Source organism: Triturus cristatus, chromosome 6 (genome assembly GCF_964204655.1).
Source record: "Triturus cristatus chromosome 6, aTriCri1.1, whole genome shotgun sequence".
Classification (NCBI taxonomy): domain Eukaryota; kingdom Metazoa; phylum Chordata; class Amphibia; order Caudata; family Salamandridae; genus Triturus; species Triturus cristatus.
This window is the reverse complement of record NC_140589.1, coordinates 1572208982-1572281070: the sequence shown is the minus strand read 5'-3', so window position 1 is coordinate 1572281070 and position 72089 is coordinate 1572208982.

Sequence of the window (72089 nt, the reverse complement as noted above, 5' to 3'; positions counted from 1 at the left end):
GTGTCGTAGCAGGAGGAGGAGACGGCGTTGACCTGCTTGGACATGGAGATGGAGGATGCGAGGATCAATCCTAGGTTGTGTGCGTGGTGGGTGAGTGTCAGTGCTGTCCCCAGAGCGATCGGCCACCAGGAGTCGTCCCAGGCTAAGGGTGTGGGTCCCAGAATGAGGACCTCCATCTTGTCTGAGGTTTGTTTCAGATGGCCGCTCCGCATCCAGCCGGCGATGGCCCTCAGCCCTTGTGGATGTTTATTTTGCCGGTGTGATGGTCCTTGGTGAGGGAGAGGATGAGCTGGGTGTCGTCTGCATAGGAGATGTTTTTGAGGTTGTGGTGGCGGGCCACTTGTGTGAGGGGGGCCATGTGGATGTTGAACAGCATCGGGCTGAGGGATGATCACTCACCCCTTACACAAGCACACACCCCCGGGGCAGCCAATGGAGTTACCCACTCTCACAATGGACATGTGACACAACAAGATCAAGCCACCGCCAAAGAAGCATCCAAGCCCAAATTCGACATGTCAAACACCCTGGAGAACATTTCAATCAGTCCCCTGCAACATACCCATCCACAAGTGAACATTGATGTGAATGCTAGGCACATACAACTACCTGGAGGAACTGTGGCAAATAGAATATGTATGAAACATGGATGTCGCATTAAACAGCATTAACATTGTCTCTCTCTCACACACAGGGCAACGTCATGGATCTCCCCCAACAATGGTAGGGAAGTACCACAGTCCCAGGCTCGGGAGGAATCTGCTCCCACCGGCAACGACACCTCACAACACTCCGCGGATGACCCCAACCCACCTGGCCCCTCTGGTGTCCAAGCCCCTGCAGCACCTGCTTCAGGTACATCTGTGCCAACCACCACCCCCATTCCTGCCACATCTCAGGAGACACCCAGGAGCCCTGCCCACACTGAACAACTGAGCCAGCCTGACCTGGAGGGACAAGGTTCGCCGGGCACCCAGGAGGAGGCAGCCAACACCGACACTGCCATCCCTCAGGGGTCCCGTAGACCCGATGTGCCCACAACGGCAGGCCAGGCTTGTGTGGGCAGGGGTGGTGAAAGTGGAGGCAGGCGGAGGCAAGAACCTGACCAGACAGCTGTAGGGACCGGTATGTCACACGTACACAAAATCATGGAGGCATACCGGCATGACACCAGGGCCATCAGTCAGGTAGTGGCGACCCTCACAGACATTAAGAATCAGCAGGCCGAGTAACACGCCAGTCAACAACAACACCAAGGATGGATGGAGGCAAGACTGGCTGAGCTCCTGGCGGTGCAAAGGGACATAAGCCATTCACTCCGTCAGATCGCCGACAACATGGGCAACCCTCCCTGTGACACCAGGCGCAGACCAGCACCAGCTACAGGGAGGGAGGAGGAGGAGGATTCGTCCGACGGAGCGTCCCAAACATCGTCCAGGCCTGCATCTGAGGGTCCCCGGAGGAAGGTGGGTCGTTCACGGAAAAGACCGTGAGAGGCAGCGGACCATCCACATCTCCTAGGTCACCTGGCCTGGCACCTGGCCTTCATGCGCAACAGCAGCACATCATTCACTGCCGTTCTCTGCCACATGGACTTGCTGGCCACAGTCTGACCAATGATGACCAACAATGTGGTCTGGACTCTGATGACTTCAAATGCCAAGGATCCCATCTCCCCCTGTGAACTTTGGATTCTATGCACCCGGTAGAGCACCTTATTTTTTCTACCAAAACACGCACCCCACCGAGAATAAAACTATTTATTTGTCATGAGATGTTGCAGTCATTTTGCATTAGTCCACAACATACGTGTGGGTAAATGTCAAACTATGCCTGAGTGTTGAACTAACTCCAGCCATCCATACCCTGGGATCTGAGTCCGGTACAGGACACACATGGGTCACAATGTATCATCCGATTCAGCCTGGGAGCCCAATACTCACCCGTGATGGCCTCAAGCTGCTGAGGGGGGGCTTGAAATACTGTGCAGACACACCAATCAGGAAGAGGATGATGAAGGCCTAGAGGTCATGGCTCATGTGGAGGTTCCCGGGGAGGGAGTCCCAGGTATGTTTGTACAGGCGTGAGAACCATCTCCTTCATGCTGGAGTGTTGTGGATGTGAAGAATGGTGGCCAGGCCAAGTTCGGATGCATAGAGTTGGGCCAACGGGGTCTTGGATGACAGACGTACAAGGTTGATTTTAGGGTCTGGGGTTGTTGACTGCCTCCTGAGTGTGTGTGAGGAGTGTGAAGGTCATCCTGCAGCACACAGTGATCCCTTGCAGCTATCTCAGGTGGACGGTAATGTTGATGGGGTGCGGGATGTTGAAGCTGAGTTGTACAGATGCACCCTGGATGTGGGCAAGTTTCCCGTGAGTTTGGATGTACTTGCTCCGTAGAGGGCGGGGCAGTAGTTGACATGGCTGGTGTCGTGGACCTGGGGGATGGTCTGTCTTTACTTGGAGTGGATCTATCTGAGGATCATGTGCATCATGCAGAGGGTTTCGCAGCATGAGGTACAGATGCTGGTGATTTGCATGGCAAATGTGAGTGACAAATCCATGATGCACACCATCTTGTGTGCGTGGCCACTGGGTGCTTGTGTAGGGCCCCTGCGGGTGGGACACAAGGAGTTGAGCCAGCTGTAAGGGGACAATCCTCAGATACTTACCTCAGTCCTGTCCAAGTCCAGCCTTAGGTGGCTGATGTTCAGCCATTCATCCACAGACCTCATGCCTTCTTGAATGTTGGAACTGGCAATGGCTGCGTCTTTGGTGAGGGTGAGGAGCACCTGGGTATCAATGGCATACGACATGATGATGATGGTTGTGTGCGCATGTGATGGTGGAGAGGGGGGTCCTAAACACATTGAAGATTGACATGCTGAGAGATGATCCCTGGGCCATGTGCCAGATGACACCACTATACCACATGCTGAAGGCTTGAGTCCCACTCCCACGGCCTTGCTGGTGGACGGAGCTGGTGTGGAGCAGGAGGGACATGATCTGGTTGGTGTGACAGGGCCTGGAAGGTGAGGCAGTGCTGTGTAGGCAGTTGGAGTTGCACACTCAGCATGCAAAGGTGTAGTGTGTTCACCTAGGGTATGCCTGAGAGCAGGCGGTTGAGTTTCGGATAGACATTGCTTGGAGGGTGGCTACAAGATCAGACTGTAGTGTGATGTGGGTCATGCAAGGACATGAGGGTTGTGCACTGTGCACATTGCGTGCGCTGACGGTCCTGCCTTTGGCACCGCGTGGACCCAACAGTGGCACAGACAAGATGATGACAGCCAAATGAATGGGTAGAGGGAGACAGTGAGGAGCATCTTTGAGGCGTGGGTGTTGCAGAATCCCGCCACTTTGTGGGCCCTTGCTGCAGGGGCCGCAGCAGCAGGCGGCATGTCCTGGAAACTATGCCAAAAGTAGCACACAAAGACAAGGATGTCAGAAAGGACAACTGCAACAGGTGTATGTAAAGGAAGGAGTGTCCGGTTACCCATGGCACACCCAGAGAAAATGGATGCACAATCACCAAAGATGACTGACACAGGATCAGGAAACAGAAGGCCGAGCTGCGCACAGGAGACACACCCTCAGCAGGTGTTGCTGGCCCGTCGTGGGGACCAACATGCCCAAATACATACACAACCATGGACTTCATGCACAATCGAGATTCTAACCCATGAAGAACTGCTTGTAGCCAAACTACACATAGACTCATATGCACAATCTTTGACAACTATGCCAGAGATGCCGCATGCAAAGTGGCAAAAGACCTGCATTGACAGAGATGAGGCACCTTGGAGGGTGAGGAACCCCTTTATTACACTAAGGGAAATGCATCGATATGAACAGACACACAGGTCATTTGGCTGAACATGTGGGACCTACACTGGACACCCCCTTCACAACACAGATGTAATAAATGGCCAAACACCCCCTTCTTCACACAGAGAGGCTGCAATTCCCCATTGAGCCTGTTATGGGGATGTCCCACACCATGTCCACCCGTAGCATCCCGTATGTTTCTGAGGGAAGTTATACACACATTGATGCCTTCATCAGAATCCACAAACCATTAGAGATGACTGTCACAAAGGTTGACTATCAATTCATGAGAGTCATGGTACATGTCATGTGCCCCATGGTGAGTCGACATGTATGCATGGTAACCCAACATGCACAGGAGCAGTCCCCACACATTCCAAACATGTAACAACCCCAAAATGCCTTGCTGTAATCCTCACCCAAAACGACTTTTCCCCATGTCCGTGCATGGAGCGCTGATTCAGCACACGTTGCAATACTCATGAATAGCAGGAGGCCAACAATGACACGACCAGACAACATGCGCAAGAACCTGTGGATGACAGACACACAAGAAGTCAGCTAAAAGATTGTTATCCGCATACATGGTCATTTACTCTAAAGGAATAATGTTGTCACCATGCGATTAGAAGAATTAGGGTCACAGCTAAAATGAGTGGAATGACATCATCACTCGAGTGACACATCAGAACAAACATCTAAGTCACTTAGCATACAGTCAGCTGGACACACACATTGCAACACATGCCACACAAGGCTCCAAGCGTGCACATTCAGACCCAGTGACTCACCATTATGAGAAGAAGTTGCGTATGAGCTGACTCCGGATATCCTCCTTCTCCTCCTCCTCCTCACTTGCCTCGTGACCAAGCCCTTCATCCTCCATGGGTGGATGTTCCTGCTCATGCTGCTCCAGGATGAGTGGCACTGCCTTCTCCACTGCAATGTTGTGCAGCATGCAGCACACAAGGAAGTTTTGCAGACCTTCGCCGGTGCATATGGGAGGGACACACCTGTCTTGTGAAGGCACCGGAATTGGCTCTTCAGGAGGCCAAACGTCCTCTCAATCACTCGCCGGGTCTGCCCGTGTGCATCGTTGTAACGGTGATCTGCAGCTGATCTTGGGTTGCGGAGAGGTGTCATCAGCCATGGCATGTTGGAATAGCCAGAGTCCCCTACATGGAAACATCATGTAAAAAAGTGCGTCAGGAGCTGCCGTAAGATACAAAGATACCGCAAAACACAAGACAAACAGAGTATACCCACCAACAAGACATGCTCATTCGTTGTGCAGCCGCAGCATCATTTGTGGCACCCTGCTATGCCTCATGATGTAGACATTGTGTGCTGACCCTGGAAAACGTGCACAGACATGGGAAATCAGCATGTTAGCAAGACACACCACAAGGGTATTTATAGAGTGGTAATGTTTACGGTTGCGCTAGGCGACCTCCTGTGCCTGTGGTGGTACCAAAGCCACATGTGTCCCATCAATGGACCCAATGACATGGGGCTTTCCTCCCAGGGCATAGAAATCACCCTTGACACCTGTCAACTCCTCAGGAGTCGGAAAAGGGATGAATTCATCCAGGTGCTCCAACATGGCTGCCAAAACATCATGCAGGACACGGCTGAACATCGTCTGGGACATACCACCAACATCAGCTATGGTGAATTGAAACGTACCTGTGGCAAAAAAATGTAGGGCTGCCATCACCTTCATCTTGGGGGTCAGCGCAGTAGGATACCTGTGTTGCGGTTGGAGGTGTGGTGCCAGCCTGTTTGTCAGGTTCTCAATCATCTGTTGGATGAATCTGTAACGGCGTATGCAGTCACGTTCCCTCATGGCACCCAAGTCTGGCATTGGTCTGGGGACAGATGGTGCCCTGCAGAAAATTGGAATGAATAACGAAGAGTGAGAACATAACAACATCAATGTCAATGAACTGAGCCCATGCTCAACTGCTAATACACATCTGCTAAATACAGAGTCTGGTCTGTGCAATACATCCAGGACACGTATGCCAGCCAGGTGATACTCCTACGAAAAGCCAGCTACACCCGTTGATTGTCAAGTCTACATGACATGCCCTGAAACGAGCTGTGGGCCAGTGTCAGTGAACAGCCAGAGACATCACAAGAGTGACATACATCCACATATCAGCATTTGAAGGATGTCATCTCATACAGACAGCTGACGGCAAGCTAGACGCACAGATCACATGGAATGTCAAATGTACAGATCACACACATTGCGATGAAGGGGTACACGTGAAAACAGAAAACACAGACATTAAGACGACGCAGATATGTCCTCATGTCAAAATATCAAGTTCAATGCATACATACAGACACACATTACGTGGAAATCCACATGTGGCATGGTGTGCGTAGATGTGTGCCATGCCCATCTAGATACAGACACATGTTGGATGCAGCAACAGCAGATGCAGTTGACGGAACACCAACAGCAAGCTCATGGGAACACATGACACACACATGACATAGTCACATCGGTGCACGCTGGTCGTTAAATGTCATTTGTTAGTGTCCCTGTCCCTGGCATCAGGGGACAGTTGTGGGTGGCGGTGACTGTGCCATACCAGTGATGCTGTGCTTGACACGTTTGTACTACATGCACCCATGTGCAAAGTGTGAAGGGGAAGTGTGCCACATAGTGCCCCATCACACATGACATGTGTACACAGGTCATCACACATCAATTGTGCAAATACATGAGGAGACATGTGCAATATCACTGCCTGACACACCTAGGCCCTGCACATGTAGGACAGCAATGACAATGACTTGATGTACATCCTTGTGCGAGTCTTAGACCTCCATTCCTTTCGTGTGGCCATCCTATCAACAGTGTAAGCATGTGAAACGCACCGTACACGCTCTGAGGGCGTGTGTACGGTCCGTATCACTAGAGTTTTGTGGCCATAGGAGCACGTGTGGTACGGACCGTACACACATACGTGTACTACCAGTGCCTACACGTACGTGTACTACCAGTGCTACACATACGTGTCAAAGGCACTGTACAACTGGTGCCGTAGGGGTACGTGTGAAGCGCACCGTACCTGTGTGTGGATTTGAAAATTACATAGGGGACACATAAGGGACAAGTATTAGGCACTAAATGCATGCTGGTTGTCATGGATACAGAGTTTTCAGTTCAGGTGGCCTGGAAAAGTCAGTCGGCCACAAAATACAATGTTGCAAAGTGGTTGTTGACTTGACATGATGCTCAAAATTTGAACGATGCTAATGCTGTCACTGGTGTATGTGGGAAGGGATTGGAGTAAACGGAAGATGCGAATGAATCTGACCAATCACTATGTACTCCTCCAAATGAATGCCCCTCAGCAAGACAGATATAAGTCAGCCAGAACCCATGAGAGGGCACTTGCCTGCACAACTTTCCTGTCGACAACACTGCTGCTGTCTGTGCTTCCTCTGGCACCATGTCAAGGTCTGTGGAGAGGGCCCAGCCATTCACCCAGGAGGAGAATGAGGCATTGCTGGATGTCAACCTCCCACGGTACACCAGCCTGTATGGGAGACCAGGGGAGCAGGTGAGTACTGACTCCACTAGCTTTGACTGTTCACCTTTTTTGTGACTGTCACTTCTGGCATTGTGTCCAGGTGTGACAGACATGCAATGTTGTTTAGAGTGGGTCCCGGGGGGGGGAATGGCTTATGTCTCCCATGCAGAGCATGATGTAGTTCATGTGTGCACTCCTCACTTGCATTGTGCTTACTGTGACATTCACTGCATAGTGCATGACACATTCAGCCTGGCTAATCCTTTGTGGCATTTTTTGGCTATAGTCCTGAGGTGATTCAGTGGTCCCCCCGGAGTGACAGGTGACTGTACCCACAGATGTGTGTGAGTTGAGTGGAGCTGTGGTGAGAGTGTCCAAGTGATGTGTATGCCCCCTGGGCATTGATGTGTGTGAATGTTCCTTGTCATGTGGGTGAGTGTCTATGTAAAGTGTTGCACCACAGCTGCATGGAGGAGGCAACAGCTCTACCCATCTGATGTGAGAAGTAAGCCGTGCTGTGTGTCTGACTTGCTGAGCTAGACCCACACCTGTGACACCCCACAGGCAAGTGGCACATGTACAGAGTGAGGTTTGCATCCGCTGTTGCCAATGGCATGTGATTGATCTGTGCCTGTATGTGTCTGTGTACTCTGCTGAGGTTGCGTCAGTGGCCTGGGGCATGTAACTGCTTGGAGGTGCTGTCCATCAGCCTGGTGTTGCTTGTGATGCAATGTGTGTGCCATGTTCATGGAGTTTGTCGCACCCCTCATGCCACCTGTGTACTTTATATGCCATGTAGTGCATTGGGGCTTCCACAGAGGCCAATGTCCATATGATTAGGATGCTATTCCTTGGCGGCATCCTATGCCCTGTTCAACATATCAAAGATGTTCAAATGTGTGTCTCTCTGACATGGCGCTGGTGTAGTGATGATGTCTCACTTTGTCATTCTCACAGGTAACTGTCTACGCGAAGGGGGAGATCTGGAAGCGGGCTGTCAGGGCCGTGAGATCGGTGCAGGGTCGCAGTCGGCGCCTAGCCCAAGTAAATAAACGGTGGCAGGACATCCGGTGCTGGACCCGGAGGATCGCCCGAGTCCTGCTGAAGGACTCACCTCCACGCCCCCATGGCGGGCGCCGACGCCTGACCCACCAGATGAGGCGTGTCCTGGCGGTGGTCTTCCCTGACATGGATAGGCGGTTACAGGAGATACAGCAGCAAGGGGGGGGTAGGTACATGTGTGTTTGTTGTGTGTCACCAGCTTTTGGAAGTGCTCAGTCGCCTGGATACACTGCCAGGGTTTATATGTGCAGTGCATATCCTGTTCCCCCAAGTCAACCGGTGCTGTTCTTCCTCCCTTCCCCTTCTTGACATGTATTCCCTGGACAGGGTGACCCCATTTGGCTTGTGCATCCTCACACTGGGCAGTGCCTGTGTGTCTATTTACAACTGTCTGTTGATGGTTGTTTGTCACAAATATGTGATGGCAGCCTCACGAGGTGATGTGGAGTACATTTTGGAATTCTTGATGCACATTTTAGTAAACCCAGATTAAGAGGTGTAACTTCTTGATCTGTCTCAATCACATTGTCTCAGGTATGGGTGGTTTGTGCGGGCGAGGCCTACATGTCCAAACCTTATGTCTCCTTGCCAGGTCTGACCTGTGTGTGATAATTGTCTGGACAGACACTCAACATGCGGTGACCCAGTGATGTTGTGCAGGGTTTAATGTTTGTGCTTTGCAGCATGTGTCAAAAGTTTAAATACATGATTCCTGCTCATCCATTTTTGGCACCAGTGTGTGGTCCAGATGCTACATAGTTTGGTCTTTGTGTGCTGACATCTGTGTGGACATTCTTGCTTGCCATGAGGGTGTCTCCTCAGTGCAGGTGTGCCTTATTCCGACACAATTGCAGGCCGATTAGCTTATGCATTGTCCTGTGTTTGGACATGTGTGCCACTCCACATGACAGGCAGTGGGTCGGATATGTTGCCAACTGTGTCATCATGGTACGGATGGCCATGTGACAGGTGGCATGATTCAAGTTGTTAGTCAAGAAGTCTTGTAGCTTGGCACTCACTACACTTGTCAATATGTCTTCATGTTTTCAATGCTTGACTTTGATGTTTTGTTGTGAAGGACAATAATGTGCCTGCATGACAGATGTCTCCCAAGGAAGTGCACAAGAAACCACCTTTACACTTTCAGGGGACACGCTGGCACATTTTAAAGAAAGGCACAGTTCGAATTAGACAGTTTTTCAGATTATACATATACATGTTCCCACAGTGTGGTGGCATTTGGGTAAGTCCTTGGTTGTTGCTGATACCAACTTACGAGTGTCAAGTCATCCAGACCGCCGTGGTGCCATGTATATGTACTTACTGAAACCCCATTTCTTTCTAACAGTGGCTTCTTTGAATAAGGCTGGCAGCTCATACAATGACTGTGTAAATGTAGTTGTGTGTGCACCTCCTTGTGTGACTTCTTTTATTCAGGCACATGTGTGTTCTGTTCACAAAGTGGCACATTCACACATTCTAAACATGTAGATTGTGTAAAGTGGTGTGATTCCCAAGGGATCACAATGTATTTTGTTTGGGTTTCCAAAGTACTTACAGGTCTCTGAGTGTGGGGACACCTTCAGCATTGAGGTCTGTTATTTAGCCTTGGGTGCACCGATACTGTTTCATTTACAGTAAACAAGAGGTGGCATGCCTTCCTAGTATTGTTGTGCTCAACTGTTCCCAGACACTAGCTTCTCAGTATATTTCGATGTCAGGTTATTTGCTGTTGTGTCCTATTTTTCCTTGTTTCCAAGTGGCATGGTGGGTCAACCAACTGTGAGGTGCAGGGCTTACATATGTGTGGAGTAATCTAGATGTTACTCATGATGCATTGCCTGATATGCACTGTGACCTATTTTGTTTGGACTCATGTGTCAGATGTATACAGGCAGGTGACTGATTATTTTCTGTATCTTCACCTTGCCCACAGCATCATCAGAGGACACCGAGGGAGACACCTGCACGGACCTGGAGGAGGGATCCAGCACCGGTGCCACCACTGCTGGCGAGTCTGCGGGAGCAAGTGGCACGGAGGGTGAGGGGAGTCAGGCGGAGGACCTGTCTGGTGGCGACACCGACTACGATGCTGACAGGTCCGAGGCTGAACTCCTCGAGGGGGCGGAGGCTGCTACAACACCTGGCAGCAGCACAACATCTGTCACCGCCTCCTCCATTCCCATCACTGCCCTCCCAGTTGCTCCGGTCCCTTCTGTCCGTGCAGGGCACCACCATGTCTCCTTCGTGCCAGGCACCGCACCCCCTGCCCCTGTCACCCCTGCTGCCCTCACTGCAGAGTCTGTGGACATTCAGCGGCAGTTGCAGGTTGGCCAGACATCGATGCTGAATGTCCTCCATGGCCACACCAGACTGTTGACACAGATGGTGTCGTTCATGGAGGGCATGTCAGCAGCGATGTCTGACCAACGGGTGTTGCTGAGGTCCATGGACTCTTCACTGACGGCAGCAGTGAGTCTCCTGCAGCGCTTCGTCCCCCCCTACCCCAGCCCCATCCACAATTCCCACTCCCATGCCTGTCCCATGCACACCCAGACATTCCCAAGCACGCACCCCACCAGACACAGGCAGCACACCAATACGTAAGGGCAAGCACACACCTCCTGGCACGCACACTCAGGGGGATAAAGGCACACCCACTGGGTCTGGGGCACACAGGCATACACGCAGCCACAGTCTGAGTCTGCATGCCTCACTACCCAGTCCCTCCAAAGGCACTCCCCTTGGCTCCCCTGCCACACAGTCAGACAAGGAGAGCTACATGTCTGTGCTGGGCCTCAGCCCCACTGGGTCACCAGCCCGTAAACGGGCAAGGCACTCTCCGGGTAGGGGAGTTGAGTCCCCCCCCATGTCCACCCCCTACCCCAGTAGCGCTGCACCCCATTCCTCCGACCCCCCCCTCCTTTGTGCCTGTGGTTTCTTCCGGTGCAGGGGATACTCTGGACGCCCTGGCAGAAGTGTGAAGCGCAGAGCTCACCTCCACCTTTGGTGCTGCCCCACCCCCTGTGGTGGAGGCGTCCGTCCCTGCACCCATCACACCTACCCTTACACCTCCTGTCCCTGCGGTGCCTGGTCCTTCCCCACATGATGCCCCCCCCACCGAGTCGACAAACCTGAGGGTTCAAATGTGCAGGCAAGCTAGGGGAGACACGTGCCCATGTGTCCCCCCAAGGACTTCTATTCTGGACTGGTCATTGGCCTTTGTATATACTGTTCTTGAAAAAAATATTATTTTATGCTGATTAAAGCATTTTCTTTTTACTTTGAACACTATTGCATTTCAGGTATTGATGTTGGTGCTGATGCTCCAGGAGTTGGGGTTGTGGTAATGTGTTATGTTTCGGGCAAAGGTTCAAGTCTGATGGTCATGAGTTGGACCATGGGATCTGCGTGCCATCACATTCACAAGGTCTCTGCAAAGGATCTTTGGTCATGTGTGTTATTTGTTTTTTGAGACATTGTACCAAGGAGTGTCCCTTCCTCCGTGGCACCTGACATCTTCCCTGCAGAGAGTTGCACAATTCTTGTGCTGACCTGTGTATACATTCCCTTTGTTGGTGACGGATCCCTTCAACTATGGCCATGCCTGCTCAGCAATGTCTCCGGCTGCATCGTCTGTGCCATCATTGCTAGTCACTGTACTTGTGTACTGACTATGTTGACATGCCTTCATGGAGAAATTCTCCCTTTTCCGCACTATGCATATGTGTAATCCCAGCCTAGCACACATATGGTACTTGTTCTGCAGGGTATTTGGGCACCTGACTCACAATTGTGGGCATTGTATCTGTGGGAACTCCACCCTATTCCTTCCATGAGAGACAACATCTTGGTGGCTGTCCCAGCACCTGTACATTCCTATCAGTCCTCGGATGTGCGTGACAGTGTGTGTGTTCCCTTTGGCTCTCTTAGTTTAGTAGGCATTGACATGACTATACAGTCTTGTGGCATTATCTCTGTGTGTGTATTGTGCTGCATCCGCCAGGGGTGGGTATGCATGTGTCATTTGTCCTCACACCCACATGTGGTGTGTCATGCAGTGTGGGAAAGACATCCATCCTCAGTGGAGTGGGACACTGCTGTCAGTGATGTGTTGTTCTGGCACTATCAACATAGTCGAAAATTAGGGATGCGTACATACACCCATGGAGTTGTGGTCATCTGATAATGATGTACACACCCCCATGTCTCTGTCCACTGCTGGGATTCCTCTGCACCCACCCCTCACATGTCTCTGTCCACTGATGGGAGTGATAGGCACCCACCCCTCACATGTCTCTGTCCACTGCTGGGAGTGATAGGCAGCCACCCCTCACATGTCTCTGTCCACTGCTGGGAGTGATAGGCACCCACCCCCATGTCTCTGTCCACTGCTGGGAGTGATAGGCACCCACCCCCATGTCTCTGTCCACTGCTGGGAGTGATAGGCTCCCACCCCTCACATGTCTCTGTCTACTGCTGGGAGTGATAGGCACCCACCCCACACATGTCTCTGTCCACTGCTGGTATTCCTCTGCACCCACCCCTCACATGTCTCTGTCCACTGCTGGGAGTGATAGGCACCCACCCCTCCCATGTCTCTGTCCACTGCTGGGAGTGATAGGCACCCACCCCTCACATGTCTCTGTCCACTGCTGGTATTCCTCTGCACCCACCCCTCACATGTCTCTGTCCACTGCTGGGAGTGATAGGCACCCAACCCTCACATGTCTCTGTCCACTGCAGGGAGTGATAGGCACCCACATCTCACATGTCTCTGTCCACTGCTGGTATTCCTCTGCACCCACCCCTCTCATGTCTCTGTCCACTGATGGGAGTGCTAGGCACCCACACCTCACATGTCTCTGTCCACTGCTGGGAGTGATAGGCACCCACACCTCACATGTCTCTGTCCACTGCTGGGAGTGATAGGCACCCACCCCCATGTTTCTGTCCACTGCTGGGAGTGATAGGCACCCACCCTCATGTCTCTGTCTATTGCTGGGAGTGATAGGCACCCACCTCTCACATGTCTTTGTCCACTGCTGGGAGTGATAGGCACCCACCCCTCACATGTCTCTGTCCACTGCTGGTATTCCTCTGCACCCACCCCTCACATGTCTCTGTCCACTGCTGGGAGTGATAGGCACCCAACCCTCACATGTCTCTGTCCACTGCTGGTATTCCTCTGCAACCACCCCTCACATGTCTCTGTCCACTGCTGGGAGTAATAGGCACTCAACCTTCCCATGTCTCTGTCCACTGCTGGGAGTGATAGGCACCCACACCTCACATGTCTCTGTCCACTGCTGGTATTCCTCTGCACCCACCCCTCACATGTCTCTGTCCACTGATGGGAGTGATAGGCACCCACACCTCACATGTCTCTGTCCACTGCTGGTATTCCTCTGCACCCACCCCTCACATGTCTCCGTCCACTGCTGGGAGTGATAGGCACCCACCCCCATGTCTCTGTCCACTGCTGGGAGTGATAGGCACCCACCTCCATGTCTCTGTCCACTGCTGGGAGTGATAGGCACCCACCCCTCACATGTCTCTGTCCACTGCTGGTATTCCTCTGCACCCACCCCTCAAATGTCTCTGTCCACTGCTGGGAGTGATAGGCACCCACCCCTCACATGTCTCTGTCCACTGCTGGTATTCCTCTGCACCCACCCCTCACATGTCTCTGTCCACTGCTGGGAGTGATGGGCACCCACCCCTCACATGTCTCTGTCCACTGCTGGTATTCCTCTGCACCCACCCCTCACATGTCTCTGCCCACTGCTGGGAGTGATAGGCACTCAACCTTCCCATGTCTCTGTCCACTGCTGGGAGTGATAGGCACCCACACCTCACATGTCTCTGTCCACTGCTGGTATTCCTCTGCACCCACCCCTCACAGGTCTCTGTCCACTGATGGGAGTGATAGGCACCCACACCTCACATGTCTCTGTCCACTGCTGGTATTCCTCTGCACTCACCCCTCACGTGTCTCTGTCCACTGCTGGGAGTGATAGGCACCCACCCTCATGTCTCTGTCCATTGCTGGGAGTGATAGGCACCCACCTCTCACATGTCTTTGTCCACTGCTGGGAGTGATAGGCACCCACCCCTCACATGTCTCTGTCCACTGCTGGTATTCCTCTGCACCCAGCCCTCACATGTCTCTGTCCACTGCTGGGAGTGATAGGCACCCAACCCTCACATGTCTCTGTCCACTGCTGGTATTCCTCTGCACCCACCCCTCACATGTCTCTGTCCACTGCTGGGAGTGATAGGCACTCAACCTTCCCATGTCTCTGTCCACTGCTGGGAGTGATAGGCACCCACACCTCACATGTCTCTGTCCACTGCTGGTATTCCTCTGCACCCACCCCTCACATGTCTCTGTCCACTGATGGGAGAGATAGGCACCCACACCTCACATGTCTCTGTCCACTGCTGGTATTCCTCTGCACCCACCCCTCACATGTCTCTGTCCACTGCTGGGAGTGATAGGCACCCACCCCCATGTCGCTGTCCACTACTGGGAGTGATAGGCACCCACCTCCATGTCTCTGTCCATTGCTGGGAGTGATAGGCACCCACTCCTCACATGTCTCTGTCCACTGCTGGTATTCCTCTGCACCCACCCCTCACATGTCTCTGTCCACTGCTGGGAGTGATAGGCACCCACCCCTCACATGTCTCTGTCCACTGCTGGTATTCCTCTGCACCCACCCCTCACATGTCTCTGTCCACTGCTGGGAGTGATGGGCACCCACCCCTCACATGTCTATGTCCACTGCTGGTATTCCTCTGCACCCACCCCTCACATGTCTCTGTCCACTGCTGGGAGTGATAGGCACTCAACCTTCCCATGTCTCTGTCCACTGCTGGGAGTGATAGGCACCCACACCTCACATGTCTCTGTCCAGTGCTGGTATTCCTCTGCACCCACCCCTCACATGTCTCTGTCCACTGATGGGAGTGATAGGCACCCACACCTCACATGTCTCTGTCCACTGCTGGTATTCCTCTGCACCCACCCCTCACATGTCTCTCTCCACTGCTGGGAGTGATAGGCACCCACCCCCATGTCTCTGTCCACTGCTGGGAGTGATAGGCACCCACCTCCATGTCTCTGTCCACTGCTGGGAGTGATAGGCACCCACCCCTCACATGTCTCTGTCCACTGCTGGTATTCCTCTGCACCCACCCCTCACATGTCTCTGTCCACTGCTGGGAGTGATAGGCACCCACCCCTCACATGTCTCTGTCCACTGCTGGGAGTGATAGGCACCCACCCCCATGTCTCTGTCCACTGCTGGGAGTGATAGGCACCCACCCCCATGTCTCTGTCCACTGCTGGGAGTGATAGGCACCCACCCCTCACATGTCTCTGTCCACTGCTGGTATTCCTCTGCACCCACCCCTCACATGTCTCTGTCCATTGCTGGGAGTGATAGGCACCCACCCCCATGTCTCTGTCCACTGCTGGGAGTGATAGGCACCCACCCCTCCCATGTCTCTGTCCACTGCTGGTATTCCTCTGCACCCACACCTCACATGTCTTTGTCCACTGCTGGGATTCCTAGGCAGCCACCCACCCACCCACCCGCACCCTTGGTGCAGTACACTGCTGTCCTGGGCAGACACACATCCCAATATACTGGTTATATGCTGCACCAGGCCCTAAGCCAACATTCGTGGCGTGTGTACACCTTGTATCACAAATGTACTGGTACCCTAGGGGTACGGGTGATGCGGTCCGTACCCCCGCATTCATAGGTTGGGTTCGGTCTGTACCACGCATACCCCTACGTCACCACTACAATGGTCGTACGGACCGTACCCACACTCTGAGGGCGTGGGTACGGTCCGTACCACGCATACCTCTACATCACCACTACAATGGTGGTGCGGCCCGTACCCATGGACTCAGAGCGTGGGTACGGTCCATACCACCATTGTAGTGGTGATGTAGGGGTACACGTGGTATGGACCGTACCCACGCTCTGAGGGCGTGTGTACGGTCCGTACCATGCGTACCCCTACATAACCACTACAATGGTGGTACGGACCATACCCACGCCCTCAGAGCATGGGTACGGTCCTTCCCACCATTGTAGTGGTGACAGGTACGCGTACACGTCCACTTCCGATGTTGCGGTATGCAGGGATTGGTGGACACGCCCCCCGAAGTGACCAGACCCTGGAGGTAATGTATGTACAGAATATAGTTTTTTTTAATTGGGTAGGGGTTATGTTTCCTGCCCCTCGCCCCCCCTTTGCCCCTGGGTGTTGTTCTGACCTTCTGCGGTGTGCGCGGCGGTTTCGGTGCACCAGGTCGTAGGCTAGGAGGGCCGGGATGACACGTAGAATGGGGTCCATGGCTGTCCGTCACGTACCGGTGCTCCTTCTTCGCGTCATCCTCAATTTGCCGGGAGTTTTTGGCTGCCGTAAAAAATGAGCCGTGCGGAGTGACGTAGGCATGAATCGTTCTTGCTGGTCCGTAAAACGCTGCCTGATTCCGTCCGGACGTCATGTACGCGATGTCTCAGATCGGAATTGTGGGTATTTTTTAGCCGCACATAGTTTTTTACGAATCGTACGGAAGTGGTATTTCTGTACGAATCGTACTTGCTGCTTTGTTAGGAGGATTTTCCGGGTACGAGTCGTACGGAGAATACGCTCCGTACGACCATTCGTACCCGGGTTTTACAGGATCGGAATCGGCACCTCTGTGAAAAGATCCACTCTAGAGGGACGAACACAATATATTAATGTGGGATGAGGTCCATGGTCTGTCATCCCAAAATCTAACATACAAAACATCTCTAACTGGCAATCAAGCAGAGGGAAGCTGGAGGACCATCTACATCAGTGGCTCCAGCAACAATTCTCAACCAGAAAGTCTTTTGAGAGGTGCAGACTACTGCAACAGATATGCCTTCAGAGTTTTCAAGAATTGCCACATACAAAACCACAAAAGAAAAATTGAAAAACAAAGCACAAAATCATGTCAATGAGAAATAAAGACATTTCATTTTTTAATACACTTTTCAACTAAATAAATAAAAAGAACACACCCATTTACCTATCTTGAACATTCTTAAAGAGGAATTCACAGTAAGCAGGTTTGCGCAATGCTCAATATGTCACAAGACATTGTCAAGGATTACAAGTAAAAAAATATTTCCGGGACTATGTCGGAGCTTCACCATCTAAAAACATACCAAAGCAAATGTTTTTTATTTTGAAGGTTTCATATAGCTCGAACATGACCACTGAGGGTATCAGAGTATTTTACAGTTTATGCATCAAAAAGGGTACAAGCAAACAAATAAAAAATCAACAAAACAAAAAACTCACAGTCTTACAATGTCTGACATTCTCGTGAGCCAGGCTGCTGGGCCACAAATCAACAGGTATGGCCCCAGAATCAAATGGAGAAACCAGACTGAGGCAAAAATGTCTTCATCAGGAACCCTTTGACTTCTTTTTTTAAGAGGACCATGGAAGGGTTCACCCTGACTTCGGGGGGAAGGGAGCTCCAGATCCTTGGAGCCATACCTGAAAAGGCTCCATTGTAAGTCTTTTTTTTTTTTTGTGGTTGGAGCAAAAGGGTGCTGGCGCTACTGGAGGCTCTTGAACCACAGGAGAGCTCAAGTTTCTGAGCAAGGTACAGCAGGGTCTTGAAGTGGATGGCTCTGTGTGCCATGCATTCAATTTGTAATTGTATCCAAGCTTCATATCGAAGCCAATTCAGGGTCAGCAAGTCCTTTTTTTGTGCCAGGTATGAAACTAGCAGCAGAATTGAGAGCAACTGTAAGAGGAGCCGTCTTTACTCTGAGCAAGCCGCAAAGCGTTGCGCTACCATAGTCCAGCTTTGAGATCACTAATGCTTGCACTGCAACCTTTAGGTCATGAGCAGGGAAATAAGGTTTGAGTTTCCTTAGGATGCTGAGTTGGAAGTTCGCTCCTTTGGTGAGGGAGCTGATGTGCTTTTGCATGTTCAGGCTTTTGTCTAATATAATACCGAGAGAGGATGCCGAATCCCCGAGGTGAGGTCTGCAGTTTAGAGCAGTAAGCTGATTCAACCATTGTTCGATGACTGGAGATTGTTTGTGGGGTGAGATTAGGAGGAATTCCGTTTTTAGAGCATTTCGCTTCAGGTGGTTACGTGTCAGCCAGCTTTGTGTATCCAGGAGGACTGAATTGAGGGATTGAAAGTCCTCGGGAGACATGATCTTCAGGTATAGTTGGGAATCGTCTGCATACGTGTGATAGTGAATGCTGGATGATTTCAGAATTTCTGTCAGAGGCTCCATGAACAGGTGAAAGAGCATGGGGGAAAGTGCTGAGTGTTGGGTAACCCCAAGCGTGACCGGTGCAGGATGGGATACGGATTGGTTCACCTTGAAGCTTTGGGATCTGTTCTGAAGGAGCAAAGAGAACCACTTAAGTACAGGCCCAGAAAGCCTGATTCTGTGTTTCAGGAGGTCAATTAGGTTATCGTGTTTGACAGTATCGAATGCTGACGAAAGGTCAAGAAGGATCTATAGGCATGACTCATTACAGTCCAACATTCTTAGCGCATCATTGACAATGTGCGTTAGCGCCGACTCGGTACCATGGCCTGGGCGGAGACTTGATTGGCATTGGTCCAGGAGTTGGAAATGGTCGATGTGGTTACAGAGTTGGGCCAGCACACATTTCTCATTTGGACAGATTTTTTGGTTGTTTTCTTGCTTGGTCTAGTTGAGTCTTGAAAAAGGTAGACTTCGAGCATCTGATGCGTTTATTATTATTATATGCTTCTCAGGGATCTCAAATGGTAGAGATGTTCAAGGGAGGGATAGGATCGCCACAACCGTTCTGCAAGTCTAAGATCTCTTCATTCGGAATTAAGACTATAATTGAACCATGGTTTTGGAGAGTTTAGAGGACATTCTTTTAAGCTGTAGTGGTGCAACCGAGTCTAATACATTAAGCATTGAGTGGTTATAGGGGGCCGTAAGGTCGTGGACATCCGACTTGTTCAAGGCACAGGGCAGGATGTTATCGCAGAGAGCAGTCAGATCTTGCGAGTTGATGTTCCGTAGACATCTTTTCAACCGCTTTGGGCTGGGCTCTACTTGCTCTTACCGATTCCAAGATGAGGAACGTGATGCAATAGTGGTCTGTCCAATCACATGGGAGGATCGAAACCAGGAGGATGGAGTTGGGCTTACCAATGACAAGATCTAAGGTAGCTCCTTTGATATGAGTAGGGCTGTCACAAATTTGGATTAGGTTGAGGTCAAGTAGGAAGGATTTAATGCTATTGACCACCACATCATTTACATCGTTCCAGTGGAGGTTGAAATCTCCCGGGAAGATCTGAGTACTATGGAAATCAGCATTGGCTGAGATAATGTCCATGATCTGTTCTGTGAAGGGGAGGTTGTCGCGAGGGGGGTGGTAAAACGTGTGCAATTTGTATGAGTGATTATTGCAACCAGTCACTTCAATGCATAGGTATTCACAAGACGGCAGGAGGTCGGCATGTAGTACTTTCACTGTTAGATTGCTTACTTGGGAGGCATTAAAAAGTCCAGGATGGGACTCATTTAGCCAGGTTTCCGTCAAAATTTCAAGGTCAAGATCCTGGGAAAGGATGATGTCGGCAATGTCCACAGCATGTTTAACAGCTGATCTACAGTTTAGGAGCACGCATTTGAGTCTTATGTTGGTGTCCGTTGGTGCAGGTAGGGTGGTGGTGACTCTTGTGAGGTTGTTTTCATTTAAAGTTCTGGTGTTTGGTCTAGGTTCTCTGAAGGGATCAGTGGGGATGGATTCAATTTGTTGCAAGGTTGATATGGTGGAGGGATGTGCCTGATTACATGAGAGTAGGAAAGAACGAATATCCCTATCCGACAGGGAGGCTCTATATCTGGAGGGGCGAGAAAGGTTGTTAGGGTGCGGACTGAAGGCCCAACTATGGGGTGTGTGTGTGATGTGGGATGGTGATCGCTGAATATAGGTGGGGAGGGAGCAAGGTACATCTACAAGCTGGGAGCGAGCGGAGATGGTGATTGTTCATAAAGGAGCAACTTAGTTTGGAGTTAGCTGACAGTTCCTCAGTGATATGTAATAGGCTTGGTACCTCTGCCTTAAGTTTTTGTAGGCAGAGTGGTATCTCGTTAAGTCGGCCTTCCAATGAAGTGTGTCAATGGGATTGGAAGGATAGGTTCAGGGGACCGGCAGTGGTAGAGAGCTAGTGGGGGCGGGGGGAAGTAGGGCATGTGGCGACTGAATGTGTCCTGAGGGAAGGGGTTCTGGGAAATGGAGCTGCGTGCACGGAGGGATGGGTAGGGTAGGGGAGGAGGGGTCAGACGGATAGAGTCCCCTAGATGCCTGTGGGAGCTGGTCGGGATAGTGGGTTGGGCTGGGGGAAGGGATCCTGGGGAGAATCAGTGCATTGCTGTGAGCAATGGAGCTAGGGGAGTTTGAGCTAGTTAACAGTGAGGGGGGAGCAGGTAGACTAGCTTGATGACTGTGCTGTCGCAGTTCTTTCACAATGGGCATTGAGGGGGAATTGTTATTAGGAGTTAAGGTATCTAGAATGGGTATATAGAAGGGGTCAGAGGATGGTTGTGAAGAAGTAGGAATAGACTTTGCGAAGCCCTGGGGACCGCTGGGGGGACAGCCCCTCCGAGAGGGGCAGAATTGAAGTTAGCCACTGTATTCAAGATGGTGGGGAAAAAGTTGTCAAATACCACTAGATTGCGATCTGAAGCTTGTATAAGGATGGTGCAGTTTTTGTAAAGGGAGAAGGTGGCTTCAGCTCTGTAAGCCGAGGAGGGAGCAACCATCAATCTAAGACCATGTGGAATTTTCAGGGAAGTGGAGATCTTGAGTAGAGAGTACATGGCCTTCTGCCATTGAGCATGATGTTTAGTGGTAACACCCTTTCTGATGGAGAAGAAGGGGTCTGGGATAAGGGTTTCTGGATGGGTTTTAAGTAGTCTGTGTTTGAAGTTTTTTGCAGCATTTTTTGATAGGTTAGGGCGTTATATGATTCGAAAAGCATTATGGCCAGCCGGCTCCAGGTAGGGAGAGATGAGGTTTGAAGGTTTAGGAACCATACCAACATACGTCTTGTCTCTGAACAAAGGAGGTGTAGGTAAGTCAATAGGAGGCATAGGTAGGCCAGGAGTCTGGGCAGAAGTCGGGACATGTCGAAGGAGTTCAGTGTGATAGCAGACGGAAGGGGTGTGCAATTGAATCACATTTGCTAGCAACACGCTAGTCAGTTCCTGCAGTCATTTCACGCACAACCTTAAAGGAAATAACCACCTCAAACTATGTGGTATTGGGGCAACCTAAGCAGGGCCATCCTCTGTGGATAATTTTATTTGAATACAGTAGGTGGTGAAGGCCAGGCATTTCGTGCAAGTCCTTGAAAGACAAATCATAGGCCAAGAGTGTTCGATATCCCGGGTTGTCCACATAAAAGGATGTAATTATCCTATTGGCCAAAGGGAATGTCTTAACAGTAGACCATGTCTGATGTTAAGAAGAGAACTCCTGGACCAGAAGTGTAGGAAAAAAGGTAAAATGACCACTCCAAGATGGCCACCATATGTAGAGAGTGGAGCAAGCTCATTTCTCTATCCATGGCTGGCATAGAGACCAGGGAAGTTTCCGAAGCAGGAGGACAAAATGGATGCTCAACAACAACAACAAAGACAAACAAAATGGGCGTCCATCAATGTACACAACAGAGCTCAGGCACATCACAATGAGCCAGCTGAACCAAGACAGCCCATCAAGAATCCCCCGAAAGGACCAGGCTTGTGTGGCAACCACAATCTGAGGCAGGCAGGGCAGAAACAGCAGGCAACGTCTTCAGGCAGTCCAGAGCCATAGCACTGCAGTGCAGGCTCGCCCAGGAGCCCCCAAGACCACCTCTCCCCTCACTTACTCCAATGTAGTGAAAAGCAGCAAGAAGGCAACGCAAGGCTGAAGGACCCTGAACTGCAATACTAGTCACAAAAACATTGGTCAGAGAGTCGATTCATAGGTCCAATCTCAACTTCCAAATTTGGCTAGACAGTTTTCCTGGATTGCATCATACTGATTGGATTGTGAAGTTGTAGTGAGTGCTGGTGAGCAGTCCATAAAGGCCCTTCTCAATTCTGTAAAGGCTCATAAATGTTATTTTTTATTTTTTGGGGCCCATCACAGTTTTCTACATTAGCAGGCATTTTATTATCTTACTAAATGGGCATTGTATAGCTATGTATTGTTTGTTCATTTTATTATCTTCAAATTTATTGTAAAACTAGTTACATATAACTTGCTGCACGGACAAGTCAAAGCGTTCCTCTACAAATAAATACACAGCTAGCTTTTGTCAGTTATCATTATTTACTTTTTCACTTTTTAAAAACATACTCTAGATTTTGAGACCAGACTGTGTAAAATGTTGTCTTTACTTCTTCAAAACTATCAACTGTAATATCTTTGTCCTGTTCTACAACTTCTCCTCTTAACAACTCTTCATTTTCCCTAGAATTCTGCTGAGGACCAAAGAAGCGAAATTGCACATCATCACAAATCTTTTCTACATCTGCCACAGTACCATACAAAAGTGCTCTATTCATTTCTTCTAAACATAAAGCAGGAGTTTTCACATAGTACAGCCTCCTACCTAAAGTTTGCATTGTTGAGTGGTGTACAACTAATATCTTGATATGATGAGAAGTGCTTTGGTACATTTTGTTTGATAGACAAGCTAGTGAGTGTCCCTGCTAATTTGTATGCTTTTTAACCTTGCAAGGGTCCAATCCTTATAAAGTTCCTATTTTCTGTTTTAAACTTCACCTTGGAAAGATTTGTCGAAATGTCCTTAATATATCAATGAATTGCTGTTGAATACTACAAACACTACTACAATTCAATTTCTATACTTGCGCCTACCTCTGCCTTCCTTGTACCTGTTCTCCAATAACTTGTTCTACATTTGTAGGTACCAACACCTCTTTCACTATAGGAGTGCCATTCTTCATTTCATAACATCGTCCTCTGTAATCAATAGCATGAACTAATCTATAATCCTGTAGATAGCGTTCTTCATTAAAGAAAGATTCTGTACTAGAAGTATGTATGCATTCGCCAACTAAAAACTGTACAAAAGCTACTTCTATTCACTAATCTTTTTTTCTGGTTTTGTCTCCTCAAGTACAACACCATTTTGTCAAGAGTCTTCATTCTATTTATAATCAAAATAAAATCCTTCCCCTTCAAAGCAAAGGCCTTATCCACTACTCTCTCAACTCATTCTTTCTGTTGTACTGCATGCCTCCTTCTTCTATACTTCTTAATATTTCTCAGTAAATGTATAACTACTCTACTATAAAGCATCCAAGCTCTGATTTCCTTAAACAGCTTCTGTCTCCTGGTTAAGGTGTATACATCTTTGTTACATTTTCTCTTGTTCTAGATATATAGAATGTGTTAATTGTTATTCTTTCTCCTAGTTTGAATTGTCTTTTAAATATTTCATAGTCTTGAAAATGTCCACATGTATTTTTAAGAAATGAATTTGTCCTCCTACCAATAGCTCTTTTTTCGTTCACCACTTTTTCTTAATTTTGCCCCTTTTGAGTCTCAGTTCTGCATAGATTCTGAACTTGCTTTTGTTCCTTTCCCCTCCAAGCTTTTGTTTGCAATCTGTATGTAATTATGCAGATATTGTTCTGTAAAACAAAAAAAACTAAAAAACTTCTAGCAAAAGTACCAGCTACCTTACTACTGGCTTACACAGAATGCAAAAATAGTTTTTATGTTATGTTACAGTTTTAAATCTACAAATCAACCTACCTACATAACTTCAATGGACCAATCCAAACCAAAACACAAAACATAATGTATTACTTACCTTTTAATATTATAGCATCCTCTCCTACAACACAGCTGCACCATATGTCAGTTCTCACTTATGCACGCTAAAAGACCACTTTATCCCTTATGCACCCAATTTTAAAATAAACATCAACCAAAGTGTAAAAGTACATACAGTGTCTCAATACTCTAAATCAAAAAACACAACATAAGACCTATTTCTGTGCCTCTCCATAACTTTGTCACCTGTACATTAAAGGGTCCATTACGATGGCAGGCAGACGTAACGGAATGCAGGACCATCAACCAGGGGTGCGGCGGTCCTGCACCTGCAATCAGGATGCCACCACCACCATGGCGGTGGCATCCCCTATTCCCAGCACAGTGGTGGGTGGTGCTCACAGCATCCCCAGCCACAGTAATGGGAATGCACGTTGTGCCTGCCACCTTGGCCACCTTGTCCATGCCAATGCAGGGGTGTGCACCCCCCAACTTCCCAACCTCCTGGGGAAAGCTACAGGCCCCCAATAGCAAAGACTGCATGCCTTTCCATGGCGGCGAAAGGCTGCTCTCTGCCGTGATCATAATATGGATGGCGGTGTCTTGCAGACACCGCCACCATATTAACCATGTTTTCCGCCCGGTCGACGAGTCGACTGGCAGAAAAGCGGCAGACGGTCTTTCCGTCCGCCGCGGACCCCGCAGCCATCCTTATATGGTGGGGGGTTTCTGAGGTGTGGATGGCGGGCAGATTGTCCCTGCCGGGCCAGCGGTGACTACCGCCAGCCCGGCGGGGGCGATCCGCCCGCCATCCTAATGGGCACCTTAGTGTTTTAATAGTTTTCTACTTAGAAGTGTAAGATTTAAATTAAGAGATTTCTAAACATCTACAGATATATAAAATCTGCACATGCATGTGTATCAGCTTATAGCTTACTAATTCCCCTGAGTACATGCAAACAGTGTGTGAGAGGTTACATATATAATTCACCAGATGGTTCTAATAGAGTACATATTCCTCACTAAAATTTTTGAATACATGTGTTTCTGGTTGAGTACAACAATGCTCCCTGGATGATTGTATGAGGCATAGATAGTGCCTATGTAATTCCCTCATATTATAGGTAGTGCCTGTGAGAAGTTGGCCTGATATGTAGTGCTCACTATTCTAGTGATCACTGTGTATCATTCCAAACGACCCTTATTGATGATTGGTTGTAAGTCAACCTTATAGACCAGCTATCCTAGTAGCGTGGACAAGAGCAGTCTTCAGGCTAAACTCTAGAGGGCGTGTTAAGCCAGCTGTTTACCATCACATATACCCCTTGAACACCAAGTGAAAGGACACCACACAAGTTGTTATGAAAATAAAGGATATTTATTTATAACAAGACTACCCTGGCTCTTTATGAGTCAGAGAGCTAAGCACACTACAAAACTCTTATGGAAATACTTCTGGTTGCACAATTTACACAAGTGCCCGAAGGGCACGAAACCATATACACTGCAAGTGGAATGGGAAAGGTTAGATAGTTTAAAGTTACTGATTCCGGAGGAATCCGATCAGTGGGACTAAACGAAAGAGGAACTGGACACTTGTAGAGTGAACCTACGGTGGAGCACCGAGATGCTCGAGTTACCTAGCCCAGAGGCTGCGGCTGCGTGGGTTTCAGCAAGATGTCGGGAGTCCTCGTTGTAGTCTCAGGAGCCTGAAAGAAGAAGTTGCTGGCAGGCGACCAGTGTCGATGTTCAGAGAGATCCAAGCCTGGATCGGTGATGAAGGAAACCTGAAAGCAGAGGGGACTCAGTTCTCAACCGCTAGCCAGCGATCGTGTGGGTACCAGGAAGGTACCGGCTGAAGTCACCTCGACCAGGTGAGTGGATGACGTCGGACTCGGCTGTTCCTTGGACCAGGAGGCGCGGCGGCGACCCGGAGGGAGGGCGAGCTGTCCCATGAAGGTGTCTGCTGTCGATGATGCTGGGCCCAGGAATGGGGCAGCAGGTCTTGGCAGTGGCAAACCCACGCGGTGGAGTCAAGATGGCGTCGGGAGTGGACCAGGGTCCGAGGTACTCCTCTGTTGAAGGGGAGCAAGAGCCAGTCTGGAGCAACCAGACCAGTGATGAAAGTCTGTCGTGGTGCGTCGTGAAGAGGGCCACAAGCCGGTCGGCGAGTGGTCGGACAACGCGGTGAGCAGTAAGGAGCAGAAGGGCCCCCATGCAGATCTCGTGGATGCTGGGGAGGCAGACTTCGGTGCTGGAGCCGCTCAGAGTTAGGGCTTCTCAAACCCTAGGTGCACTCACTCGAGGGACCCTCGGTGGGCGTGCTAGATAAGCGTCGTGCAGGTTCTGAAGATGGCCGGCCCCGCAGGTCTCGTCACACCTACGAATCTCAGCTGGGCTGATGATGTAGGTAGAGGTCAGAGATGGCAGGGAACCCGGGTCTCGTCGAGCTGGGCAGTCTTGATCCGTGGGAGAGACGTACAGCAAACCGCAAGCGCTTAGGTGGTGCCTGCTGGTGCAGGGTGGCTACTCCTTAGCCACAAGGGAGAGTCTTCAGAAATAGTCAAGAGTTCCTTTCGTGGAAAGTAGTTCAAGATTCAGAATTATCCAATTTGGGAAGGGGACTCGCTCCTACTTTTATTCTGAGAAAAGGGGCTGGCCTGTGACTAGGTCCTACCTATGGGTGGGGCCAGGAGGGGGGTGGTTACACCCCTATCCTTTGTCCGGTTTCGCCCCAGCTCAGGGGCTGGTGTACCCCCGAAACTGGTTTGAGCCGGGCTATGCACAGTGAGCACCGGGGTGCCACTTGCAATCACCTTCCTTTCAGCCCTGCCTACCTGGGATACACAAACCCTGTCTGGGATGGTGCTAACACCGCCCTTGACAGGAAACCCTTTGTCCAAGCTCCCCTCGCTGGAAGGTCTCCCAGCAGCAGGAGGTCAGACTTGTGTCTGGTGGCAGCATCCATTTTGTGATGCTGAGGCTTGAGTCAACTTTTAACCGGGGTTCAAGGTTACTTCCATGTCGTGCCCCTCTAAAAGGGGGGAATGCTAACCCCGTCGCCAGAATTGGCGAGGGGTTCGTATTCCAATTCGTATGACACCTTACTCGACATGTGTAGGTGAGGCGATGCCAAAGTTAGCAAATAACCGCAAGGGTTATAATGCATTTTAAAGGAGTTGGCCCGCGTCACCATGGAACGGCTGTTAGGATTTGGTTCCGCAAGCCGTCGACGGGCTCAGTTCGCGCCAGAGCACCATCTCACATGATTCCCAGCACTCTGCCTTCAGGATTGATAAGGCCTGCCATAGGAGTGACTGAAAGGAATCCATGCGTCCATTTTAGGGTTAGGTATAGGAATACTACACCTACAGCAACGGGTGATTACACCACCTTGCCCCAGCTGTCGTGCAGCCAGTTGTGTCAGATTTGGGCGGCCATCCGGGGGTGGCACAATACATGCTGCAGCCCCTGTAGGCCCTGGGTACACCGATGCCCTGGATACCTGTGGTATGCTGATACAGGGACTGATAAGGCGGCCCAGTTCCAATTAGTGGATGCACCTAATGTATATGTGTGTTAATTTCGAGAGAGAACAGCTAGGCTGTGGGTCTGATTGGCAGGCCCGCAGCCGGGGAAAGTCGTAAACCAATGAAGCAAAAGCAAAAAATCTGGGTGATCATAGGATTGCAGACCCTACTCTCCTACATGACTCCCCCCCAAACTTTGGGACAATAAGCTAACCTTGACCAGGTGAGTCTTCTTGCTCTAAGTGGAAATACCTGGAGAGCCCATCTGCATTGCCATGATCAGTGCCAGGTCTATGCTCCACTGTGAAGTCCATCCCCTGTAGGGAAATGGACCACCTAAGTAGTTTGGGGTTTTCACCCTTCATCTGATTTAGCCAAAAGAGGGGCTTATGGTCGGTCTGAATCTTGAAGTGAGTGCCAAACAAGTATGGCCTCAACTTCTTCAGGGCCCAAACCACAGCAAAGGCCTCCCTCTCAATGGCTGACCAATTCTTCTCTCTGGGGGTCAGCCTCCTGCTAATGAAAGCTATGGGCTGGTCATGACCATCAAAATTCAGCTGAGATAGAACAGCTCCCACACCCAACTCCGAAGCGTCTGTTTGGACAATGAATGTTTTGGAGTAGTCTGGACTCTTTAGGATAGGCGCTGTGCACATGGTCTGCTTTAGTTCATCGAATGCCTTTTGACAGCTGGCTGTCCACTGAACTTTTTTTGGCATCTTCTTACTTGTCAGATCGTTTAGCGGGGTCACAATGGATCCATAATTTCTGACAAATTTCCGGTAATAACCAGTCAGGCCCAAGAAAGCTCGAACCTGAGTCTGGGTGGTTGGAGGAGCCCAGTCCTGGATGGCCTGTATTTTGCTCTCCAATGGCTGAACCTGGCCTCTACCTACAAGGTGGCCCAGGTATACAACCTGTGTCTGCCCTATCTGGCACTTAGTGGCCTTGATAGTGAGGCCTGCCTTTTGCAGGGCCTCTAACACTTTCCTCAGGTGGACCAGGTGATCCTCCCAGGTGGAACTAAAGACAGCGATATCGTCCAGATACGCCGCACAGAAGTCGTCCAACCCAGTGAGAACTCGATTCACCAGCCTTTGGAAGGTGGCAGGTGCATTTTTCAAACCAAAGGGCATTACCACGAACTGATAATGCCCACCCGGGGTAGAAAATGCTGTTTTGGGCTTGGCCTCCTCAGCTAACCTGATTTGCCAATACCCAGCTGTCAGGTCAAACGTACTTAAGTAGTTGGCCGAAGCAACCGGTCTATAAGTTCGTCTGCTCTCGGTATCGGGTGGGCGTCAGTCTTAGTGACTGCATTGAGGCCTCTGTAGTCCACGCAAAACCTCATCTCTTTCTTACCGCCTTGGGTGTGAGGTTTCGGCACGAGAACTACGGGACTAGCCCAGGGGCTGTCCGAGGGCTCAATGACTCCCAGCTCCAACATTTTCTGCACCTCTGTCTTGATGCAGTCTCTGACATGATCAGGCTGTCGATAGATTTTACTCTTTACGGGTAGACTGTCCCCAGTGTCGACCTCATGGGTACACCAATTGGTCTGGCTGGGTGTCAGAGAGAACATATGTCGAAAGGATTGAAGAACCTGTTTACAATCCTTTTGTTGATGTACAGAGAGGCTGCCGCAAAAGACAACACCATCTACCGACCCATCGTCAGGGTTCTGAGAGAGCAGGTCCGGGAGAGGGTCACTCTCCTCCTCCTGTCCCTCATCTGTGGCCATGAGCAAGCCCATGCACTCCCTGTCGACATATGCCTTGAGCCTGTTTACATGGAGCACCCTGTGGGGGCTCCGGGGAGTTCCCAGGTCTACCAAGTAGGTGACCTCTCCCTTTTGCTCAATGATTGTGTGGGGCCCAGACCATTTGTCTTTGAGTGCTGCTGGGGCCACTGGCTCCAGCACCCACACCTTCTGCCCAGGCTGATACACAGTCAGGACAGCCTTTTGGTCGTGCCAAGCTTTTTGTATCTCTTGGCTCGCCTCAAGGTTTTTAGATGCCTTTTCCATGTACTCAGCCATCCGCGAGCGGAGACCGAGCACATAGTCCACAATGTTTGATGCCGGCTTTTTGAGAGGTCTCTCCCATCCTTCCTTTACCAAACAAAGGGGTCCCCTTACAGGATGTCCGAACAGAAGTTCAAAAGGGCTGTAGCCAACCCCCTTCTGCGGGACCTCTCTGTAGGCGAACAAGAGGCAGGGTATCAGGACATCCCATCTCCGCCGAAGCTTTTCAGGTAGTCCATGAATCATCCCTTTTAGGGTCCTGTTGAATCTCTCAACAAGCCCATTGCATTGTGGGTGATAGGGTGTGGTGAATTTGTAGTTGACACCACACTCCTTCCACATAGCAGTCAGATATCCCGACATGAAGTTTGCACCTCTGTCAGAGACAACCTCCTTAGGGAAGCCCACTCTGGAGAACACTCCAACTAGGGCTCGTGCCACAACAGGTGCTGTAGTGGTCCTAAGAGGAATAGCTTCAGGATACCTGGTGGCGTGGTCCACCACCACCAGTATAAACTTGTGCCCTGATGCTGTCTGGGGTTCCATTGGTCCGACAATGTCGATCCCCACTCGTTCAAAGGGTATCCCCACCACCGGAAGTGGTATAAGGGGGGCCTTTGTCGTGCCACCTGACTTACCGCTGGCTTGGCAAGTGACACAGGAGCGGCAAAACTCCTTCGTATCTTTGGACATGTGGGGCCAGTGAAAGTGTGGAACAATTCTGTCCCAAGTCTAAGTGACCTGCAAGGGGAATCTCGTGGGCCAAGGTAAGGAGGAAACCTCTCAGAGACAAGGGGACGACCAGCCTCCTGGTCGCGCCAGGCTTGGGGTCTCTTGCCTCGGAGTACAGGAGTCCATCGTCCCAGTACACTTTGTGGGTACCTGTGGCGTTCCCTGCAGCCTCAGCAGCAGCCTGCTGTCTGAGGGGTTCAAGTGAGGGGCAGTCTAACTGTGCCTTCCCCAGGTCTTCCCTGGAGGGTCCCCCTGAGCCCAGAAACTCAACCTGACCAGGTTCAAGCTCTTTCGGCTCAGTTTCCCTCAGTTCTTTAAGGTCAGCCTCCTCAGAGACTTGATCCACGACCTGGGGCAAGGGGGAAGGCGAAGCCTTACCCTTACTGCTCCTTTTCTTGGAAGGTGTCTGGTCCGTTCTTCCAGGATCCAGCACCTGTTCAGTGGGGCATCTTTTGGCCTGTGACCTGGTCACAGCAAGGACATGTGCTGGCAAGCCTAACATTTCCATGTGAGTCCTCTGCTCCACTTCTGACCATTGTGACGTTTCCAAATCATTGCCCAACAGACATTCTACGGGGAGGTCTGAACTAACCACAACCTTTTTCGGGCCACTTACCCCTCCCCAGGAGAAATCAACAACTGCCATACTGTGATTGGTAGTGACATTGCTGGCATTGGTCACTAGGTAGTCGGTACCTAGCATGATCTGTCCAGGGTCCACAAAGTTAGGCGTCACCATGGTGACACTGGCACAAGTGTCCCTGTAGGCCTGAGCCACTTTTCCATTGATCAAACGTGTCTGTCTGTATTTGCCCAAAGTATTGGGACTGGCACCAGGGGACATATCCATATCCCCTGTACAGACAAGGACGGCCTGAGTGAGCGTGCTGACTAAGTCGTCACTCCCCTCGGTTCCCAAGGTTAACCCAACTAATGCCTTGGGAGGCGCACTACCACTGCTGACTGTACTAGGGGGTGCAGGTGCCTTAGGGGCTGCAGTGGCAGGAGTTTGCCCTCCTTTCTTGGTGCACTCACTAAACCAGTGAGTCTTACTTTTACAGTATTGGCACCACCTTTTTGACTGGCCTTCTTGAGTCTTCTTCTTCTGTGAAGCCTGACCCCCACCCTCTTTAGTTTGTTGGGGACCTGTCGAAGACTTCTGGTCATTTTGTTCGTTCTTGTTACTACCCTTTTGGTCTGCTTTCTTCTGACCACCCTGGTTCTGAGTCTGGTTCTGCTTGACCCTTGTTCTGACCCATCTGTCTGCCTTCTTTCCCAATTCTTGGGGAGAGGTCAGATCCGAGTCGACAAGGTGCTGATGCAACAATTGGTTCTGACAGTTGTTTAAAATCTGTTCTCTCATGATAAGATTGTACAATCCTGTGTAATCAGTAACCTTGCTACCCAGCAACCAGCCCTCCAAAGCCTTAGTGGCACAATCGACAAAGTCAGTCCAATCCTGAGACTGAATTTTCTGGGTGTCCCTGAACAGCACCCGGTACTGCTCGGAGGTTAAGCCGAACCCATCAATCAGTGTATTCTTCAGGACTTGGTAGTTGTTCGCATCCTCAGCTCTAGTAGTGAGGAGCTTGTCTCGTCCTTTACCCTCAAAGGAGAGCCACAGTATAGCTGCCCACTGACTTTGGGGGACGCACTGGACAGTGCAGGCCCTCTCCAAAGCAGTTATCCACTTGTGGATGTCGTCCCCTTGTTTAAAGGGGGGCACTATTTTACTCAGGTGTCTAGTATCTATACCCCTGTCTTTCTCTCTAATGAGAATGCTGCCACCAGTGGGATCTAACCCACTTAATTTCTGCTCTCGGGCTAAGGCAAGTCTTTCTTTGGCGAGGGCAAGTTCTTCCCGCTCGATCCTCAGATTGACTTCCCTCATCTTCGCTTCATGCTCCCTTCTCTGAGGGGACGCCATTCCTCTCTGAGAAGATGCCTGAGAGACATGTGTACGAACAGATCTGTTAGAGCCTCTGGAGAGAGACCTAGCTCGTCCGTTCCCAATGTTAGGCCTGCTTGAGCGTGGGGCCGGGGCTCCCCCGGTTCCATTCTCATGCCTGCTTAAGTTGGTCCTCGTAAGCCTGCCGACTACCACTGGACCTTTGTTTGCCTCGTCTCCTGATAACTCCTCCTCGTCTTCCTCCCCTGTATGGAGGTCGAGGTCCGGGTCACCAAGGGTTCCCTCTAAGGGAGGCATGTTCCCATCAGCATTGGGGGGACCTGTGTTAGAGGACCTCCTAGCATCGTATGTCTCTAAGAGACCTATCAGAAATGCGATGGTAGGGTTAGAACCCTGGTTTAGCTTCCTGGAGGCACACAGTTGTCTCATCTCCTTGAAGCTAAGAGCTGCATATCGTGACACGACCTGTGGAGGGTCACTGACCACTAAGGGAGTCTCTGCAGACTCTCCGTGGACCGACATGCTTTCTAGTGAGGTGTAAGTGATGCACCTACCTACACTATTTGTTTACCTACTGATCCCTTGCTAAGAGTTGTAGTCAGGGTGTGCTAAGCCCTGTTACACTACAACAGCTGGTTCAGTAGAACTCAGAGTATTCTAAGTTAAGTTATACGTACCTGGGTACTTATGTGATCTTTCACTTTGATATTCTTAGGATACGTGTGAGGTAACCAACAGCAAGCTCAAATCCCAACCGCTGCTCACCAATGTGAGAAGTTGGCCTGATATGTAGTGCTCACTATTCTAGTGATCACTGTGTATCATTCCAAACGACCCTTATTGATGATTGGTTGTAAGTCGACCTTATAGACCAGCTATCCTAGTAGCGTGGACAAGAGCAGTCTTCAGGCTAAACTCTAGAGGGCGTGTTAAGCCAGCTGTTTACCATCACATATACCCCTTGAACACCAAGTGAAAGGACACCACACAAGTTGTTATGAAAATAAAGGATATTTATTTATAACAAGACTACCCTGGCTCTTTATGAGTCAGAGAGCTAAGCACACTACAAAACTCTTATGGAAATACTTCTGGTTGCACAATTTACACAAGTGCCCGAAGGGCACGAAACCATATACACTGCAAGTGGAATGGGAAAGGTTAGATAGTTTAAAGTTACTGATTCCAGAGGAATCCGATCAGTGGGACTAAACGAAAGAGGAACTGGACACTTGTAGAGTGAACCTACGGTGGAGCACCGAGATGCTCGAGTTACCTAGCCCAGAGGCTTCAGCTGCGTGGGGTTCAGCAAGATGTCGGGAGTCCTCGTTGTAGTCTCAGGAGCCTGAAAGAAGAAGTTGCTGGCAGGCGACCAGTGTCGATGTTCAGAGAGATCCAAGCCTGGATCGGTGATGAAGGAAACCTGAAAGCAGAGGGGACTCAGTTCTCAACCGCTAGCCAGCGATCGTGTGGGTACCAGGAAGGTACCGGCTGAAGTCACCTCGACCAGGTGAGTGGATGACGTCGGACTCGGCTGTTCCTTGGACCAGGAGGCGCGGCGGCGACCCGGAGGGAGGGCGAGCTGTCCCACGAAGGTGTCTGCTGTCGATGATGCTGGGCCCAGGAATGGGGCAGCAGGTCTTGGCAGTGGCAAACCCACGCGGTGGAGTCAAGATGGCGTCGGGAGTGGACCAGGGTCCGAGGTACTCCTCTGTTAAAGGGGAGCAAGAGCCAGTCTGGAGCAACCAGACCAGTGATGAAAGTCTGTCGTGGTGCGTCGTGAAGAGGGCCACAAGCCGGTCGGCGAGTGGTCGGACAACGCGGTGAGCAGTAAGGAGCAGAAGGGCCCCCACGCAGATCTCGTGGATGCTGGGGAGGCAGACTTCGGTGCTGGAGCCGCTCAGGGTTAGGGCTTCTCAAACCCTAGGTGCACTCACTCGAGGGTCCCTCGGTGGGCGTGCTAGATAAGCGTCGTGCAGGTTCTGAAGATGGCCGGCCCCGCAGGTCTCGTCACACCTACGAATCTCAGCTGGGCTGATGATGTAGGTAGAGGTCAGAGATGGCAGGGAACCCGGGTCTCGTCGAGCTGGGCAGTCTTGATCCGTGGGAGAGACGTACAGCAAACCGCAAGCGCTTAGGTGGTGCCTGCTGGTGCAGGGTGGCTACTCCTTAGCCACAAGGGAGAGTCTTCAGAAATAGTCAAGAGTTCCTTTCGTGGAAAGTAGTTCAAGATTCAGAATTATCCAATTTGGGAAGGGGACTCGCTCCTACTTTTATTCTGAGAAAAGGGGCTGGCCCGTGACTAGGTCCTACCTATGGGTGGGGCCAGGAGGGGGGTGGTTACACCCCTATCCTTTGTCCGGTTTCGCCCCAGCTCAGGGGCTGGTGTGCCCCCGAAACTGGTTTGAGCCGGGCTATGCACAGTGAGCACCGGGGTGCCACTTGCAATCACCTTCCTTTCAGCCCTGCCTACCTGGGATACACAAACCCTGTCTGGGATGGTGCTAACACCGCCCTTGACAGGAAACCCTTTGTCCAAGCTCCCCTCGCTGGAAGGTCTCCCAGCAGCAGGAGGTCAGACTTGTGTCTGGTGGCAGCATCCATTTTGTGATGCTGAGGCTTGAGTCAACTTTTAACCGGGGTTCAAGGTTACTTCCATGTCGTGCCCCTCTAAAAGGGGGGAATGCTAACCCCGTCGCCAGAATTGGCGAGGGGTTCGTATTCCAATTCGTATGACACCTTACTCGACATGTGTAGGTGAGGCGATGCCAAAGTTAGCAAATAACCGCAAGGGTTATAATGCATTTTAAAGGAGTTGGCCCGCGTCACCATGGAACGGCTGTTAGGATTTGGTTCCGCAAGCCGTCGACGGGCTCAGCTCGCGCCAGAGCACCATCTCACATGATTCCCAGCACTCTGCCTTCAGGATTGATAAGGCCTGCCATAGGAGTGACTGACAGGAATCCATGCGTCCATTTTAGGGTTAGGTATAGGAATACTACACCTACAGCAACGATTTGGGCGGCCATCCGGGGGTGGCACAATACATGCTGCAGCCCCTGGTAGGCCCTGGGTACACCGATGCCCTGGATACCTGTGGTGTGCTGATACAGGGACTGATAAGGCGGCCCAGTTCCAATTAGTGGATGCACCTAATGTACATGTGTGTTAATTTCGAGAGAGAACAGCTAGGCTGTGGGTCTGATTGGCAGGCCCACAGCCGGGGAAAGTCGTAAACCAATGAAGCAAAAGCAAAAAATCTGGGTGATCATAGGATTGCAGACCCTACTCTCCTACAGTGCCTGCATGATTTCAAAAGTATAAATACACTACAACAGTGGTTCCATATCTACATAGTTAGTGCCTGTGCATTCACATAACTATATTGTTACTATTTCTGTGATTGGATGAACGCATGGGTGTTGCCTGCATAGTTCAATGAGTACATAATTAGTTCCTGTGTGATTGGAAGAGTGCATGTGTAGTACCTGGGTAGATTAATAAGTCTAGTTAGCACACTTGATATATAATTACTTACATGGCACCCTAAGAATATACATTGCTCTACTACTCATTGTCCACAATCATCAGTAAGTTTCTAAAACTGAAAATAACAATTCTCACCTTTTGAAAGCACAAAGCCTTTTCCAAATAGTATACCTACATCATTTTGCAGATATTTCTTGTGTCTTTAAAACATATATTCAGAATTCCTTTAAGAAAGTTTAACTACCAAGTGAAGCTAGCCCTCAAACTCTCAAAAGGCATTCTGCACTATTACCCCTCCACAATTGTAAACAGAGCATGTTGAAAAATAATACACCACCCTCTCTACCTGTCTATATACATGTCATCATGACATTTTCAACAGCCTTGAGGAATATAGATTACCATGTAAACATATATGTAATTTCATGAAATATATATGCCTTCAGGCCATCTTTTCAAAAATATAAAGAACTTGGTTGGCATCTTTAAGTAAAGTCAACAGTCTCATTGTACATATACTATCTGCAACCAGAAAAAACATATCTCACCATCTAAACATATGGAAACCATAATTTAAAAATCACATTGACAAACACTTCCTAATACATACCTAACAAGTATTACTCATTTATAATTTATATACAGGCACATCACATTGTATTATGTTTTATTCATGACTACAGTACTCGTGTTTAATAATGTGACTTAAACTACCGCAACTCCTAGAATGCAAATAATATAGATGTATTTATTCTGCACACAATGCTTAGACATTTAAAACATTGTCTTGGTTTAAAGCATTGCTCATGGCAATCTTCAACAGTACTAACATCTTAAACACTCTGCCAGATACAGTTCATCTGATATTTTGTTTTTCACATCACTGTGATACTCTTTTTAATCTTTTTAATCAACATCCCATATACATCTTCATTTTCAATGTACATTTTTTTAGAATGAAAAGTTATATACATACCAGTGAACGGAGCTTGAGGATTATATTGTTCTTTTAGCTCTATCTGGATAGTTCTGACTGTTGAGATTTATAAAAACTAAGTACAAGAATGGTACACCACTCTCATAGAAAGCAACTATGAATGGCAACCTCTTCAACTTTCCACTGTATCATCATGAGAAAGGCCGCAAATTAAATCATGACTTTCATTTTAGAGTACTCTAGCTAGACTTGTGAATGGTTAGCATCTGTTAACCCTTTCCCTCTCTCTTTCAAAATGATTTTCCTGTTGACGCATTTTCACGATGTTTGTGCGATGATTGCGGAGAAATCGCAAATAAGGAGTTCAAACCTATTTCTAGCTTAATTTAAAAAAAAATTAAATACTACACAACAGTTTATTACATAGTCCTCAGTTGGAAATTGAAGCTTGCCATTACCTAAATTCTGTCAGCACTTTTCAATGTTTAAAAAAAAGTTCTGTCTCCTTAACACCCTTCCCTCCCAATACACTCTTAGCTCAGTGTACCTAACAACCCAGTGGAACCAGTAACTCACAAGTTCACAGCACATTCTAGAAGGAACATGCTACTTCCACTTGAGATACAACAGCTGTGGTTTACTCCACAGATTCTAAAGCATATCCATGTCTGTATTACATTTCTTTTTTTAATCAACAGCCAATAATAAGACTCCTTCCTAAGGCATCCAACACACTACCTAATTGTATTTACCTTCATGCTGACAGGATCCAATGACATATATATTATTTTTTTTTAAACTCAATTTTAACTGCTTTTCCTTTGGAAAACTACCTCATTCAGCTCCAACCTTCTCTTGACTACTATTTCTCCTTCACTTCAAAATGTTTAGAGTTTAGATTGTGGGCCACAGCTATATCTATTGGGATAAAGAGGCTGCAAAAAAGAGAGGTATTGATAGGGACTTGGGTTTGCCAAATGTGCTGATCACTTTGTTTGGCCAGAGGGGATTAAAGGTTCATAAGCTGCTGGCTTTGGTTAAATCCATCTTGGATTCCCCTCCTCCTCACTTCATGAATCTGCACTGTGGTGGCAACATCCTAGGCACATTGACTGGGGTAGGGCTGGTAATCCTAATGAAAGAAACCTTTGCAAAACTGATATCGCTTTTCCCTCACACTCTCTTGGTGTACTCTTATATATGCCATAGACAGAAATGCAAGTGGTCATATCAGTTCTGTCAACAAATTCACAAAGGCAAGAAACATGTCAATAAAACTGTTTCTGCATTCCTCACAGACCAACGCATGGGTTGTATCAATAGGAACAATCTGCGTTTTGACATGTATGGAATGTATAGACTAAGGGTGGGCGTAGTTCGCGTAGTAGCACTTCGCGAAGCTACGCAAAGTGAAGTTCGCACTACGCGAGCTACGCGTAGCACTTCGCGAACTGCGTAGTAACATGTTCGCACTGTGCAAGATGTTGTTTTCAATGATTGCACAGTGCGGACAAGCAACCAGCACTGTGCAATCATTGAAAATGGCATCTTGCACAGTGCGAGCTGTAGTTTTCTGCTGCTCGAGTAGATTTTTACTCGAGCGGCTGCTTTCTCAACGCGAACTGGTAGTTTCTCATCGCGAGCATACGCGACCCCTCGCAATGAGAAACCTGACCTCCTCGCGTTGGGAATCTCGCCGGGAGGTTTATTTTCCATGCACGCGATCGCGAACAAGGAAAAAGTCTCGCCGGGATGTCATTTTGCTTGCTCGCGGTCGCCAACTTGACGTTGAGGACCGCGAGCAAGCAAAAAATGACCGCAGCACTACGCAACACTACGCTACGCGTGTTCGCACTGTGCTACGTGCAGTTCGCGTAGTGCGAAGTAGCGCGAACTTCGCAAACTACGCGAGCGTAGCGTAGTGCTTCGCCCAGGCCTAGTATAGACATGTTCGAGTGCACTTTACAGATGAAGGCAACAGGGTGTTTCTAAGTAACCTGAAACTCTGCACCCGGTCTAATGTGTAGCAGCCATATACACAATGGTGCCTTCGCTTTCATGCAGAACTCCTCTCAGATGTAGACACCTGTCAGCTGATCTCCAACCTAAACACACTAGGACTAGTACAAATTATGAGAGGACCCACCCACCTTGCAGGCCACACCCTTGACCTCCTGTTCAGCAATACAGCCAGTGTCAAAGTGGAGCCCCCCCATCCCTTTGACCTGGTCCAACCAAAGACTATTGAATTTTTCCCTACAGTCCGCCACCATCAAAAATAATCCTAGTAGTGAGTAGAAGTGGAGCAGGCCTTGGTGGAAAAATACTCCAGCCACCTTTTCCCCCCATTTCAGCCATCCGCTCCTATTAAGCATCGAGAATATTGACCACCCAGGGGATGCCTTTGAGAAGGCAATTACACAGGCCCTCAACATGATTGCACCACTGTCGAGGGTCAAGCTTAAGCCTAAGGTATCATCCAGGTTTACCAATTCACTAAAATCAGAAAAACTAGCCACTAGAAAGCGGAACGCAAATGGAGGAAAACGGAAAGCACTGAAGACAGACAAGCGTACAAACTTGTCCACCGATGTTACTTAGATAACATCAAGTTATCAAAAAAAACATATTTTATCCACAGAATTCACAAGGCTGCAAACTATAATAAGGATCTTTGTAAAATACTAAAGGAATTTACCAATCCTTCCCTCTGTCAGTTCAGTAATCCTTCTTCACAAGCTTTGGTAGACATGCTGGCCACCTTCTTTGAGGAAAAGATCAATCCAATTTATAACACTTTTCCTCACCACAACATCAGAAATTACCATAGTGAACCAAAGACAATTACGGAATCTGCTACTTCTCTTTGGGAAGAGTTTACCAAACTCACCCAAGAAGAAGTCAGAACTGCCCTTTCTAAGATCAAATAGGGTTCACCAGAAGACCTGGTCTCACCTCACATTCTGTCTGTCATTGCTCCTTCACTACTCACAAACCTTACAAACCTTTTTAACATGTCTTTAAATCTAGCACCAGTTCCTATTAAATGGAAAGCAGTCAGCGCCACACCTATTCTGAAAAAAACCTTCTATCGATCCTAACGAGCCCTGTAATTATCGCCCTATTTCTCTTCTTCCCTATCTTCCAAAGGTGCTTGAGTCCCTTGTTAACAAACAACTCATAACCTATCTAGAGAGCCACAAACTGTTCAACCTCTCTGAATCTGCATTTAGAGTCGCCCACAGCACTGAAATCTTGCTGGTTGAGGTTGTCGACAACATGAGACTTGCCCAGGACAATGGACAATCAGCCATGCTTTTCCTGCTGGATCTGTTGGCCGCCTTCGATACCATCTCTCACAGTGTTTTAGAACAATGGCTGTGGGAGATGTGAATCAGGGGAACAGCCCTAGACTGGCTTAGAAACTATCTAACTGATCAAACCTCCACCATACAATTGGGCACCTGGGTGTCCTGTAGTCAGTTGGTAAAAAGGCAGTCCCCCAGGGGACAATTTTGAGTCCCATGCTCTTCAATCTTTATGTGATACCCCTTGCCAAGCTGCTCAGATCATATGGGTTCGATTAGGCCTGGGCGGTAAATTCCGTTCCGCTCGCGGAATTTGCGTAATTTGCGTAATTTCGCGTTCCGCGGAGAACGCAAAATTGCTCAAAAGTCTGCTTTCCGCGATTTCGCGAAATTTTTGCTTGTTCGCGTTCTCAAAATGCGTGTTCGCGAGATATTTCTCCCCGAGCACGCAAACAGCAATTGTGAACAGGAAAAAAGCATCGCGAACAAGCAATTCCGCGTGTTCGCGGAATTTCTGCGTGTTCGCGGAAATTTTTTACCGTTTCGCGGAGATTTGCGGAACGCAATTACGCAAATTCCGCCCACCCCTAGGTTCGATGTAGTGTCATAAAATGATGGTACCCAGCTTCGGATCACCCTTGGTCCTAATCCAACTGACACTAGACTTAGATTTACAAAGTGCATGATCCATATCAACGACTGGATGCAAAGCAACCATCTTCAACTCAATGCCAGTAAGACAGAGGTCATTCTCTTTTGGGAGGCACAGGAATTCTGGTCGAATGACTGGTGGCTTCAGTCACTTGGCCCCTGTCCATCTCCCAAAAACATGGTGCGTAATCTTGGAGTAAAGATAGACAATCAGCTGTCCATGAAAGACCATGTTGGCCATATAATGAGTACCTGTTATGGACGTATACATTGCCTACATAGCATCTTTTAATGGATTCCAATAGAATCAAGGAAGCCGATTGTCCAGGGTCTAATCATAAGTCGGCTCGACTATGGAAATGCCCGTATATCCACGAAGAGCTTTACACTAGACTTCAAGTACTGCAGAATACTGCCCCAGGTTTGGTGCTTAATCTTTCATCACGGTCCTCATCTGCACCTAATCTGAAAGCTCTTCATTGGTTTGCCATAAGGAAATGTATACGCTTTAAGGTTATTTATCTGTCACACAAGACCATGTATGGAAACGGGCCGAGTTACCTGGTCAAAAAACATAATTGGTACTTACCCAATAGGAAAAGCAGATCAGGAACACATTTTCTACTTACTCCCCTTCGAACTGCCAGGAATGGCGGAAGATCATTTTCTTATTTGGCTGCTGCTTTCTGGAATGAACTCCCTTTACAGCTTTGCATGCTTACAGACCATAAACTGTTCCGCAAGAGGCTAAAAACATGGCTTTTTTAATCCTCTTTCTCTTATGATCAACCAGCTCCCTCACCTTTTACTTGAGTTTTGCTTGCGCTTTGATACCCCCAGGTAATATGTGCTCTTAACAAATCCTTATGTTTTATGACTGACTTATCTACACAGTAAAGAGTCAGAATATCGATTTGGAAATGTCGACTTGCACTAATATTGAGTGCAGAATATCGAGCTAGAGAAATATTGTTTTAAAAATATCAAAGTCATCAATATCGTTTGAAAAAATATAGTTGTTAACAATATTGGTTTTTTGTTAGTGTTATGTATTTTTGTATGTATTATAAATGTATGTGCTCTATTTTTTGTCTAAGTATTGCATTTGTTTTTTAATATATGTGTTAAATTTTTTGAAGTTATTGATTTTATTTTAAGTTTTAGTTCTATAGTGGGTTGTGGGTTTATAGGGAAATAGGGTGGGAAGTAATTTCATAATAATAAATTGAATATTATTTTTTATTTGTTTAATTTTGATTAGATAGTGTTAATTGTGGGAATTAATTTATTATTAATTAATTAATAATTCGCTGTTAATTTTTTTTAGGAGCGGATTGTGGGTTTATAGAGGAGTAGGGTGGGAAGCCATTTAATTATTATATATGTATCAATATTTTTTTATATAATATTTATTTAATTTATTTTATAGTGTTAATTTTGTGAATTAACTTATTTAATATTTATTTATATTTTGCTTGTTAATTGGTATTAATTAATTTTTTGTCAATTAATTATGTTATGTGTCAAGTTTTAAGAAATTGGTGGTGGCATTTATAGGGGAATATGGTGAGAGGTCATTTATTTATAATTGATTAATTATTTGTTAATTAATGCTAATTAATTAATAAAAATGTAAATAAAATTTAAATATGGCAATTGTGTAATTATTTTGATGTGTGAGTTGAGGGGTTTATAGTGGTAAATGGTGGGTAGTACATTGTTTTAAATTAATTAATGATTTGTTGTTAATTGATATTAATTTATTAATGCAAAATTAGTTATGGAAATTGCGTAAATATTTGTAGGTGTGTGTGTTGGTGTTTATTGGGGTAGATGGTGAAAAGTAATTTAGTTTAAATTAATTAATCATACTTGATCATCAATATTAATTTATTGATTGCTAAATATTTTTTGTAATTGTTTTTTTGTTTTTTGTTTGAGGATTTAGGTTCTATAGCTGTAACGTTTGGTAAGTACATACATTTTTACCTTTTTAAATTAGTTTTTTAATTATTAGTAATTGTTTAATTAGGGGGCGTGGCTCGAGTCCAAAGGAAATGGCGGCCGATCTCTGATTCTACCGGGACGGCGGGAAGGTCGACGAGCCTGGCGTGATCTACAACGCCTGCACGGACTACTCCTTTGAAGCCTGAGCCTCGGAAATCTTTCTGATCAGAATTCTTACCTTTTGAAGTGCAACCGTTGCTCTCAACCAACACTTCTCTTTATTCACGCAACATCGCGGCTCTTCTTCAGAAGCAGCCACCATCTAGAATCGTGCTCGCTGAGGTAAATTTTCGGTGCATTTTACCCACGAGTACTCCTTTTTATGACTTTTTAGCTTTGAACCTCAGCTATTTCCCTCAACTTGATGTCCGTTCAACATTGACTTTAATGTTCTTTTTACATCATTATTGTAAAACGGTGCACCTCATGTGTGAGTTTTGACCTGCATATTTGCTGAGAGGAATGCTCTACCTCCTCTTTCTTCTTTTGGCGCAATGCTGCTCAATGATTTGCTTTGAGAAACTTGATGCTTCAACCTTATTTTTGTATGGGATAACTTCAGTGCTGCCTCCTGCCCTCTCTTTTTAGCACATTGAGGAATGTTGTTATGAGATTTGTGACTTTCTTTTAACACATTCTCTAACTGTTACAATGAGGCCCTGATTGTCCCTGATGATATCAAGCTGTTTCATTATGCGCCTAACCTGCATATATGGGCAAACTCCTTAAATTCTTATCTTATTCGTCGCCTTCAAATCGCACACTTTCTTCACGCTCTAAATCCCGTCTATGCTATTCTTCAATGGAAGATTCTGCGAATTCCTCGCCTAAGGGCACCACTGCTTCCTCCATTGGAGTTCCCTCTGCTACAAACAAAGGTCCTAGCAAAAGTCTAAAGAAGGATCCTCCCTCTTCCTCCAAACAAATGTCTTCTGTTTCTATGGATCTGTTACTAGAAGATATAGGGCTCTTCGTCCATTTGTTGAGGAAACTAATTCTAAGCTTCAGATTCTAACGGACAGATGGTCTAATCTGGAGGACAGAATATCCGCAGCAGAACAAAATATTGAACCTTTATCTTCTGCCAGCAGTAAAATGGACGCCCTTCACCTACAAGTCTCAACGCTTCAAAAGCAAGTCGAAAACTTGGAAAATAGAAACAGGCGGAACAATCTGTGCATTTATGGATTATCAGAAGTCTCAGAGGGTCTTGACCCCATTCATTTCTTCAAATCTTTTCTGCCTAAAATCCTTCATTTGCCTCCGGATACTCAATTCAACATCCAACGTGCGCACCGATTGGGCCCTGCTTATGTTACAAATTCATCTAATACAAGGAAGCCGAGAGAAGTAATCTCATATTTTCTAGAATATACTGACTTACTCAAGGTTCTTTCAGCCACTAAAGCAGCCAACCGTGTTACTTGGGAAGGTAACCCTCTATTTTTCTCTCAAGATTACTCAAAGCCTACAGCTGATAGACGCAGAGACTTTCTGGCACTGAGACCACAGCTTCACTCTCTCGGAGCTCAATATGGACTTTTCCATCCTTCAAGGTGACCATGAATAATAAGACTACTGCCTACGAGGATCCTATAAAACTGAAAAGTTTTTTCAACACTTGTCACTTGGAATCCATGGATACTTCCCCAACTTCTGCAATGCATAGCAAATAATTGTTTTTCTTCTCATCCTACATAAGTTCTTGCTTTTCTCTCATACACTGTTGTTGGCTCTTTTCTTGTTTATTTGTTTGATGATAATGTTCTCTATTTGCTTGGTTGTTTCGTTCTGAATATTTCATTAACCTCTTTCTTATTCCTTGCAGGTTTCGTTCCTTCGCGTACTACCCCTTCTTGTTGTATTGCGCGTCGGTTCTTGGTCCTTCCCGCTTCCTGTCTGATTACGGGATACGTCATTCTCCCATGTGGCCTCACCTCCCCCCCTTACATGTGTCTTGGATTTTTTGTAAGTATGTCGTCTATGTTTTTTTCATTGGTTCTTGCTCTTCTTTTTTCCCTCTTTCTACCTCTATTCCCTCTCTCTTTTCTTCTCGCTGTCCTATCTATTGTTACATTCATTCTTTTCCTGATGATACTTTTTTTCTTCTCCCTCCTCCTCTCCTTAACTCTCTTCTGTACTTTTGTCTGCTCTTTGATGCTCATCTTCATTTTGTACACTCTCCTTTCCCTTTCTCCCTAACTTCCTTCTCCTTTGTCATCTTATTAAGTTTCAAGATTTATTTGCATTTATCTGCATTTTACTTGTTTTTATTGGTATTTGTAATACAGCTGGTTCATTGTACTATTTACTCAACTTCCTTGACATATGGTTTTAAAGTTATTTACCTGGAATGTTAAAGGTTTAAATTCACCTAATAAGAGACAAAGGGTATTATCTTATTTATCTAATTTGGATGCTAAGATTATTTTTTTACTAGAAACTCATTTTACTGAATCTGAGTCTTTAAAGCTTAAGAAAAATTGGGTTGGTAAACTTTTTTACTCACCTGGAGATGGCAAATGTAATGGTGTCATTACTCTCATTCATAAATCACTAAAGACCTCCCTTATTGCGCAAGAAAGAGATGAGGAAGGCAGATGGCTATATAGCAAGTTGGAGATTGATGGTATCCCTCTCTCTCTCTTTAATGTTTATGCCCCTACATCTGGAAATGCTTCTTTCTGGTCCCATTTAAATCAACTGATTTCTCAACTTTACAATAGTAATGTAATTCTAGCTGGTGATTGCAATCAAGTTTTTGACCTTTTTTTGGACTGGTAATCCACAGCCCCTTTTATTCCTTCCAAAGCACATAAAACATTTACGTAAACTATAAAACAATTACATTTATCTGATGCTTGGAGATTGTGTAATCCATCCTTACAAGAATACACTTTCTACTCTTCACCTCACTAGACCCAATCAAGATTTGACTATTTCTTCACATCACACAATGTTTCCCAATCGCTCATTCCTGCAGACATAGGCTCTATACTAATCTCTGACCATGCCCCTGTTTCCATCCTGGTAGACCTATTACCTCATTCTAATCACCCCAGGAGATGGCGCTTTAACAATTCCCTACTTCTAGATCCTCACTTCAACACTTCCTTCATTTCTTTCTTTAATTAATACTTTCTTCTAAATGATACTGACAGCATGCCCTTTTATATAATTTGAACCGCAATTAAAGCTTCTGCTCGTGACTTCATTATTTGTTACACTTCTAATAAGTGGAAAACAGCTCGATTTTTAAACAAGGAACTCCTTTAAAAAATTAAGAATTTCGAACATACTTACTACACTTCCAAGTCGAAACATTGCTTAACTGATCTTATTAAAGCCAAAATTCAATATAATAAAGACACGACTAATGCTGCCTCTCTGTTTCTTTTAAAGACTAGATCTAAATTCTATGGTGGACAGAATAAATTCGGCAAACTGCTAGCCAATTATTTAAAGACTACACAAAATAAGCTTCACATTAAATCCATAATATCAGACACAAACACTTCTAAACACAAATACGCTGATATCTTACCAGAATTTGTTAAATTTAATGAACAACTTTATACTCCTGAGTCATATCTGACTGAGGAAGATATTTCTCTTTATCTCTCCTCAATACACAAACCCCCTCCCTCGCCTCTATGCCTTGACCTCCTTGAAACTGATTTGACCCAGACCGATATGCTCTCAAATCTCTTAAAAAAGAAAAGGCACCTGGCCCTGACGGTTTTACCATTTAATTTTTTTACATTTTGCCCAAAAACTAATACATAAATTACAAACATTAATTTCTCTTTTCTTTCTTCTTGTAGCGCTTTGTATACTTTCCTAGATGCTTAATTTGTCTTATTCCAAAAGAGGGGAAGGATGTACGTTATTGCAAAAATTACCGACCCATTTTCCTGGTTAACATAGACGATAAACTTTTTGCAAAGTCATTAGCTCTTCGATTGGATTCCTTTTCACCCCATCTTTTAGAGAAGGAGCAATTGGGCTTTGTTAAAGGTCGATCTATTAATGACAATACCCGCTTAATTTTTTTTTATCATCTCCAACTCACCAAATATACCAGAACCCCTTGCTGCCATTGCTCTGGATGCCGAGAAGGCGTTTGATAGAGTACATTAGCCTTTTATTTTTCAAACAATAAAAAGGTTTGGTTTTGACCAAAAAATCACCTCCTCCTTTTCTCTGCTCTAGTCAGTCAGTCAGTCAAAAACTTTATTCGATATATAAAATATCATAAAAGTATAAAACATATAAAAACAGTCATTAAGATGAATAAAAACAAGAAAAAGTTGTTACAATGTCTGTAACAGCATAATTCATAAGCCCCGAGGGGAAAGGTGGTCAGCAATCTATACAATGTAAGAAAAAGACAAGTGTAGCAGCGATAAGCCAGTTCAAGTAATGCTAGGGGCTAGGCTGGATCAAGTGACATTTAGGCATTAGCACAAAGGCTGGCACTTCTTAAGTAGCCTCTGTCTAATCCTCCATGCCCCCCCCAAGAACTTGGCAGTCCCACAGATGACACTAGGGACTGTTGTCTCATAGGTAAGGATGCGCAGGGCCACCCTGACTGACCTACAGCCCAGATTTAAACAGATGGGCTTCAGCCATCTAGATCGTACCTGGCTGTATGCCCGGCAAGCAAACAGAAAATGGGCGGTTGATTCCGTAGGAGAGGCACAGCCCGGGCAGCCCTTTGCAGCACCCTACTTGCAACTCCACCCTGTCTGGAACTCGTGTAATGGTAGAGTACCGTATCTAAGCTTGAGGTATAATGACCTATCGCTAGGAGACTCAATCAGGTCCAAGAACGCCTCTAGTCTCGGTGTGGGTTTAGTGTCTAAAAATTTCTCTCTGAGAATGCCTTTCTGGGACCTCAGGGTAGCAGCTTTAATCCAGGCCCAATATATTTTTTTTACAATGGCTTTAGAAGGGGGGCTCTGGCTCTCCCAAAACTCGCTCAAGCCCAATGCCACCACCAATTTGTATAAGTTAGATACCCAGGGAATCTTAAAGCGAGCACCAAGTAGGAGAATGTCGTTCAGGGCAGATGCATACTGGCCCAAGTCCGGGGACCTTCTTAGCCTAACCCAATATAATAGAGGGCGTAGTCTAGCCACGTCACTTATAGGATGTCTGCCAAGGTCACTGCGAAGGGGGGCTAGGGGAGTAGACTGGGGGTGTGAAACAATATCTCTAAAGAATTTGTTTTCTGATTTAGTCAGATCTGTAAGGTTATCGAATCCCCATAGTTCCGCCCCACAGAGAGATGCAGGTAGAGCCTTCCCCTGGTAGACCTCTGTTGCTGCAGCAATTGGACGACTATAAGACAGCCTCTGGTGTTTCGCTATAGCTCCAGCTGTGCGTTTATGGCACAGGAGCATTTTGGAGAGATGTGGCGCCCAATTCAGCTTGTTATTGACCCTCACACCGAGATAGTCAAAAGCTGTAACCAGCTCCAGATTGGAATTGTCCACCCTAATGTTGTTCTTGAAGTTCCTGGAAGGGGACATGGCCATTAGCTTGGTCTTGGAGGTGTTAATTACAAGGCCCCTGGTGTTGCAGAAGTCGGTGAAGCGGGTCAGGAGTTTTTGAAGGCCCATAGGGCTTTTCGAGATCAGCAGCGTGTCGTCTGCAAACAGCAGGGAGGGTGTTTTTTCCCCGTTCAGGGTTGACGCGTCGACCTCATCAACCCTCAAATGGTCAGCCACCCCATTAATAAAGAGGGAAAATAGGGTCGGCGCCAAAACACAACCCTGTCGGACCCCTCTTCCTATTGCTATTCTCTCGGTCGTCTGTCCCTGGAGGCCCCACCTGACTCTTGCAAAATTATCTTCATGGAGCCGAAAAGGAAGGTCCAAAATTAAAGGGGGAATGCCAAGATCAGCCAAGGCTTGCCATAGCTTTGAACGAGGCACCAAGTCAAAAGCTGTCTTGAGGTCGATGAACACCAGGTAAAGGCTGCCCTTTTCGATAGTCACCGATTTCCAATATATGGTGCAGAGTCGGAAAACCTGGTCGATAGTTCCCACTCCTTGCCTGAAACCTGCCTGAAAGTGGGACAAGATGCCAGCTTCATCGATCCAGTCCCTAATCCTGGTTAGGAGGACCCTGCCAACCACTTTTTGGATCACATCGATTAGGCTGATAGGCCTGTAGTTGGCAGGGTCCTCTCTGTCTCCTTTTTTGTAGATGGCCACCACCTCTGCCCCCTTCCAAGAGTCTGGCACGGGGTGACCAATTGCAATGTTATTCAGGGTTAATAAGATGAACTCGGCCCAAAGGTCTCTATCGTGGAGAAGGAGGTCTCCAGGGAGGCCATCGGGTCCAGCTGCCTTGCCAGGAGCAATCATTTTTAGAGCCGAGTGGATCTCGCTAAGGCTAAAATGGGCCCAACCCCCTTTGGGGGCAATAGGCTCCCGAATGGGGTCGTCGGTCAGCAAGGGAGAGTCTTCCCCCGATGAGTATAGGCCGGAGAAGTGTACAAACCACTGGTGCCCAGTTATGTGGTTCGGAATTGGATCAGCCCCACCCCTTGCGCTAATATTTATGAGGTCCCAAAACAGGGTCTGATCTTTGCATCGTACTGCAGATTTCAGATCCTGCCAGTGATTCTCTTCCCAGAGTCTCTTAGCTTTTTTTTATGGAGTTGTAATAAAATTTTCGGGCACAGACAATAGAAGGCTGATCCCTTAGTTTTAGAGCCCTAACGAGTTCCTGCCTACTTGCCCTGCAGTCGGCCGAAAACCACAGATTACCCGTGTTAGGTCGGGGTTGCTTGCAACCCCCATTAGAATTGGTTACAAAGAAATTCCCCACCTTTTTAATGGTCTCAAGGTAGATCTTTTCAAAGCTACTAGGTGATGTAATGCTGGGAGGGCAAACCCGGGCAGCCTCCAACAAACCTGTGCTTTCTACCACGATGTCTTTTATCCTAGCCAAATCTGGCTCTCGCTTGGCAACTTTAGACCACTTGAGTCGTTTGTTGCAGTTGGATGGAGCAACCTCTCTGGACAAATAAAACTGGGTTCCATTGGGCGCAATGGATGTGGTAATCATTTCGCGTCTGAGTTGCATGGTTAGTGGGTTGTGGTCGCTCTCCTGCCTAGATATGACTTCCATGTTGAACACAAGGTAGTTGAGGGAAGTACCGCTCCAGCCCTGCATGTTGTAAGTCTCCTAGTATGGCCTCCCCCTGAAGCTTCACTTGGAGTTGCATAGACGACTGGGTTAACCACAGTGGGGTCCCGAGAATGGGCAGGAAATAATCGAGTGCCCTCTGGTGGAGGGCTTTCTGGGAGAGATAGAGAAACATGTGCATGGGGCCTGGGTAGTCAGTCCACTTGTCTTAGGCCTGAATCAACCCGGTCACTGAATTGGGGCCAGACCAGACAACTGCGAATTTGGATAGAGGAGTGTGCGGGTAGTGTGGACCTATATTCCAGCAAGATTAGGTTTTCAGCTAGAGCTAGATCACTAACCTCGATTTCCACACAGTCCACGGGTGAAGCCACACTAGATAGCTGCCGAACCCTCAAAATGTCGTCTCGGATAATTGATCTGCAGCCTCTAATGTGCCTCAACCAATGGATGGCTTTATTGTGCAGAGACTCACTACTTTCAAACCCTCCTGGATTGCTCATTTTCGGGACATGCGTCATATAAACCAAGGGTTTTGCAGGAAGTTGGTGGTGCCCCGGGCCCGTGGCCACCAAAGGTGGTGGTAGCCCAAACCCACCCCTATTGGTTAAGGGAGTTGCGTTACTACCGGTCCTAGCCTTGGGAAAGGCATTGGACGCCCTATACGGCACCAAATTGCGTGTAACATCAGCAAAGGACCTAGTAGTAGGGGGTGGCTTGTTGTTACACATACCCAAGGCCCTTTTTTGTGGTGCTGCTAAGGTAAAAATTGCCGAGGGGCAGGAATGAGCATGAGGGGCTGGGTCGCTTGTATTTGAAGTAGGTAGGGGCCCAGAAAGTGGGGCTTGTGCGGGTGTGGTCGAATAAACGCCACGATCTAGAGTAAGGCTGGTCACTTTATTATTAAGAACTGTGACCAGCTCTTCCAGCCTTAAGATCCTGGCCTGCAGAGCTTCCAGAGTTTCGACTGGGTGCCTGGCTAGAGTTGGAGTAGGGGAAAGGACCCTGTCAGGTGGAGGGCTGGGTTCATCAATGTGCGAATCAAGGACGGAAAATCTATTAGAGCAAGGAACTGGGTTGAGAAAAGGCTCAGGAGTTGGTGGGTCAGAAACAATGGCCTGGTGAATTGGGGCGGTCTGTACTACGAGGGCTGGGGCCTCATCAGGAATCCTTGGCAAGGTAGAAGGTGGATCGAGCACAGGAGGACAGTGCTGTGAGCTAGAAAACATCGCAGGGAACACCTTTTTGACACACTTGGGGGCGGTCTTTGACACCTTGCGGCCCTCTTGAGTGGTGGCATCCAGACTCCCGCTTCCTAGCGTCACTTCACAATCATTAACTATTTCCTTTGTTATCCTTACCATGAACCTCTCTCCTATTATGTAATTATTTGTTTACTTGCCATTAATAATATGTTTTGTATTGCTTATATTTGATGATTTGTTGCTTGCTATTATCTTTTTGTTCCTTTTTTAATTGACATACTGTTAATAAACTTACCTTTTGAAACTTAAAAAAATAATTGTTTAATTGAGAATTAATTGTGTAAATTATGGATGTACACTTTTTTTTTTAATTTAGATGTGTGCTGCAAATTGTGCAGTGTTATAGGGTAGGAAAAAAATATTACATTTATGTAATAAATATGTTTTTTTATTTAAAATTAATTTCCATTACAAAATATTTATTTGTTTGTACATTTTTTGTTAAATTAAAAAAAAACTTTTTATGTAAATCTTAGATTTTTTTACATTATAATATGTTTCTATGTTTTGTAAATTTTTATATTTTTATATTTGTGTTTTTTAAATTATATTTTGTATTGTAGTTGATATTTTGTTTTTTTTTTAAATTTGAATTTTCTTTAGTGGGAATAGTAATTTTCATCCCTCTGCTATCAAACACGTTCCCTACAACTGCATTCACAAGAGTGGGAATAGTAATTTATACCCCTACACAATCCAACACTCTCCCTACTGTCGCACTCACTCGAGGGGAATAGTAATTTTTACCCCTCCACTATCAAACCGTTTCCCTACTGTTGCATTTGTTGGAGTGGGAATAGTAATTTTTACCCCTACGCTATCCAATACTTTCCCTACTTTTGCTCTCGCTGGAGTGGGAATAGTAATTTTATCCCCTCCACTATCCAACACTTTTCCTACTGTTGCACTTGTTGGAGTGGGACTAGTAAATTTTTCACCTCCGCTATCCAATTAATTTTCCCTACTTTTGCATTCACTGGAGTGGGAATTGTAATTTTATCCCCTCCACTATCCAACACTTTCCCTACTGTTGCACTCGTTGGAGTGGGATTAGTAATTTGTACCCCTCCGCTATCCAACACTTTCCCTACTGTTGCACTCACAGGAGTGGGAATAGTCATTTTATCCCCTACGCTATCCAACACTTTCCCTACTGTTGCACTCATTGGAGTGGGAATAGTAAATTATTCCCCTCCGCTATCCAACACTTTCCCTACTGTTTCACTCATTGGAGTGGGAATAGTAATTTTTACCCCTCCGCTATACAACACTTTCCCTACTGTTGCACTTACTGGAGTGGGAATAGTAATTTTATTCCCTCCGCTATTCAACACTTTCCCTACTCTTGCACTCATTGGAGTTGGAATAGGAAATTATTCATCTTTGCTATCCAACACTTTCCCTACTGTTGCACTCACTGGAGTGAGAATAGTAATTTGTCCCTCTGCTATCCAACACTTTCCCTACTGTTGCACTTGCTGGAGTGAGAATAGTAAATTATTCCCCTCCGCAATCCAACACTTTCCCTACTGTTGCACTCTCTAGAATGGGAATAGTAATTTTTACCGACCGCTATCCAACACTTTCCGTACTGTTGCACTCGCTGAAGTGGGAATAGTAATTTTTATCCCTCCGCTATCCAACATTTTCTCTACTGTTTCTCTTGCTGGAGTGGGAATAGTAATTTTTTCCTCTCTGCTATCTAACACGTTGCCTACTGTTGCACTCATTAGAGTGGGAATAGTATTTTTTACCCCTACGCTATCAAACCCTTTTCCTGCGGTTGCACTAACTGGAGTGGGAATAGTAATTTTTATCCCTTCGCCATCCAACATTTTCCCTACCATTGCACATGCTGGAGTGGGAATAGTAATGTTTTCCCCTCCACTATCCAACACTTTTCCTACTGTTGCACTCATTGGAGTGGGAATAGTAAATTATTTCTCTCCGCTGTGCAATCGCTGGAGTGGTAATTGTTATTTTTTCCCCTACGCTATCCAACCCTTTCCCTACTGTTGCCCTCAATGTAGCATTAAATGTAGGTTTAATAAATATTATATATTTTAACATTTTAATTTATAATATAAGTTTTTTTAACAATTTGTATGTTACAGGTGTATGTATTTATATTTATTTATAATTTTTAATATATTTGTAACATGTTATAATTAATTAAAATTATTATGTATTATATATTTTTAAGTAAATATATATATATATATCATTTTATATATGTATGTTTAATTTATTTTTAAATTACATTTATTCCTTATAATTGTTAAAATTTAGAAATAAGTTACATGTATTATTTAATTTATTTTACATTATTTTTATACATATATGAAAACGATATTTTGTACTTTGATATTTTTAACAATGATACTTTTTTCTCGATATTTTTGTACTTACCAATAAGAAGATAGGAGGTCGATATTTTTGACAACGATATTTATTTCCCGATATTTTGGTATCTCAATATTCTGGTACTCGATATTCTGTGAGTGATCCATCTATACAACCAACGCACCAGCTCTTGTCAGAGCCACCCTAGTACTTGATATATTGTGAAGTTTTTTTTTAGTTTTTGCCAATCTTGGTGCTGACGTTGTGATCCCTGCGGACACGTCGCAAAAACAGAAAGCAGAAGCAGACATTCAATGACTCCCAGCAAATCCCAAAATAATATGTTTTCACTCATATTTTTGTACCGAGTTTTTATAAAGACCATCTGTCAGACCTATTTTCCATGTTCGCGGTTATTCTGGATCTCATGACAATGCTGTTAACTGTGGCGATTGTGCCTTTTCCATAAAGTCTAAAACACATATATCCACACATATTGCAGTATTTTACACAGTAGGGCTTTCTTACAGTATTCTCTAAAATCATGTTTTTCTAGAGAGTTTCTATAGAAACCATCTCTAAAACCTATTTTTGGGATCGCGATGGCATCGGTACCTGCGATCCCCACTAAACGTCGCGAGAATCCAATGCAAAAGCAGAAATTCAATAGCCAGCACCACATTCAACAATTATAACTATCTTACTAATTCTAACCATCACACTAGATAAATCTGTATCTAATTAACTCTATAAAAACATTTATCAATATCTCTATAACAGTCTGAATTAATGATTTACTCTGTTATATGAGTGCATGCATAAGTCTCTGAGTGGGTCTGTCACTGCATATATAAGTCTATGAATGGATATCAGAGTAGACTCATGAGCCTTTCAGTAAGTGTGTCACTGGCTGCATACGTCTCTGAGTGCATCTCTCTATCAGTGAATGTATGAGTGGAAGTATAAGTCTTTTGGTGGCTCTGTGAGAAAGTATGTGATTGTCATACTGGATCTGTGACTTAGTCAATCAATATCTCGGTAGGTGTAGGAGTGGAATTATACATTTCTCAGTGGGTCTGTGAGTCGATGCATGAATTTCTGAGTGAGTATCTAACTGGGTGTGTGAGTGTCTCAGTGGGTCTCTGAGTGGGTGCATGAGTGTCTGAATAAATCTGTGAGTGGGTGTATGAGTCTCTGACTGCATATGTAAATGGGTATATGAGCCTGAAACTGGATCTGTGAGTTGGTGCCTAACTGTCTGAGTGGGTCTGTCTATCAGTGAGTGTGTCAGTGGAAGCAAAAGTATCACACTGGGTCTGTAAGTGTGTGTATGAGTGTCTGATTAGGCCTGTACATGCGTGTGTCACTCTCTAAGTGAGTCTGTACGTACGTGCAAGAGTACCTGGATAGGTATGACAGTGGGTACATCAGTATCTGAGTGGGTATGTGATTAGATATATAAGTGTGTGAGTGGGTATGAGAATGGGTGTATGCATGTCTGAGTGAATAAGTGTGTCACGGACACTGGCAGTGTGTACAAATATATATTTTTAAAAATATTTTTACCAATATATGTGATGTCACCGCGATAGTTGTGACGTCCCCGCGACGGTACATCGTTGCAAATATTGAGCGCAATTAAAAGAATACATAAATTATTTCACTAACACCCCCATTTCTCAAACATGGGGTCAGAGTACCTCTACCCTGACCCCTTATGTTAGCTATTTCAGAGATTTTAGCCCTGGGAACCATTCCCAATCAATAAAATAGTGGCCGCAACTTTCTGTTCAGACTCCGTCCACACACTCAGAGCATTCATGTTGGCACATGCATTTGCGATTAATCTCGAACTGTAACGAAATTTCTGCGACCAGAGATATCACTATAATTTTCAGCTTAAATGTCCCCAAAACTACTGAACAGATTTACACCAAATAGGCAAAAGGTACTTCCCCGAACTAACATCTACCTCCCTGCCAAATTTGCTGTAAGTCCGTTCAGCAGTTTGGGCCATAGGAGTGGCTGAAAGTTCCAATGGGGATTAACATTACAAATGCACTCTTATTTTGTGCCCCAAATTCTCGGTCCCCACTGCACGGATAACTCCCAAAATTTCCATGAAAACCATAACCTACCCTGACACTTTTATGGCAAGATTTCGTAAAGATTGGTCAAACAATGCTAAAGTTAAAGGCAAGTCAAAAAAACTAGGTCCCAACTATAACTATCTAGGTGCTGATTTCGATCCGGGTCGGAAAGCACTCTGACCGAGCCGGATCCGGAGTGTTTTCCGACCGAGCCGGAGTCCTGCAGTCCGACCGAGCGAGTACGATGCGGCCGTATGCTGCCAGACTCGGTTTGGTCAGACTCCCATAGAAGTCAATGGGAGCCGGTCGTACGACGCGTACATGGGCTCCCATTGACTGAATGGGTATGTCTCGCGCAAGGGCGTCCGCTACAATGGGTACGCGTCGGTGCCATCCGCACCATACATGCCTGTGTTGGGGGGACCCTTGGGTCTCCCCCTGTGTCCGAGTCGTAGGGCTGAGGGTGACAGGGGGTCCGATGTGGACCCCCAAAGGCAAACACCTGGACGTTTTACGAGCTGGACATTCTAGCTCGCACAGGCTGTCTGACGCGTGCATCGTACTGGCTTGGTCGTAAATCGCATCCATTGCAAGCCACGGTTAGCTTCCGACCGAGACATACGGAGCGGTTCGGACCCGGAAACGACTCGGTCGGTGAATTTCACGTAGCTCGCATCGTACTTGCTCGCTCGTACAGCTGTACGAGTCGGGCGGAAAACACGCGTACGGCTCGTAGTTTTTCCGGCCGGATCACGTTCGGTGCCCTTCCGACCCGGGATCGGAATCGACCCCTTAGTGGTGACTACCATTAGGCTATATAATTTATATATATAGTTCTAAAAAAAGTTTAGAGTGATATTATAGTTGGATTAAAATGTCAGTTTAAACATATCATTTATTTTAAACATTGAAATTCACCAATTATTGTAATTTCAAGTAATTATAACTGGTGCACCGACCATCCACAGTGTTGTCATTAATGATGTCATTTCAGAAGACATCAGTGAATCAATCAGTGATGTTATAGAACAAGCCATGAGTAAGGTCATAGCATGGCGAGAGTGTGAAGTATAGTTACTTAAAATAACTATAATTGGTGAACTTCAGTTTCTAACAAGCAAAAACACTAGAACTACAGAGGGGTGAGAGGTATATCCCTCTTCGACCTCCCGCTCAGAGAATGAATATCACAAAAAGAAGAGGGATAAACTAAATATATGTTATGTGGAGACCGACAAAGTGAGGGGGGAATACACCAAAATTGTAAAACTGCCCACACACACAGCAAGCTGTGTCATGCTTCATCATAGGGCTGCTTCTACACCTCCACGTCAACCCAACGCGGGGAGGTGGAGCAATAGGGAAAGGGGAAACAAACAACACATACAAAACAAAAAATTATTTATTATTTTGTGAAGACTAACGGTGAGTTGAAAGTGCAGAACCAGTGAAAGATAGTGATTAAAAACCAAGACTGGAGCTACCTTGATCCAATTTTAATATTAGGTGCCCAGTTTTGGATTTCTGAAAACTCGTGGGTGATGGGTTTGGAGAGCTTATGATGAGGTTCCAACTAGGCCTGGGCTAAAATTTCATTCCGTTCGCGGAAATTGTGATAATTTGACACTTTCGCGTTCCGCGGAGAGCGCGAAAATGTCAAAATTTCTGCTTTCCGCAGCTTGGCGATAATTTGTTTCTTGCTCGCGCTGTAAAACAATACATTCTCGCGCGCGCGCGATCGCCTTACCTGAATCCCTGCGTTCGCCGACAAGTTTTCTTGATCCGGTCGCGTTCTCCATGAGATGTTGTATTGTTTTTAGCCATTTGTGCTGTCTCGCGACAGTTCGCGCCCGCAGTGACGTCATGCGTCGCGCGATCACGTCTTTCTTCTCGCGATCATGCACCGTGAGACAACTCAAAACAAGATGGCCGCGCCCGCGAGCAACCAGATGGGTAAGTTGGCGACCCGCAACCATGCAGAAAATCTCGCGAACATGCGGAAAAAAACTTCCGCATCTTCGCGATATTTCCGCTTGTTTGCGATAATTTTAAACATTTTCGCGATCATTTGCGAAAGTGGATTTTGCAAATTCCGCCCACCCCTAGTTCCAACCCCCTCACTCTGCATAGATGTCGACATATTTCAGCCAGTAATAAGAAAATTATAACTCGGCTTTCTTCAGGACTTCTCACCACTGTTGTTTCCCAATTTTTAAATATTTCTTCCTCATCCCAAATTGGGAAGTATAGGGAAGTGTTACCTCCAATGAGGTCTCTCACCTTTAGGGAGGAACCTAAACGAATGACAAAAGTAAAAACATAGATGAAATGTATAAATACAGCTTCACCTAGTGGATTAACAATCGTGATAAATCCCCACTTTCACACAAACAAGCCTCCACACATGCTTACACAAACTGTTCCCAGTCGGGATATAGGTGGTAGCTTAATAAAAACAACTGACCCATAGAATATTATGGTCAAGTGCCAACTCCCTTAATAAAGCAAGTCGGGGAGTATTATTATATCCAGTAAAAAAAAATCTTTTTGCTCAGAGAGACACCACAGCAACCAACATGATCATCAACACATTACTTACCGAGTTTATTGAAATTATAAACTCGAACTGGCGGGGGAGTGAGGACAGCCGCCCACACGCACTCTCTGGAAACAAAGAATTTCCCGCAATGAAATATGGCATGGAAACACAGAGAATGTGTTGAACTCTCACTTCAAAACGCACTCTGTAAAAAACCTAAAATTAACTAGAATTCAGTAAATTGATTGAGACGTGTGTACTGATATTAGGAGCGTCTCAAATGTAATAATCGTCAAGAGGAGTTCTCTCTTACTCTCTCAAATTATAGTTATGTGCTGGTTCATAATGTATCACTCAAAAAGTCTAAATCTAGAGTCTAGAACTTTAGACATGTCAATGCTTACACTGCCGACCTGCCTGGGTCTGTATCACGCTACCTTCAGCGATAAGTCCTTTTGAATTTGTATTACATCGAAGGAGTAAAAGTCTAATGGTTACGTACCCCTTCGCCACTCAACCCCACTCTGTGAGACCCCCTTACTGCTTTCAAGGGCCGCCGTCCGCCACCGAGTAATGCCTCCTTCTCCGCCGTGTAGAATACTCCGGTGGCGTTACCTCCTTGTGTATGAGGCAAACTCTGTGAACGCCTCTCTACGTGCGTCAGACCACGTGGTCTAATGCACGTGACGCTACAACGCGGAAACACTAGACCGCGTATAGCCGAGTGAACAAGTATCTTCACTTCCTACAACTACAAGCAGGGATCAAGGTTCGAGACCCCTGTGCAGTTGCTCTTTGATAGTTAGTTATAGATATTGATTTAAAACCTAAAACGGTTAAAGATAATAACCTGAGTGAATGTAACTCAGTGTGGCCTCACGTAATGGGGCGTAATAACAATTTAGCCTGATCGCTGCCAGTCAGTGCTGGGGTAGACATAAAAGACCCCTCCCAAATTCCTATCCTACATCCATACAATGTACCCCCTATATTTTATTGGAAGGAGGATATTCAGGGGCTAATATGTCAAAATAACGGGGAAGGAAAAGAAAACCCTGGTGATTCTTAACCACCTAAGGCAGTTCAAGGAGTAAGAATATACTCAAGAGAGACCGATGACCTTGTATAAAGAATAACGATGTATATGGTATCTACTACAGATTCAGGAGACTGTTCCAGGGTATATCATCATTAAGTCCCCTTACAGAGCTACCCACTCTATAAATCTATTTTTGTTCCTGTAGGAACAGAGCCCTTTCTGGGTCCCCACTGTTGAGATTAATGTTGGGTTTGTCTAGAACCGTCCAAAAGAAGTCCTCTGCCAAGTGCTTCTTATCTTTAAAATGGTTGGTCAGACGGCTTATTGTCCGTTGACATCTGAAACTAGATCTATGTTCCATGATCCTTACTTTAACTCGCCTAGTAGTCATGCCAAAATATATTTGGTCACTGGGGCACTTCAGTAGGTAGATAACATAAGTGGAATTACAATTCGTGTGGCTACGCTGTTCCCAAGGATAAGGGAGCCCCAGTTCTATGTTTTTGGTATTTGCGGTGAGATGGCAAACATCACACATGCCACACTTAGTGTGCCCTGAGACAGGTGGGAGAAAACCCATCTGGTTCCCTCCAGTTCCTTCCAATTGCCGTCTTCTGGTAAATCTTGGCCTGGTGTGTACCAGGATGTCCTTAATATTTTGGCTCCTCTTAAAAGAGAGCAATGGCTTCTCAACAGCAAGTTCTCTGGAATTCAATATTCTCCAGTGCCGTAGGATAATTTTCTGGATCTCATTAGAGGATGTATTAAAAGTGGTCACACATACTGTTCTTTCAGTGGGTCTTTTCTCTTTGGATTCCAGGAGTAAATCTCGATGACAATTGGATGCTCTTTTCTTGGCCCTATGTACTATTCTTCTAGGATAGTTTCTTTGAAGTAACTTTTTTTCTAAAGTAACTGCTTCTGACCTAAAATCCACACGGTTAGAGCAATTGCAGCGAAGTCGCAAGAATTGCCCAACCGGAAGATTCTCCCTCAGAGATTTAGGGTGGAAACTCTTGAATGATAACAGACTATTCCTGTCTGTCGGTTTATGGAACATTCTTGTTTCGAGGCGTCCGCCTTCACTAAAGATGGTCAGGTCCAAAAAAGGTAGACTCTCTTTCGATATAGTAGATGTAAACAAGAGTAGGGGGTTTCTGCTGTTCAGCCACTGGAGAAAATCCTCAAGGGACTCCTTATTGCCCTTCCATATAAGGAGCACGTCATCGATAAAACGCCGCCAGACCTTGATGTAATTAAACCAGGGTCCTTCATGGGGGTAGATGTATTGATCCTCAAAGGCTGACATGTACAGGCCGGCTAAACTAAGAGCAAAAATACTCCCCATGGAGGTACCATGGGTCTGGAGGTAGAACGTGCCTTGAAATTCAAAGAAATTCTTAACCAAGGCTACCTCTGCCAGATGTAAGATAAAAGATCTCGGGTGCTATACTCCCAATCCATGGAGTATAGGATATCTTCAACCACCCTTAATGTCTCCATCTGGGGTATGTTGGTATACAACGACTCCACATCCAAACCCACCATAAAATCTTCAGTGGGGTCAAAATCCAAAGTCTTCAGAAGGTTAAGGACTTCCGTCGTGTCTTTCAAGTATGCTGGTCTTGATTGTACAATGGGCTTAAAAAAGAAATCACAAAATTGTGACAACGGCTCCAGCAAAGAACCCATACCCGATACGATCGGTCTCCCTGGAGGAGGTCTCGTCAGTTTATGTACTTTCGGGAGAGTGTAGAAATAAGGAGTTACTGGTTCGGATTGACAGAAGAATCTACCCTCTTTCTCTGTGATCCACTCATTTTGGATTGCTTCTTCAACCATCGTTGTAATTTCCTTCTTAATATCCTCTGTAGGGTCTTGTTCTAAAATCCTGTAGTTCCTACTGTCGGCAAGGAGTCTCAAGCATTCTCTTTCATAGGCAGTTCTACTCTGCACTACGGTGGCTCCACCCTTATCTGCTTGTTTAATTACAATCTCATTGTTGTTCTTCAAATCATCAAGGGCCCTTCTCTCTCTGGTAGATAAATTCATAAAGGTCGTAGATTTCTGTCTAGACAACTGTTCTACTTCATTAATAATGGCTTGTTCAAAGGCCTCTACCTCGACAGGGAGTTGTCCAAGTGAAGGTGTGAATTTAGATGTTGGGCAGAAATTGGTGTCACCTACTTTGGGTGTCTCCTGGATCTGTTCCCCAAAGAATACCCTCAGACGGATATTCCTAAAGAATCCCGCTAGTTCTTGTCTAATCTTGAAAATGTCGAGGGTATTAGTAGGTACATAACCCAAACCCTTCTCCAATACTGCAATTTGATCTGCTGATAGTTCTGTCTCTGCCAGATTAATCACTAGGGATACCCTTCCTGGCTCGTCCCTGGGGTTGGTTCCTTCACCATGCTCCTGGTTATCCTCTGTTCCAGATCTTCCCACTGTACTCCTGGGGTGCTCTTCTGTTTGCCCCTCCCTCTCCCTCGACCTCTCCCTAAAAAGGGGGGGGGGGTTGTTGGGGTTAGTCAGATGGGAAAAATGTGTCATGGGACCCCCCTGCATACCTGGAAATTGTGGTGGATATAAAGGGGGCCACCCAAATGTATTGTTGGGAAAATGAGAAAACGATGGAAATTGAGGGTGAGGTCCTCTAAAGATTCCTCTCCCTCGCACACTTCTCCTCCGGGGTCTGCTCTCGTAGTCACTATCCTCACTGCTAGAACTAGTTCTATCTGGAGTCCTATTGTCTCTATTGTTGCCATTCTTCATGTCATCTATCTTTTTTTGCGCATATTCATCTGTGATGTATGGGTAAACTTTTTCTTTAGAAAACCTTTTCAGGTCCTTCTGGAGTTTGTTTACTTTAGATCTAAGTAAAAAATCTTTATGCTCAGCTATATCGTGGTTTATTTCCTCCAATTTCTTCTTAACCCCTTGCATGCCCTTGACGGAACCACTCCGTCATGAGCCACGGGCGCCGTGTGCTCATGACGGAGTGGTTCCGTCATGCTGCGGCCGTTGGCGGCCGCTCCGCCCACGTGGCGCTAATTCCCCGCCTGTGCGGGCGATTAGCGCAAGTGTGTGGAGTCATGACGGAACCACGCCGTCATGAGCACAGCTCGCCCGTGACTCATGACGGCGTGGTTCCGTCATGAGCATAGCGGCGCCGCAAACCCCCCAAACCCCCAGCGCTGTGGCGGAATTCGCGCCGCAGCGAAGGGGTTAAAAGACCCTGCTAAAATTGTAGTTTTTATTCCTTGTTCATTCTCCTGGATTTTAATGTAGAGGGCATCGGCTGTTCTCTTGGCTGTATTAATAATGAGAATCAACCAATCCCTCGTACACTTCCAGGCAATCAATGACCATTCTTTTCGAAAAACTGGGTCTTCGAGGAATATCAGGGGTTCATTCGTCACCAGGAGTCCTCTTGGCGCCGCGTTGCCTCTTAAATATTCTGTCAAAATAGCCCTACTTCAGTTTCTACCTTTTTTTAAAATGTAACTTTTAAACTTACATTTTCACATTTTCACCTAACTATAACATCACATTAACCCTTGGTCTTTCAGTAAATTTCTGTCTGTTTTTTTCAGTGCAAAGTAGGATATTATTGTCATACTTAAATATAACGTAACTTTAATATTTGTTTTTTTCAGTGAATTTCTGGGGATTCCCTAGTTTAATGTAATATTTTATTACCATTTGTAACTCTGCCCAGCCCCCACTGTGCACGGCCCAACCGGCCCATGTGTAGCCAATCCTGTAGGGATCTCTTTAAGATAGAATGTAAGGCTTGTTGCCAGGATGGAATGTTGTTCTTTGAAGAAGGAGTTGAAGCTGGGAAGCTGAAGGAGCAAGCTGGAGGTACCAGAAACTCTGTACTACAAATAAAGATTACCATTTATATACTGGTGTTGGAGAGATCTTTACATTGGCGGCGAGCGACAAGCGAAGAGCAAACTATACTGCGCAGGGGGCAGACAACAAGTACCTCCACCCCTGGAAGACTAACATATCCACGTTCTGATATGTACTTCGTATTTTTCAAGAACCCAGCATTCCCTCTGGATGAATCAAGATACTGATTGACTGGTATGTACATCGTATCTCATGCAGATCCAGAGATTTCAAAATTATATTCCTGACTGTCCTTTTGCGACCGTTTCAAACTACAAAGTTATCTGCCCTTCTACATTGAAACTAGATGCGAATTTTGCTGGATATACTATTTTCAAAGCTTATACTAGGATGTGTTAAGCGTTGTGTACTACGAGCATGCTACGGTAAGAGACTGAATAGTTGCCAGCCAAACATAATTACCTTCTCGTCATGCTACTTTTAATGCTTTTGTCGAGATAGACTCCTGCGCTCTGTGAACTATTCTCCTATGCGCTGCTGCACGTTTTAATTTGAAGCAAAGCCGCATTGTTGCAAGTTTATGAATACAGTTTGCCTCGCTTCTCATTGTTTTTTTGGTTACCGTTTGGAAATGTTCGCCGGCATTTTCTGAAGTGGACAAAGATTCCAGCACGGAAGCTTCTGCGATCCAAGCTCGCTTGTCGGCGTCTTCACATCCAATCGACGCACGCAAATACGCACGAAGTTTGATCTTCGTTTTGCGCGTAGTATGACTGTTTCTAAAGGAAGTTGGGACAGTTTTCTAAAATCGTGCCCAACTTCCTTTAGAAACAGTCGTACTACGCGCAAAACGAAGATCAAACTTACTCGTCCATCGATCCTTCTAAGACTAAACAAAGAGGAACAAACAGTCTTACAAGCCTGGACAAGAAAACTAGAACAATCCTGAGAATTTTAACAGTAACATTTTTATTTTTTTATTTCTTATTTTTACTAACATAAATTTTCCTTTCTGGTGAAATTTGAAATTGTCATTTATATACAGTGATTCACACAACATTGCCTTTTTTCTTTCTTGACCCCTATATTGACTTCCAATGGGTGATCAAGGTATAGCGGCTCCTCCCTCTTTTCTACCTACTCCTGGCGAGCCTCCAATTCCATGGAAAGAATGGAAAAAACTATTTCTAACATATATTCTAGCGACAGGTGCAGACAAATATGGGCCTATTCGCAAACAGGCGATTCTTCTCCATCATTTAGGAGTTGAGGGCCGTCGCCTGTACGAGGATCTCCCAGAAATTTCTCTGGGTGTGGGAGATGGGCACCCAATAAATGTTTACGATATGAGTATGCAAATGTTAGAAAAAAGATTTGTTGCCAAGAATAACACTGTGTTAGAAAGACATAAATTTTTTTGTCGTGTGCAAAAGGCAGATGAAGATATTGCTAGTTATGTTTCTGCGCTAAGAGGACTGTCTTTAACTTGTCATTTTGAAGGTTTAGGAGATTCACGTATACACAATCAAATAGTTAGGTGTACAAATAACAAAAGAGTGCGAGAAAAATTACTTATTAAAGACTCTACATTAGAAGAAGCGATTCAGATAGCAAAAGGTCTTGAACATACTGATTTGTGGATTAAGGAAATAGACAAATGCACTAATTCTATTGTACCTAAGGATGTGTCAAAAGATGTAGCGTCAAGAGGGGATTCTAAGGGAGCAGAAATCAATATCAATGAGACCAAAATTGTAAAATCTGTGGGAAAGCCACAAGCGAAATATGTTGCTAAATCGCCTGAAACCCCTCATTCTGGAGCCGTAGTTCCACGGATCAACACACGTGTATTCAAGTGTTACCGGTGTGGTGCTCCTGGGCATATTGCTTCAAGTGCCAAGTGTATGGCTAGGAATGCGTTATGCAGAGCATTTGGGAAGAGAGGTCACCTTGCTAAAGTGTGTAATTTCAGAATCAGTATGTACATGAGGTTGATGATACTTGTGAAAACATTCAGGAAGTCATGTTATGCATTGAAGGTTTCACTATTTCTGAGGTAGAAGGGCCTGACATTGTCTGTGATATCGATATCATTACTGAAAGCACGGACAAACTAGAGAAACCACATTGTATCATAAGTTTAGATGTGAACAATGTGACAATGTTAGTTGATTCAGGAAGTTTATACACTTTGCTATCTAAGGACACGTATCTCAAAGTATGGGGTGATGATATCGATTTAGAGTCATGGGGTAAGCCAGACATCAAAGCAGTGGGTTATGGTGGTAAGACCATTGACATTTTAGGAGTGAAGTGGATGGTGATTGGTTTCGCCACTAGGAAAGTCTATGGAAGGATCTATCCTACAATACAAGGTTCCGACTTGTTGGGGTGGCGCCATCAAAAGGATTTAGGGATAGTGCTGAATCCGAATGCAGTTGAACCCGTTAAATCCACAGTAGTTCATAATGTTGACAATTATGAGACTGGTATTATGGAGAAATTTCCCAACGTTTTCTCTGATAAGTTGGGAAGGCTGGTAAATTTTTCACATAAGATCATTCTCAAAAAGAATGAAATACCAGCTGTTCATAAAGTGAGGAATGTGCCTCACTTGATGAGAGGTCCCCTTCAGAATGAGCTCGACAGATTGTTACAAGAAGGAATTATTGAACCGATTGAGGCCTCGGAATGGTTGGCGCCCATTGTGGTCGCGCCCAAGGATGGTGGTGCCAAGATTCGTTTATGTGTTGACTTACGCGACTTGAATAGAAACATTTGGGTCGACAGGCAGCCTCTACCAAATATATCCGAAATGTTAACTGCCATGGGTGGGGGAGTGATTTTTAGTGTAATTGATATGTCTGCGGCGTATCATCAAATTGATCTCAATGAAGAATCAAGGCACCTTACCTCATTTGTGACACCTCTGGGTGCATTTCCTTATCGTAGAATGCCTTTTGGTTTGGCATCTGCCTCAGCGGTATTTCAGAGGGTCATGCATGGGATATTTGGAAATATGAAAAACGTTTTATGCTTTCAAGATGATGTGCTGATAGTGGGGAAGGATGGTAACCATCATGACAGAGTATTGTATGAAGTTTTGAAACGTATGGAGAGTCACGGTTTGACTATAAAGAGAGAAAAATGTCAACTCAAGAAAAGTTGTGTAACTTATTTAGGACATGAGATATCCAAAGAAGGGATAAAACCTAAAAAAAGCATTGTTTCTGCTATTAATGATGCTCCCACTCCCCTCAATAAGGAGCAACTTAAATCATTCTTGGGGTTAGCGGAATATTGTTCCAAGTTCATGAATGGTTTTACAGAGATTGTTGAGCCATTGAGGTTGTTGATGAAAAATGGAGTTACATTCAAATGGGACGACATGTTTGAGAAAGCATTCAAAAGTGTAAAATATGGTATTCTTCATGCACCTACTCTTGGGCTCTTTAATGTCAATGCTAGGACTTTTATCACCACCGATGCAAGTGCAGTAGGAATTGGGGCAGTCTTGTCCCAAGTGTATGATGGAGTTGAAAGAATTATCGGATTTGGGTCTAGGAGGCTTCAAGGAGCAGAAATATCCTATTCTGTAATAGAAAAGGAGGCCCTGGCGTGCTGTTGGGGAATCAAACATTTCCGATATTTTGTCTGGGGTTTGCCTTTCAAAGTCCGTACAGACCATAAACCTTTAGTGCATTTGTTTAAGGGTGGTAGAGGCTTGGAAGGGAATGTAACTCCCAGGATCTCTAGGTGGATATTGTCTGTTCTTGAGTATAATTTTGAAATGGAGTATGTGAAGGGCTTGAAAAACGTGGTAGCCGACTGCTTGTCGAGAATGCCAGTGGACGTGGTTGAAGAGGACCTAGATGGTAGTGTGGATGTGATCAGTTGTAGTGAAGAACAAGCTTTTGATAGGGAGGAGTGGGATTCTGCCATGTTAAGTGATGAAATACTACAGCAAGTCATGAAATGTGTATCAGGAGGATGGAGGGAGGATTGCTGCCAAGATATTCGTTTAAGAAGTTATTATCATGTTGAGACGGAATTGAGTGTAAGCGAGGGAAAATTGTGGAAAAGGAACAAATTGGTGCCACCAGCTAGTCTAAGGAGCAAAATAATGAGCATAACTCATGAGGGGCACTTAGGGAGGAACTTGACTAAGAGACGTGTATGGCAATCCTTCTGGTGGCCGGGGATGATAGCGACATAGAGGATGTTGTAAAAGATTGCTATGCATGTGCTAGGAGCGATAAAACAAAAGTTGTAAGACAACCTCCCCTTGCTTGTATGGAATTTCCAAAGCGTCCATGGGAGAGATTCGCAATTGATTTTCTTGGTCCCATTTCCAAGCTAGGTTCACGTAGCAGATTTTTAATGGTTCTTGTGGATTATCATTCCAAGTGGTTTGTTGTAGAATCTACTGATTGTATTGAGACTGAAAAAGTAATCGGATTTATGGAAAGGACTTTCATGAATGAAGGAATACCTAAAACTCTTGTATCAGACAATGGAGTCCAATTGGTCTCCAAAAGGATGAAAGAGTTTCTCTGCAAATTAGGAGTGGTTCATGAGAGGGTTGCCATGTTCAGACCGCAGGCTAATGGGTTGGTTGAAAGAATTAACCGCATGCTAATGGAAAACATTCAACTCTCATTATCTAATGGCCTGTCATGGTCTGAAGAACTTAAGAAATTGGTATGGTCATATAGGGTAACGCCACATTCTATTACTGGGGTTTCTCCATTTGTCTCTCTCAAAGGACGTGAGCCTGGAGTGAAAGAAGTTCCTGGATGGCTTAATAATAAGGAATGTGTGTGGGTTGACCGCGCTGCAATGGAAGATAGTGTAATGAAACAGCAGGAAAGTGCTGCTGATAATTACAACTTGAAAAAAGGTGTGAAGGATTCTGACATAAAAGTTGGCGATTGGGTTGCAGTGAGAAGAGGTGCAATTGTCATTAAGGGTGATAGTAAATTCACGCAACCCATACAATTAATATCGGTTAAGAGAAACGTTCTTGTTTTATCGGATGGATCTGCTTGGAGTACTGGGAATGTTTCCAAGTGTCAGGGTCCTTGAGGATTGCATGGGTAATGTAATTCTCCATTGTGTTCTTCTTTTATGTTTCGCATTTGATTTTATTGTCATTCTATGTAAGGGGGAAGATATGTAGGGATCTCTTTAAGATAGAATGTAAGGCTTGTTGCCAGGATGGAATGTTGTTCTCTGAAGAAGGAGTTGAAGCTGGGAAGCTAAAGGAGCAAGCTGGAGGTACCAGAAACTCTGTACTACAAATAAAGATTACCAACTATATACTGGTGTTGGAGAGATCTTTACAAATCCCCATTGGGTGGCCAATCCACATTGCACACAACCCCTGTGACCAGCCACCCCCACTGTGCACTGCTTTTGACTGTATGCAGTGTGGGTTAGCTGCAGGGCCAACCATTAGTGGGCAGCTAACCCACAACAGACCCTTATGCCTCTCCTTTTTCTTATATGTTTTTTTAGTTCTGCAGGACTCTAATGGGAGCAAGAGCTGCCTATATGCTCCTGTGGGACTCTCTGGGGTGCCGGTGCTCTCACTGGTTCCCGCAAGAGTCCCACAGCATTGCTGCAACACCAAACCATTTTTCTATAAATACAATTTGGCTCTAGGGGCATCCATATTGGACAGCCCCATATGGTTCAGGAGTCAGGGTACTCCTAGCCTAACCCCTTGTACCTATTTTTTAATTTTCAAGATATGGGGACTGAGTCCCTGTGTCCTGAAATAGTGGATGCAACATTTATTTTCAGGTTGTGGCCAGCCAATCAGAGCATGAGCTCTCACAGGACTTGCTGGAGATTCTTACTCCCACAGGTACGAGACGGCTGACAGAAAAAGAGGCCCTATTGCCCAAACAAATCCCTCTATTACATAACGTTGTGTGCTTGAGGGACTCCCCTGAGAACTCTCACAAACCAATCCATTTAGATATACATACATTTTGAATATTAATTTCACAAAACCTACTGAACGGATTTATGCTAAATCTTAAAAAGCATGCTTTCCCCATAAAGATTAACCCTGGGTGTAGCTGGCGTAGCGGGGCTATGCGGAGGTCCATGGAGTTGGGAACAAACTCCATGGAACTCCGCTCTGCTCTGCCACCCGCTTCCACATGTCTCTACCCCCCCTATTAACAATTAATTACACTTTCATGAAAAGCAAAATAAAAACCACTTACCTGTACTGCCGCGTCTCCGGGCTGCCCTCCTCCTCTTCCTAGCCATCTCTGGGTAATCCCTGCGAAAACTGCGCAAGCGCGTGCCCGTGCATTTCTAGTGAGAAATGCCCATGCGCACGAGCGCTCGCATGTGCAGTTTTTGCAAGGATTACACAGAGACAGAGAGGAAGAGGGCAGCCGGGGGACGCCACAGTACAGGTAAGTGTTTTTCATTTTACTTTTTATTAAAGTCTAAATCATTGTTAATGGGTGGGTGGAGGCGGGGGCTGGCCAACTCCACTCCGCTGCGGAGTGTGTGGAGATTTGCCTACTCTGTGTTGTCCACGGAACGCGGAGTAGGCAAATCTCCGCACACTCCACAGGCTGAGCAGAGTTCTCTGCCCGCGGTTAGTAGATCTAGCTTTCTGCCAAATTTGGTGAAATTTCATTCTACCATTTGAACTGAAGCGCTGTTCAAAAATCCCTGTGGAAACTGGATTTTTGACCCCCCTCCCTTCTTCCTCGGCCCGTGCTCAATGGATACCCTAAAACTTTCAAGAAAGGAGCTGAAGTGGATGAACCTTGTTTGGGAAAGTTTCATGATAATTTGTCAAAAGCTTCTGAAGTTTTTAGCAATCTATAAAATGCTCTTCTTATGGTAACTTTGTCCTGAATATAACTACATCTACACAGTCGCACTCACTCCTTATATTTGCTCTTTGTAGGTAACCCCGCCAGTTTGATGTGTATGATTGCCTCACAGATGGTGTTATGATAAAGCATCCAGCACCGGAAAAAACACTGTATTATAAGATGGTGTATTAAATATGCAGCTGACTGTGGAAATTGCATTGCATTCCCAAAACCTTGTATTCAGGAAGCTGGAAGCTGTGGAGCAACCCAGGAGTGACGCGCTATTCTCGAAATACTTAAGGCATAACGTGAAAATCAATTTCACTGAGGAGGACGTAGGAATGCTTTTCAGTGAGGGAACGAGACACTGGGAAAAATAGCTTGTGCCTTTTTTGCCAAAGAACTGTCATTTGTAATACAATCCTGGGAAAGTAAAATATAGAAGCACCCACAAGAACAGCTGTCAAAGAAAACATACTCCAGGCATAGGCACAGGCATAACTCACTTTGTGAGATGCGACTTTGGAAACAGGCACTGCACAATGATAACATAAGTACCCAGCCAGGCTCCCTTTCACTAAGCGTTCACAATCCTGTTCACCATAATGTAACAAAGAATGTCAGGCTTTAAACTAGCAATCTCTTTTTTGGTCTCATTGCCCTTTCCTCTACTTGTGTTGTAGACTAGGCTGAGGCTGCTCCTCTTGCCATTGATTCTGTGCTGCTTTCCAAGTAATTGACACCTACCAAGTTTATATCATGAGGTCAGCATACCATACTGGACCTATCAAATGAACAATCAGACAAGATCCTGTTTCTTTCCGGAAGTCGGTAAATTTTAACTCAATTTCTATTTCAATTGCCTGCTTCTGAGTTGATTTAGATATTTACAAACTTATGTCGTTGCAAACCTTAACTGTTACTAAATAGTTTCAAAGTTATCACTTTTGGCAGAAAATAGTGTATTTGCACTTCGCTCAGGGTCTGAACTAAGGACCCAATCAGGGCCCAATTCAGGGTCCTCATTGGGCCCAGACATTGTTTGTAAACATTGTCTGTTTGCAAACTCAATGTAACCTCAAAGTTCTGCAATGCTTTTGAGACTGGGTCTTTCCATTTTTGAGGAATCCTGAACTTCATACTGGTTCATTTTTCACACATGTCCAATTTGTGAATATTAGACCTTCACAAATCTTACATAGCTTCCATATCAAGGGGCCCCTGTTTTAGTGCTATTTTGTTGCATTATCATGTTCATTGAGTATTGTGTCGTATGTGTTGTGTGTTGTCTAATTCCTACTTTCTTGCTCTACGAATTGTACAGTAAATATATTTGCATATATCATTTTTGCATACATTCGTGTATGTGGTAGTTACATAGTTTTACTCCGGCCGAAAAGTACATATTATCGTGTTATTTCACTACTCTGACTGGGCATTAACAGCCTTATTGCAGCTGTGATATTTGTGTTGTGCTGTAGACTTGCCATACACCACATCCTTTGAGACAGATCTTGACTGCTCATCATCTACTATCAGGAAAGCCTGGAAGATTTAGTAATAATAACTTTCTGCTATATGTCTAGTGTTTGCAGTACTGGTTACTAAGTACCCCCGCTGTTCTCACTTTTAGAGTCTCCAGTGGCGCTTGCATCTGCTTGTCTCATAGATCAGTCCTGAAAGTAAGGATACATGTAATGCTGGTCTCGGCATCATAAGAATTATCAGTTGGTACTTCCTGTAAGTGATGATGCTCAAGATAATGTCAAGATAATGTCATCCCCATTTCATTTCCATCCGCGAGCCACCTCCCTTCTCTCATAAAGCAAGATCTCTGAATTTGTCACGATGCTTCCATACAACCTATATGTCCCGGTTCTGGTACCCCACGTTCCTCAGGGGTAACCTTTCTGGTGAGGACATGAACTGACACAGAGCACGTGCCCCAGTATTGTTCCTTATTGCTCATTGCTGCTTTAGCCTTGAATGTGCATGGCCTTCATCAGAACAGACACTCTTAATAGGTGCCCTGCAGGGGGT